Here is a 53,263-nt window from a genome sequence, read left to right on the forward strand (position 1 = left end):
CTGATATCATGACCAGCAGCTTTACAGCTGTGGCTCCAGCAAACATCAGCTGATACTTAGAATTTATTTAATATTAATTTCAACAACAGCTGATCAAGCTTAAACATGCTGCTGTTGTTTACCGCGACATCTGCTGGTTTCCTCTTTCTGGCGCAAAGTGGGCGATAAACAAACAAGAGAGAAAAGCCGATCAGCTGATCATTGATCAGTTTCATGATTGAAGTAGAAACAGGAGAGGGAGGGGGAGAGAATGAGAGAAGAGGCAGCTGTGCAGCAAAGACACAGAATAACTCCAGCTTCGTGTCTTTTTCATTGTAGCTGAAGTCCGGGACAAACTGTGTTCCTTTTCAGCTCAATACGAAACGCATGATATTTTCTCTGAATACGAGACGATTCCGTTTTTTACTGGACGGTTGGCAACTCTAATAATTAACCTTATGAACAAAATAAAGTTCAACATCAGTAACATAGCACCCACCCAGCTGTATAGAAACTCTGTCATGCTAGCTAGCACGCAGTACGAAAAAGTCAGCATAACGAAAATAAACTCCACCTAAACTTGGTTCATATCTGACCCAGATGGACTGCAGGTCATAACTTCTTACCTGAAGTTCAGTTCACCTGACACTCTCGGACCAGCGGCCGCTTCGGGTCTCTCCTCTTGCCTCCCTTTTCCTTCATCCACCTGCTGGCCTCCACCACTTGCTAATGTTATTGAATCTGTGGAAGCTCCGCGATGGCCACCACACGAAGTAACGACCCTATCTAAATCCCAGTAACGAGTAAACTGTTGTTAGATCCACTTTTGTCACGGTGGTGGACGGACTCAGGCACAGACTGAGGTAGCACGGTTCAACAACACTTTATTAATCACTCCGGTGCGCTATGTACACGTGAAGGGGGGGGGGGGGGGGGAAACACACTTCTTCACACTTGCTCCGCTCCTTGTCCAAACACTCCTCACACGAGCAACCCACTCACACTCACGGGGTCCAGGAATCAAAACGGGCGGGTCCAGATAAACCTATAAACATAGGCGAGGGTAAGTCGGCGGCAAGCACGGGCACAACTAATTCACAATGAAGCCAGAGTCTGACGAGGACTGACGAGGGTCACTCAATATTCGAGCGACAAATAGCTCAGAGCCCCAGCCTTAAGAAGAGCCAGAGATCAACTGCAATTCACTCAAGATCAGCTGCAGGTGCGTGGGCCAAGGGCGGGAGCCCAATCAGAGCTCGGCCCAAGCAGGTAGGAGAGAGAGAAAAACAACAAATACTTGTGGCCACAATGGGCTGGCCGGGGAGGCACAGGGACCATGACAACTTTTTTCAATGAATCATCCATCAGTACAAATCTAACTCAAATCAAATACAACAAATTCATCATTCATAAAAAAAAAATATCCAACCCTGCAGGGATCAAACATCTGATCAAACACCAGGGTTGGACACAGACTTTCTAATCTGACATCACAAAGTTATTCTGAAGCTGTAAATCTGATTAAAAACTCCCCAAAACTACTAAGAGAAAACCCTTAAAAGGTTCAGTGATAGAAGAAAAATCCTTTACATATAAAATCAACAGAGGTTCCTGATAAATAGACTAATAAACAGAGAATAGCTGAACAGTTTCTGTGACACAGACGTAAAAATGCATAAATGCTCCATGATTTTCATTTCTATCCATCATCTTGAACACTGACTATAAATGTGTTCACTTCATTATTGTGTGATTTGGTTTCTTCACGTGTCTCCTTCAGTGCAAATAAAGGACTGTTAGAGTGTGTGCTGTGTGTTTGTCTGAAGCATGACAATCCTTTCCAACAAGTATTTCCAGCTGTTTGTCTCCACTCTGCACTTTAGTCTTTCTTCCTGTCATGTCTGTGTTTGTCCACCAGGTGTCTCCCTCAGCTCATTTTCTCCAAATCAGAAGCTTCAGATTTGTGGAGACGCTCTGCCTGCCAGACACAGCTCAGGGCAAGAAACATGTCTATCCTCCACAACATACAGGCCTGTATCATTTAGTGTCTGTATTTAAATGTATAAATGATCGAGTGTGATCAAACTTTTCATATGAAAAATAATATTAAATGTCAAACAAGTATTTAATTTTTGTTACATTTTAAAGGTTCAAACCTCAAACACATTAAGTTTACAGTCATATATGATCAAGAAAACCAACAATCTTCACATTTCAGAAACTGGAAGCAGCTTTAAATGTGACTAAAATAATGATAAAACAATCAATTCTCTAATCATTGACTAACTGATGAATCACTGCAGCTCCAATATATTGTTGCATTTGACAACCCACTACAGCAACTACAGAATAAAACCACTAACCGGACTGATGACAGATTTCAAACATGCTGAATATGAAGAGTAGTATCATTTAAACTCACATGATTATCAGCCATAAGAACACATTCAGATTTATATTGATGTAAGGTATATAAATGTAAGTACAGTTTGAATCAGTGCAATATTATTTTCACACATCAATGGACCACTGAACTTCTCAGCTTCTAAAATGTAAAGCCTCATTTAGAAACTACACAAGTACATATAATGGTCAGGGATCAACATGAACCTGTCTTCTCTATTTGACTTTAATCAACTCTGCAGTGTCTCTATCTCTATAAAGCCAAAGTCCAGCATAGAGCGGCTGAGTGAATGTGGTCTGGACTCTGTGGAGGAGAGTCATGGTTTCAGAGACGCTGTAGAAAGACAGAATACCTGCTCTGTGATCCAGGTACACTCCTACTCTGGAGGACCGAGGACCTGAGAGGTCAGTTTGGACATTGTTGTGCAGAAATCTATAACTGTCTGTGTACCAATATAATGCCCAAGATTTGTCATTCCATCCAAATCCACATTCATTGCCCCCTGCTCTGCTGATATTCTTGTATGTGACTGCTACACAAACTCCTCCTCCTCTCCACTCCACCTCCCAGTAACAACGTCCAGTCAGACTCTCTCTACTCAGGACCTGATGATTTTGAGTGAATCTGTCTGGATGATCAGAATAAGACTGTTGTTGTTCCATAAATGTTACTTTTCTGTTCCCCTCAGATAATAACAGATGTGTGTTTGCTGTGTTTGGATCCAGTGTGATTTCATGTGAATATTTTAAGAATTCAGCTCTGGTCTTTGGCTCTGCTGGTGACAGTAAAACATCCACTTCAGTGACTGTCAGTGAGATGTTTGTCCATTCCTCTCTCAGAATGTCCTGTAGTTTATCTCTGGTCTCTGACACAGCTGCTGTCACATCCTCAAAGTAGCTCAGAGGACGAATATTGATGCTGGATGAGTGTGTAGACTCACTGAGTGCTGACAGTGAGGGGTAGTTGTGTAGAAACTGGTTGTGATCCTCTGTGTGTGAGAGCTGCTCCAGCTCGCCGTCTTTCCTCTTCAGCTCAGCGATCTCCTGCTCCAGCTTCTCCTGAAGCTCTTTGACTCGACTCACTTCAGTTTCCTGCTGGGATCTGACCTGCTGCTTCACATCAGAGCTTCTTTTCTGGAGGAGACGGATCAGCTCAGTGAACATCTTCTCACTGTCCTCCACTGCTTTATCAGCAGAGCCATTGATGGCCTCCACCTCCTGTTGAAGCAGCTTCACATCTTTCTCTCGCTCCTGGATTCTCTGCTGGATGTTTAGTCGTCTCACCTCGAGCTCCTTCTGCTTCTCAGTCCTTTCTGCTGCAGCTGGGACTGTTTCATGGCCTTTATGTTCATCCATCAAGCAGAGATAACAGATACTCTGCTGATCAGTACGACAGAAAATCTTCATCACCTCATCATGACGAGAGCAGATGTTGTCCTGGAGCTTCACAGAAGTTTTAACCAGCGTATGCTTTTTAAAAGCTTGAGATTCATAGTGAGGTTGGAGGTGTTTCTCACAGTAAGAGGCCAGACAGAATAAACAGGACTTGATGGCTTTCAGCTTCCTCCCAGTGCAGAAATCACAGGCCACATCTTCAGGTCCAGCATAGCAGTGATCAGCTGGAGCAGCTTGGAGTCCAGTCTTCTTCAGCTGCTCCACTAAAGCTGCTAACATGGTGTTTTTCTCCAGGACAGGCCTCGTTGTGAAAGTCTTCCTGCACTGAGGGCAGCTGTGGATTCCCTTCCTGTCCTCTTCATCCCAGAAACTTTTAATACAGTTCCTGCAGTAGCTGTGTCCACAGGCTGTAGTCACCGGATCCTTCAGTAGATCCAAACAGATGGAACAAGAGAAGGTTTCTCGGTCCAGCTGAACTCCTTTCTGTGCCATTTCTCCTCTCAGTGTCAGTGACTGTGTGAGTTTCACTTCCTTATAACTGAAACTAGTCTGAGCTCTGATCTCAACAACATGTTTCTGCAGTGAATGGAGCCTGTCAGCTCTTACACGTCACCACATGTTGGTTACACCCATCTTCAAAGTGAAGATCTGAAGGGGAGGGAATGAGGAAACACGTGGACAGAGAGGAGGTGCTGTGTTTAAGAGCAGGAAGAAGAGGGAGGGTTATCAGGCTGTGCTTCACTCCAGGAAGAGGAGCAGTTAGAGAGTGAAACTGTGTTTTTAACCCTTTTTTTACTGCTCACCTCAACCTTTAAGCTTGTTAACCCCTTCTTCTATATAAATACACTCAACTTTAGAAATAATAATAATAATCATGATAATTAGTGCTGTCAGTTATAATCTCATTAAAATGACGGATCGCCCAGTGTGTGGGGCTGGACAGCGTTAACGTGTTAGCGCAGTTAGCTTGTTAATGCGTTTACGGGCGATCCTTCCTCGTCTCTCTGTTTTATGTCTCAGGTTTTCTCTCAGGTTCAGGACAATCCCTCACTGCTGCAGAGACACAAACACATCTGAGTCTCTCACATTCATTTACTAAATATCACTAATAAAAAAATTATAATTTCCTTAAAGGTTTCAACTTATCCAAAATAAGTTTGTGAACTGAACATGTCATAAAACTTTCACTGAATCAACTCACCACTGACGTTTAGTCGACATCTGTCAGATCTTAAATCATAATCAGTGTTGACCTCACACAGGTACAGACCCGAGTCATCAGTCCTGAGTCTGGACAGTTGCAGTCTGATTCGTCCTTCTCTGAGGGCGTCTTTGTCACTCTGGACTCGTCCTGAAAACTTTTCATCCTGAGATTCTGACACCTCAACACCTTCATGAACCTGATACAGGACTGAATCTTTATGAGCATTTATCAGGTAACAGATGATGAAAATGTAGATCCAGGATCTGTCAGGTTTGGTGGTGAACGTCCACTCCAGTGTGATGTTGTGGTTCTCCTTTGCCTGATAGCAGGTCTGTGTCACATTGACTACAAATGATCCTGTTGAGGAGACAGAGAGGGAAAGAGAGGAGCAGACACACTGAGAACTGCAACAAATCTGTTGTTGAGCTTTATTTGGAGTTCATAAAGTGAAGCTGTAAACTAACCAGAGACACATGAGGTGAAGATGATGAGCAGCAGGATCCTGCAGATCATCTTCTCCCTGTGAGAGGAGACAGAGGTGAAGAGTCATCAACACATGAGGTCAAAGGTCAGTCCGTACAGCTAGAAGAAGGAAAATCTACAGCCTGACCTCATGTGTCACTAAACATCGAACTGTTTAGTTTGATGTTCATTTCTGGGCTCTGACTACCTGCAATATATACATGACCTGCAGAATCATATTGAATCTGACTCCTCGCAGTCAAAAATACCTCAGTCACCTCAAGCTGCAGATGAGCAGTGTGTTGTGTTGTGTTGTGTTGTGAATGAAGTGTGCAGAGGAATCAAGCGTTGTAATAATTTTGTGATAAGAACTAGTTCTGGTGGAGTAAATCAGTGTTTTTCATTCTGCTTTTCTGCTGAAGAAGCTTCTCGTCAGAAATGCAGAGACTGATGAAAGAAACACAAGGTTCCTCCAAGCTGACAGCAAAATATAATAATTAATAAATAATAATAATAAACATTTAGACAATAACATCATCTGGTAAAATAATAACATTATTTTTAATGATAATGAGACCAGATATTTCACTTTAAACACTTTCAGAGACGTTTGACATAAAAACAGAGTTACAGATAAAATACTTCCTGCTGCTGTCTGCTCTTCTTTCCACTCACATTCTGCACACACCAATATCCACGGACAGATTTCACTGACTGAGCTGGAACAGAGCTGCTTATGTAGGTAACTGGATAACTTCCAAAGGGTGGGCAGAGAAGGGAGGCCGGCGGGGTGGAGTGACTGGCTCTTTTGTCCTTATACTGCGGCTCCGGGTGGTTTGGGGAAATAAATTAGAAGTATTTAGCTGAAGTGTATTTTATTTGTGTTTAGTTCTTTTTTTAACTTGTAGTTCTAAATTGGAAGATTATTGTGATATTGAAATATAAAAATAAAATTATATCTTATTATTTTTTCATCGCTCAAAATAAGCGTCACACTCGCGGAAGCCGGTGTACCTGCAGACACGCCTGCATTTATCGAGACTTTCAACCCAATTATGGATCTTCGGATCCACATTATGTCAGCAGCTATTCTCCACCGTGAACTATGTTAAAAACAAACACCGCTCACGCCTCACAGATGAAAGCTTACAGTCCTGCGTAAAGATGAAAGCCCCGATTTGCAGACGCTGTACGCAGAGGTTCGGGACCATAAGTCTTATTGTAAACATATCATGGCAGACCCGACGATGCATTTCTCTTGTCAAGGCAACTTCTTCTGAGAGGAGAGAGTATGCAAATTAGCTGAATGTGTGGCGACAAAAACAAAAGAAGAACTGAAGCTTCCTGTCTGGCTGTGAATGAAACTTTAGAATTTAGTGATGATAGATTGGAAGACGTGCCAGGCCGGTGTCCCTCCGCAGATCTTCACTCCTTTGTTTGTTACAGTCAGCTTTATAGAAGCGACCCCATCATAAAACCCCCCATGGTGTGTTGCAAACTCTGTGTTTGTGTGTGTATGCACGAGCACGTGAGTGCCTGTGTGTGCGCGTACCCATATGTCTATGTGAGTGCACGTGACTGAGTGTGCATGTAGGTGTGGGTGCGTCGTAACAGTCAAAGCAGTGTGTGTGTCTCTGTGTATGTGACTTCCTGCCGGTCATAAAAGTAATCTCCTCAAATTACTTTAGACAACATAGAAAACAGAGTTAACATATTACAAACACTGAGGCCGCCACTCTGCATCCACTGGGCCATTGGCCTCTTGTTGTCTTACATTTACAGATAAGGTGGCGAGTCTCCTGCAAACCTACTTCTAAATTATAACAATTAATTTGTTTTTATTAAAGGTACAAGCATCAGCATCAGCAACCCCAACTGTAGCTTCCTGTCTCCTGTTATGACAGCAGACCTCCAGTGTCAATAAATTCCTTTCCCTCTAAACAATTGCACACTCTCAGGCCTACAGCTGAGCCAAAATGAAACACACAGACAAATCCTTCCTTATTCCTCTGATCTAAACAAATTTAACACATAATATTATAATAATTATTTTCTTGTACTCACAAGAGACAGAATGATCGCGGCAGTTAGTTTTTCCACAGACAAACTCATAGTTTGAATTCTGTTCAAATGTTCCAGTATTATGACAATGATCGTGATAACCATTTTCTCGGTAAAGAGCTATTTATTTTTTCCAACAGCGGTTTAATTTTGCTTTCTTATTTTAATCTTATTACAGATGCAATAACATAAAAACCTTTAAGATTATCCGACTAGTAACGGATTGCATTTATATAGTGCGGGGTGGAGGCAAGCTACACCAGCGCTTGTAATGAAAAGAAGAAGTTTGTATCTGCTTGTAACCTACAGGCTGGTCACCTCGTATGTGTAAAAATAACCCTTAGTGAAAAAAGTGCCGTGCCCGTATTCAGAAATCAGGCCTAAATAATTTTATTAAAACACCCTCGGAAGAGGTATTGTGTGGGAAAGAGTTTTCTTCTTTTAGCATCTCTTTTACAACAGGGGAGCATTAGCAGAAACGCTCAATAGACAGAAAAACAGAAACCCTAAAAGAAAACGGCCTCGTTTTACGCACATCAAGAAGGAGTCAACAAGCCCTCTAATCGTTATTAGGGTTTTCGTGGATGTACATTGTCTCATCCTGGACTGTGGTGCTGACACTCACCAGTCCTTGGCCTCCTTCCTTCTGCTTAGCGTACAGCCTCAGGGTGCTGGACTTGGGTTGAAACCCTCCATGCATGGTCAGGAGCTTTCTTGTCTTGATGTCAGTGGCTTCTATCTCCTGCTTTGGCCAGCTTACTATCCCAGCCCGGGCAGGGCGTATGTGTTGATAGCCTGGATCTGGTTCTTGACTCCTCAGGACTTGCCTGACCCTCTGCAGGTAATTGGTGGTTGCTGCTTGCCTAGCAGTGTCTTCATTGTTTCCATTTGCCTGTGGGATGCCCAGGTACTTGTAGCTGTCCTCTTTGTCTGCAATGTTGCCTTCTGGTAGTTCAATCCCCTCAGTTCTAGGCATTCCAGGATCCATATGTGGGGCATTGAGTCATAGGCCTTCTTGTAATCAATCCAGACAGTGCACAGGCTGGTCAGTCTTGTCAGTATTTTATTTTTTAAAAAGGACTTGCTGGTTTGAAAGTCAGTATATTACAAATCCAATCATAAGAAATCCACTCTGGAAAAATAAGTAAATACATACACAAATAAATGTAATTCTGGACTAACTGTCATGTGACTTCTAAATTTGCTATCACTGTCTTGGGTTTTCTCAGCACTTTCCTCACCTTGAAAGATTTTTTTCTTCTTTAAAAAGTTAGAAATACTTGAAGTATATACATTTTTGTCAATTTGTCTCTTTCATTTAAATTGACCAAAACAGTATTACCTATCTGTTAGGAGAAAACTCTGTAAAAAACCCAGGAGAAATAAAGACACAATGAGACAAAGTTACTTTCTTTGCTAAACGTGTACACGGGTGAGCTGCTGAGAACAACTCACACCATGCACAGTGGCTTGGCATTTTTTATAGGCACAGAGCACAGAGACAGTGAGAACAGGATAAGAAAATAATAAACAGATAAAATAAACAACTCCATATGTGGTACTAGTCTCGTCAGCAGAGAGCTGGGAGAGAGCTGTGAGAGATAAAACAATCTAAAACAATATGTCCCAAAACAATATGTCTTTGCTGGGAAAGTCTAAAAGGATAATTCTAAACTAATCTAACCATAGACAAAGGGCATCTTTGTACATTTAAAAGAAGGTAAAGAAACATAGAATCATTTTTCCTGTAACACTATCACAGAAAAGATTCTTGTGGTGACAAAGTCCTTGTGATGTGCACAGGTTTGACCCTCAATGTCAACATTAAAGTTTACAGAAACTGCCGGATTTCTGGTAAATTACTGCTTTGGGGGAGTATTTTGTGTGGGTGGAAGGTGAAAGAGGAGGGAGAGAAAGTGAAGTTTGCCCTTTAAAAAAAATATATGTACACAATAATGTTGTCCATGTTTGACTTAAAAAGACAGTTTCAGCTGTGTTTGTGCTCTGCTAGGAGGCATCATGGGGAGAACTGTGGTGCAGCTCACCCTCATTGGGCTGCAGCTGGCTTTGACTTCCACACTGCTAAACAAGGTAGGGTCAAAATACATAAACGGCCATAGCACCACTTTAAAGATCCATAAATTTAAAATTAAATATACACGGTTAAATAAATAGTTTAAAAGCCAAAAGCTAAAGAAAACAAATTTTTTATGTACCTCTGCAATTAATATTTCACAGATAATGAGCTATCTGAGATGTTCGATTGAATATTTTGTGTCTCAGCATCTTTCTGTCAGTTCAACAACAAACTCTGTGGATTGAAGGTTCTTGTGACAATCCTCAGGATTATTTTATTTTGTTCATGTGCTGTGTGTGTACAAGTCAGCTGACACATTAACACTGGCAGTTGCGCATTACTTTGGAGACAAAAAGAAGGATTGGGGTAAGATGAAGTGTTCTGCTAAGCAATATAACATCATGTAATGTCCCATGAAGTGAAAGAATTCTAACTGTATGTGTTTGTATGTCTTTCTGTGCATCCACAATCAAGATCTCATTTTAATTGTTTGAGCTTGTTATTTGATGATGGTGTTGATTGGTTAAGGTAAATTTGGCTTGTTTAGTTGTTTGAACTATGGAAACATGTGTTGGATATTTCTAACAACTCCCATTCTGATGCATAAAAAGTAAAAGTATAAATGTAAGTGAGTGTCATCCTCTTTTGAGTGTGTGCCCTGAACACTAGATGAAAACTAATTTTAGGGTTTTTGCAGGGAGACCAATAAAATTCCACTGAAACCAGCCAATGAGATCGGTTAACCCTGTCGTTTTTTCTCAGGATGACTGGGACGTCTACAGCTTTCACATCAACTCCACAGTGACCAGTCGTTATGCCACCACTGTCATCACAAGCCGTGTGGCCAATCGTATGGACGAGTCAAAGGAAATTGAATTCCATGTTCGGATTCCCAAGAATGCCTTCATCAGTAAATTCCAAATGTATGTGAAGTTAAAGTGATCTGTAACCATCCAGAGACATTTGTAAATTCTACACTGAAGAACAAATTGCCTGATATTTAGTAGTTTGTACACAAGGGCTTTCTTGGTCCTCTTCAGGTTTATCGATGGCCAAGTTTATGATGGTGTTGTGAAAGCTAAGGAGCAAGCTCAGCAGCAGTACACTGAAGCTGTGTCCCGTGGTGAAAGTGCTGGGCTTGTCAGGTATTTAAATTCATTAATTAACTTACAGGTTTATGTGAAAAAATTCTCAGTAACATTTTTTTTAATGTCTTCTTCTGTATCTTCAGTTCTCTAAAATTAATTTTGTTTAACTGTGTGAGGAGGAAAAATCCTTTTAGCAGGGATTAAAGTGAAACAATGACATCCCGGGTTGCACAGCTCAGTAGGCTAGATTAAAAAGTTAAATCTTACATGTCATATCCTCATTTATTGTAGATATTTTAAATCAGATATTGAACCAATTCATGATGTTTTGCTGAATTCTGTTGTTCTGAAAGAGTGTACAAAACAATTTAAGTGTATTAAATTAGCCACAGGCTATAGCTTACATATGTTTGTACACTTTTGAATGCAGTTGTCCAAATCCACAAAGAGCAGTGAAAACTGGAATAGTAGCGCAGGTTAGCTGAGCACACTCTTTACACAAAGAAAAAATAAAAAAAAAAATAAAAAAGTTCACAAAAGGGATTAGTATGTGACTTATTACAAAGTAATTCTTTTCCCCACACTACACTGCATACTACCTGATCTTAGGGGTCCCCCCACCTGCCAAATATCACTTTAATCCTTGCTTTTTAGTCAGTTTACTCAAAAATCAAGTTTGTTCTTCAGGAATAACTGATTTTTAAATGCATTTATATGAAATAATTATTGTTTCTGCTACAGTTCTGTAGGGAGGACTCTGGAGGAATTTAAGACCTCTGTAACTGTGGCTGCTCACAAAAAGGTCACTTTTGAACTCACATATGAGGAACTGATGAAACGCACACATGGCAAGTATGAGCTGCAAATTCATGCTCGACCCATGCAGCCTGTCAGAGACTTCAAGGTGACTTCCATCTTGGTATCTGTTCAGTGATTGTTTAGGAAAACAATGCTGAGATAAGACCACACATGATCAGATCTTCTGTTTTATTTTATTATACCTGTTCCCAGGTGGATGTGTACATTCACGAGGAAGCCGGCATCAATTTCATCGATGTGAAAGGAGGCCTGAGCACCAAAGCCCTCGCTAATGCCATCACCAAAACACATGTTAATAAACAGGTACAGTTATAACACAAATGTCAGTTTTATAAACACTAAGAGTCACAGCAATAAGAGGAAGCCTAGAAAAAAATCTATGCATACAGCAAAGAGATGTGGCAAAGGAAAAGGCTCTTAGTGGGTTGTATGTGAGGCTGGACACTAAGAAAGGAGAAAAGGACTTTGAGATTGAGAGATCAAACTGGAGAGAATGTGCAGCAGGTTAGCGTAATAGGTAATGTATTAACAAATGAAGAGAGTTTGTTGAAAAATTGAATAAATAATTTGAGGAACTGAAGAAAATGAGACAGAAAGGAGTACAGATGGAGGAATGACAGTGAATCATGAAGTGCAGAGGATTAAGGAGGAAGTTAGGGCAGCTACGAAGAGGATAAAGAGTAAAAAGCCAGTTGATTCACATGACGTATGATAGATTGCCAAGTAGAACTGTGGGACTGCATGAGAAACAGTGATGTGTGTCGCTGAAGTGACAAATTTGTAGTGAGGAAAGGTGGAGAAGAGGAATGAACGTCGGTAGAAACAAGAACCATGACAGAATGCATGTGTGTGAATGAGAGATAGAAGAAGATAGTGATTACAACTACAAATTTTGTTAATGCAGTACCAACTGAATGCTCAATGATCACATCTGTTAAATACTGATTTCAACTGTCCCTGTGTGCTGTATCATATCTCTGGTATTAAGTGACATAATGTAATCGAATCCTACAGTATTTGCATTGTTGTTTTGGGTCATGTTAGTCTTGAACTATTGAAGTCTTCCTGTGCTATATATGTCAGAATGTTGAGCAATTCCCCACTTTTACTCATAATAATGAATTCTGATTTTCTTTTAATATTTTATGCATTAAACACATTACAAGACTTTTATTGAACCTCAGACAAAAAACTCGGGAGTTTAATGAGATAAGACAATGGTTTAAATTGTTTAAAAATCACTGCATTTTCTCTTTATTTCTAATCTACAGTGTCCAAACCTTTTGGTAACAATGACTTGTATATGCACCTTTTAGATTTATCAAGCCAAAGCAATGAGAAGTACAGGACAGTGTTTTGACAGAAATTAAAATCACTGACCTCTCACTCGATGAAGAGTCTAAAGAATACAATTATTTCTGTTTCTAGGCATGGGTGTATTTCTATCCAACAGTGGATCAACAGACAATGTGTGACAACTGTGGAGAGCAGGGTATGAATGGAGATCTGGTTATTGTTTATGATGTCAACAGGAACAATGGATTGGGAGACATCAAGGTAAACCCTGATCAATTAGCAATTTACACACAACATAAAACTGCATGGGCCAGAAAAGGTTTTTCAAATCAGTACCATATCCTTTGTCTGGCTATTAAATAAAAATTTGACTAAAGCAATCTTTTTTCCTGCTCTTTAGAAATCTGCTGGGTACTTTGTTCATCACTTTGCTCCATCCAATCTTCCCCGAATTTCCAAAAATGTCGTCTTTGTTATTGACAAAAGTGGCTCAATGCAAGGCAGAAAAATAGAGCAGGTAAATGGTTTAAAGGGTCTGCTATGTCTATCATTTACGAAAACACTATTTCTTTTAATGTCTTTTTTAAATCTTCTATAAAAGTCTGTAATGTGTAAATGCTGTTTTTGCCCAGACTAGGATCGCGTTAATCCATATTTTGAATGACCTGGCAGAAGATGACCATTTTGGTTTGATCACTTTTGATGGCAACATTTTTCCCTGGAAATTGGAACTTGTTCAGGCCAACAGTAAAAACGTGGAAAGCGCCAAAAACTTTGCACGCAACATTCAAGCTGGAGGATGTGAGGAGTTGCAGAAATCAGTATATATCTTTTAATATCAAACAGTTAACAGAATAATTATAGTACTGAAACTTTGTTGTTGACTTTCAGACACAGACATCAATCAAGCACTGCTGCAAGGAGCAAATATGCTGAACACGCATGACAGAGAAGGTTCAGCATCAATCCTTATACTCCTCACAGATGGACAGCCAACCAAAGGTTATAACAAATGACACCTGTACAAAAATGTGCACAAATACTTCTGGACTTAATGATTTTAGTCAATGATTTTATTGTGATTTCAATAAGGAGAGATCATTTGAAAGACCTGAACATGGTTTAATGAAGAACAGTTTGAGATCTGGCGATAAGACTTTGACAAATCAACATGGCAGAGTGGAGTCCAGTAACGGTAGGACAGGACTTCTCAGAGTCTAGATGCAGAGGTAGATGTAGGATCTCCAACTAGGTACAAATGAGGAGGTACTACAAATGAGTCTGAAAGGCAGGCTGATAGAAGAGCACTGAGAGCTTTAGCACTTGTAGAAGGCAGGCAAGGCTGGAGTGATGATGACAGCATGGAGTTTGGACAGTATGTGTGATGTAAAGAATACATTTGCAGCACAACACTCAAGAATGCAGGGAGATTAATGAGCACAGATCAGCTATTCAATATTTTCCGTTTTAGGTTTTTCTTTTATCAAGTGTGGGATTCCATTGTTTTTGAGCTGAACTGACTGTGTCTTATGTATTTTCAGGGGTGACAAATCTGGAGAAAATACAGTCAAATGTAAGAGAGGCTGTTGCAGGCAAATTCCCAGTTTACTGTCTGGGTTTTGGTTTTGATGTTGATTTTGAGTTCCTTAAGAAAATGTCGCTGCAAAATAACGGTGTGGCACGACGGATTTATGTAGACTCAGATGCTGATTTACAGCTGAAGGTATTTTGTATTCTTCCAACCACATGATTTGAAATCACTACAGATTTAGGAAGAAATTAGCATGATTTGTATCATGTCCACACTGTATGTAAACAGGGTTTCTATGAAGAGGTGGCAACTCCTTTGCTGACAGATGTGACAATGATCTATGTGGGTGGGACCAATCTAACCCAGACTAACTTCAGTCAGTATTATAATGGTTCTGAGATTGTGGTGGCCGGACAGATCACAGACAATGACACTGAAATCTTCACACCTCAAGTTGTGGCTATTTCGGTAATGTTTGATCTAAGATATTTATCAGCTGTAATCTTGTGAAAGTTTTTTTTCCCTGCATACTGACATTACAATATATTTTAATTATGACAGAGTAATAGAAGGTTAGTATTTTCTGACCCAAATGGCATTGTGGAATCTGGTGGAAGTGTGTCTGATGACCTTATCCAGAGAGTTTGGGCCTACCTCACAGTTAAACAGCTTCTGGACAAAGAGTAAGTACCATATATGCCATCTTTTGTCATGGTCCTGAGTCCGTGACTCAGTGATTTTGTGTTTAGTGTATTTATTGATGTTATTATTATTATTTGTGGGCTGTTTTGGGATGGTTTGTGTTTTGGATACTGGGTTTCTGGGTTTGTGCTCCCTCTGTTGGTCCCTGGTGTTAGTGTTCCCCTGTCTCGTCAGGTTAATCAGGTCCAGCTGTGTCTCCCACCTGTGTGTGATTTCCCAGTGTCCCTCTGTGTATTTATAGGCTGTGTCCCAATTAAGAGACTGCACGCTTGAAGTACGCGCACTACGCGTACTATGTACGTGCGTACTATAAGTACGAGAAGTGCGGAAGTGAGAGGCTTGTGAAATGGGACGGTATACGCTTTGTTGCGCTGTTCAGGTTGCCTAGCAACCATGATACTAACCTAACGAGACACGTTACATACAGCTTTGTTTGACAGAAATGAAGGAGAAAAATGTTTTGTTAGTCATTCATTTTTGTCATGACATCACTTTGATTAGTTGAGTATCTGAGGCTGAGACCACGGGACTGTAAAACATGATTGTTGGGCTTCATTTCTGTGCTGAACAGTCATTTAAGATTAGTTAGTAAGTAACAATTAGTTAATGTTGTTCATGAGACTAAAGTCATCTCACTGTGGCAATGTAAATATAATATGGCCAATATTATAGTATTGTGAGATTATTATGAGATATATATATATATATATATATATATATATATACATATATATACACACACATATATCACTGACTTTCAGCTTGTTGTGTTTGTGGATATATGACTGACTTTAATTATTACACATTCGCACATAAACAAGTGACGTCATATTCAGTATTTTTGACAGTTCACTCTTCGGCCGCTCCATCTTATTAGGGAAATTCCACATACATAAATGTAAATTTCAAAACTCAACCCCATCATTTAATTTGTTTTTGATTGAAATTGAATATTACTTAAACTCTCTTAAATTAACCTCCAATAAAAAAGGTTTATCATTGATTGAAATTCATTCAGAAATGTTTAACGAATGAGCTGTCACAACTTTCAAATAAAAAGTTGTTATGAAGTCTGTCACATTCCCCCCCTTTTTTCTTTTTTTATCCTTTATTTATTTATCCTTCTTATTTCATTGTACTGTATATTGTTACTCCTATTTGCCTTGTATGTCTACTGTACAAACTGAACTGGAATGACTGACTGTTCGCTTTATAAGTTCAATAAAGTTTGGGGGAAAAAAAACAACCTCTTCGGCCGCTCCCTTCTGCCGTATTTTGCGGCAAAATTATCCACACCCACCGCCGCGCTATGAATTGTGGGATATATGGGACCACGAAGCGTGCACCGGACCACGCTTGATATTTGAGGAAATCGACGGCGCATTTGGAGTATGCATTTGGAGCACACTTCGAATTGGGACAGCCGTCGTCGCGTGGCTGTGACGTAACCACACTTAAAATGCGTACTTCAAACGTGCAGTCTCTTAATTGGGACACAGCCATAGTGTGTGCCTGCCTGTGTTCCTTGTCGCGTCGTCTGTGTTCATCCTCTGTGTTACCCTGCGTACTCTGCATTAACCTCTCCGTGACTCCTCTATGTGCTCTCCCTGCAGTCCTCCTCTTGTGTTTCAGGTTTGCCGTTCTATAGTTTAGTTTTCCCCAGTTTAGTTTATCCTTAGTTCTGTTTTGCCATTCCCACTTTGTGTTCTGTTTTCTGTAAATAAATCACCCTGCATCTCAAGTAAGTGCTGCATTCGAGTCTTCCGTTTCCACACATCACTCGGCTGCTGTCCCAGTTGTGACATCTTTCTTCTTGTGTTATTTCCTAATCAGCTACTTTTTAAAGGGCAGCAACACAAATTTTTCTCTTCATTAACTGTTGAGTGCATAACTCATCTGGGATATTGGATAAGGCCCATCATATATTTCCCTGAAACTCAAGGTAACGTCTTTAGATCATTTGATGTGACTTGCAGTCCAAAAGGCAAAAGTTTGTTTGGTCAAAAGTAACATTAATAGTTACAATGTAGCATGAATTTATGGGCAAAGAGAAGGATAGTTGTAGTTTCCTTTCTTTCCATCCAAGATTGATCATGTTTGAAGAACTCAGCAACCATTTTAAAATGTTTTCCCTGGCAAGAAACAATTTGTCCACTATAGAGTTTTGAATCTGCTTTCGAAGTTGTGTACTTATTCATGACATAGATGGCATCCCACGGTCTCAACAACTAAGCTGCAATTTACAAAACAAGTTAAAAATCTAAAGCTACAACAAAGACAGGATATTATGTTTACTACAGCAGCAGAATACAGTTAAAATTCGGCATCTTGGCTCTAAAGTCAACTCTCCCACAAATATGTTCTCATAAAAAGAAGGCAGGATGTTTACATAACAATGAGTTTATCTATTGTTTCCCATGTTTCTATGTCCATATTAGATTCCACTAAAATGTTCTTTAATTTTCCAAAGTTGGGACTCAAACTGTAATTTTAAATTGCCAGGGAATACCTGGGGACATGGAAGAATTAAAGATACATAAATATGTGTAAATTACTTTATCATATATTACTACTAAATCAATCATTATATTTACTTAATGCTTTATGACACAGGCTCCAGTTATCTGGACCTGAGAAAGAGCAAGTGAAGAAGGAGGCTTTGAGTCTCTCACTGAAGTACAGCTTTGTGACGCCGCTCACATCTATGGTTGTCACAAAGCCTCTGGGAGAGACAATACATGTGCTTCATAAACCCAAGGAAAGTGAAGCACCACAGAGAGGGAAGCCCCCTGGACGTCAGTCCATTTCAAGACACCGTGGTACTTCTACTCGTCACAGGAGCGATAATGTTGGTGAGCAGCACAAACAAAGACAATGCAAAACGAGTAGTATTCATCATGACGTTTTCTTTTAATTGTTAAAAATTATTTTCATTATTATTTCATTATTTTCTCTTCCTAAATGCAGATATTTACATTTCTCACTGAAAAAATTAAATACTTAAAAAAACTCTACACCAAAATGACATTAAATATATAGCATGAGTTTGCTTTTTTGGTAATTATGACTGTACACCACCAAAAGTTTTAGCTTTAATTCTAGAGGTTTAACAAAAACACTTTAACTGTTTAAGACTTTTTTTTCTATATTTCATATTTTTGTTTATGCACAGAAATATGTCTCAAAGTGTTACAAATGTGTATAATATGATCCACAAGTGTAAACACAATGACATTTTCTTTGTCTATATTATGTGTGACACATTAACACACACACAAAAAAAAAATAATTTCTCCTTATAGTCTCAGAAAACTATAAACATTTTCCTGTATAAAATGAGTCCATACTGCACAGGGACAGCTTTACTACATCAAGATAAACAGTGAGGGTGACTACACTTTGATGACACAAATTTGGATGTCAGAAATTATTACGACCACTCTGAGCAATTGCATTAGATACAGAGCAGCTGCTATCTCAGATACAGTACCGTGGCCTATTAAAGAAGATGCCATTTGTTTATGAGCCATCTCACTTCAACTTTGTCAGCCAGCCTCTTTTCCTTCAACTTTTTAGCTGCACAAGAGGCAAGCTACAGACCAAGTCCACCAGTAGCAAGAAGTCAAGTTATTCTGATTATTAATTTTTTTATAATTATAAAAGCACAATTTTATTGCACTTAAATTATTAAGTTTTTTTTGTCAGTCTAAGCACTTTTGACCATCTCAAGGGTTATCTAATGTGATATTAGCTGAGAGCAGAAATATTCAGGATTGTTCTGTAAGCTAACAATAATGTCAGGCTGCTGTTAAGGTTTGAGTGAGTGAAAGCGATTATACGTGTACTTTTAGACATTTTGTGCACAGGAAGGTTTTTCTAAAAAGAGAAAATGATCAGAATAGTTAAAAACTTAACAGTTAAAAAGCTAAGTTAAAAAAAATATATGTAAATGATCAATATTTATTCAGGTTTGGTATTTAGGTTAGTGCACATTTGTAAAATTGTTTTACATTTGATTGAAATACTGGCATGTTTTTTTCCACATCAATTAATTCTTTTTTTTTCTTTTCAGCAACAACTGCTGCTGAGAGAGCCTTTGAGCACTGGTTCTCCTCACTTGATCCAGGTACTCTGTTAGGATAGAATTAAATAAAATGCATTTTTCTTTTTATAGAGATAAAAATGTAAAAAAAAAACCCACATTACCATAGTTAAGTATTCATTTTGACAGAATACAACAGTTTAACAACTGACTCTTACATACTGTACCTACATGCACATTTTCAACCTCTACTTTTTAATATGGTGTTTTCTACTTTAAATATTGAGACATTTTATTTCCCTAAAAATGTAGTTTAGTATAATATGAGAACCCTTAACTTAGTTTTAAGTACATTTTTTATGGCAATGGGAAAAAATGAATACATAGCTACCATCTTGTACTACTGAATATATTATACAATTTGATGGTATAGCATTAAACAGCAATACCCTACAGTTAATACTTAATGGTTAATTAATTCAAATAGGATTAAACACATTTTCATTATCTGACTCATCAGTTAAATTTCAAACATTTCCCATAAATGTATCTGAACCTTCTCAATAAATATTACAAAAATGTTTCGTAGTTTTCAGCATTACTCCTCCTTAGTATGCCATTTATAAATACAGATATAATATTATGACTATGATTATTACTTGTACTAGCAGTGACCATGTATATGTAACATGATTTCTGTAGGGTTTTGTAAGCCTTACAATTTTTTGTGTTCAAACCTTCCATGCAAACCCTCTCTTATGCCTGCCTTTGTTGAAAGTATTTCTTGGAGCTACATTAGTTTAATTTTTAATTTTCATTTATTTTAAATTTTCTAATCCAAATTTCTTCAAATAATAAAAATAATAATAATAATAATAATAATAATAATAATAATAATAATAATAATAACAATAACGATAATGATAATGATAGCTTCTATCATCATCGTCAGTTTGCTCCATATGCAATTCCTGCTTTAATTTGTTTTTCAAAAAAATTGTTTGGATTTACAAGAGGAAGGCACTTAGTTTATAACTTGATTAATTCATGAAACCTTTAGGCCATTTGAGTAGTTCATTATTATATACATAGCTGGTTATCTGATTGTTCAGGTTTTCTCTGAATTATTGCAGTGTCTTCACCTTACAATACAAAGTGCCCTGATGTTGATGTGATTTGGTGTTAAATTAAATTAATTAATTAAATTGATTTGACTATAAATGTAAATGTGATGCTTATTTCTTGCTTTCACGTGATCTTTTTGCTGTTCTTCTTACAGGAGAAATTATAGATATGTTACAATTTGTTGATGGAGGTATGATATGACACATGCTGCATACTATATTCTGATGTACCAACTGAAAAGATTTATACTGAATATTAAACTAACTGAAGTACAAATAAACCTTTGAACTAAAGCTACACTGAAATGAGCAAGTACAGCTAGGAAAGTAACTTAATGAATTGAAAAACATTTTTTTTAATTGAGCTGGTAGTGTGTGTGTGTGTGTGTGTGTGTGTGTGTGTGTGTGTGTGTGTGTGTGTCTCACAATATTTCAGTGCAGCAGTATGATGAATTCGTGGAGATAGGAGTTAACACTGGTAATTCTACAGTTTGATTCTATAGTGGGAGGCAGATAAAGTACTACTTGAATGTGGCCAGTAAGACCAGAAAAAAACACTGTAAATGTCAGTTCATTTTTTTATACATCACAGAAATGCTAAACATTTTTGCAGAATTTTAGTATTAGTCTAATGTGTTTGTTTTTTTTGTTTGTTTTTTTTTATTACTACGACTAATTTGAAATTGCAAAGTAAATTAATCGCTGTTTGTTTAATCTTTTTTTCAGACAGAGGATTTTACTTTTGTGAGTATTTGGAATTTATATGTTTTTCAGTCTTTTGTGATTTAAAAAAAAAAAACTCTCATACCTGTGCAATCTACTGTTGACAGTATGGAGTTACATATTTTTTTTTCAATTTAAAATTTATCTGACTTTATTTTCTTTTTTAATCCAGATTTACATTATGTATTTTGTGTCACTTAAACATTGTGCTGCATGTTTTTGCTACATTTTGTTTTTACTTTGCTTTTTTGAGTAAAACATGTTTCTATCATTTGAAAATGCATAAAAAGTAAGTTTAGTTTTTATGTGGCAAGATGATATAAATCCTTATTTGACAAAACATTTAAAGGATTGTTGTGGTTTATTTTAGAGAGTAAGTTTTTTGTGAGTATAGTAATAATAGGGAATAGTGATCCTAGTAATTCAAATACTACACTACCATTAAGAGATTTCCCACTTAAATTTATTACACCGCTAAAATATCAAATGCTTAGACTAAAAAAAACCCAGAATATTCCAAAGTAACATGAAAAAAAAATCATATGAATTCAAAAGTAGTATGTAGTGACAATAGGGAAAGGAAGAAGAGAACCCAGAGCAGTGGAGGTATGCTCTGGAGAAAATTCAGTAAACAACAGAATACATTTGTATAAATGAGAGGTAAAGACGTGTAACAGTGAAGCTGCCAGGAACAGATGTAGTGAAGGTGGATAAGTTTAAATTACATAACTGAAAAATTGCTTATTAATTGTTCTTCTACCTCACCTGTTTTCATAATACTATTTGGTTTTGCATTGAAATCAGGTTTATGAAATTGTGTGGATGTGTCTCTGCTTCAGTTTTTTGCTGGAAAAAAGAGTATTATATGCTATATTTTAGAGTTGTTTCTTTAAAGATTTTCTAAATTTAAAATGGTAATTTTTTAAAGAAATTAATGTATTTAATTCTAACATTCAGCCTCGCCCACTGGATCTCGATCCCACAAAAAACGACCTACTTTAAGAGGTAAATGTCTTTTTTTGTCGTGTACTGTAGTTCACAGCTGTTATTTTCTATTTCTATATATGTAACACCAACCAGTGTTCAACTAATAAGGAACTGGAGAAGCCTCTTCAGTCATTCTAATAATTGAATTATCTACATTTACATCGTAGGTTGGGTAACAGTTAAAACTTAACATATCTGTTGAGTGTTTTGCTGTAATGCATCAGAAAATGTTGATGTTTATTACACAAATATATTCCACAGCCATACAATAAACTTTAACTTTTTTTCTTTTGGCTTTGCAATATTAATGTATGTAACTAGCATTGTGTGAATCTGTTTACAGAAACTTTCCTTGATATATTCATACATCATTATTCACCTCATGGCAATCCTCTGCAACCAAATTATGGTACTGTATTAAATACATATTTTAATAATAATTTTCTGAAATTTTTAAACATCCACATTAGGCATTACCCACTTTAACAGAAATTTGAACCTACAATAACATCTAATGTGCCAGGCTCAAAACTCTTATTTAATTCATTTATTTTGTTTTCTTTGACAAATTAGAGTAAAAAAATATTTTCAATTACATTGTTGTTTTTTGTTTTGTTTTAACAATCACATAATACATGAGAAAAACAGCTAGGATAAAACAAACACCTTTTTAGGAATGAAATACTCCATAAGTCAGGCTCTATATTTTATATGTAATAACAAATCCCTCTTTCAAAAACCTTCAAGATTGTACATGTTAATGAAACTGAAAACGAGTATGCAAGTGCTTGATTTTTGGCTAAGAGAAAAGTCAAATTTATATCTCCATTCTAACTCTGTATCTATGTATCTCTAGCTCCTCTTCTCCACAGGTTTTTGTTAAAAGCTGAGAATCAGACTGTTCCGCTGTGCTTTGATGTCAGTGGTGCTCTCAGCCTTAAACTTCTTCATCATCCCAGCAGGGGTCAGTAGTCTTCAGTTTCGCTGAGCTAATGAACTCTTGTTTTTGTATTTCCTGTGAAATAAAATTTCATTATTGGTTCTACCTCATCTCCATTGTTATAACAATCCTCCAACTTGTGGTGTGGTTTTGAGTTGCACTTCTCTTTTGTGCTAGAGCTGTTTGTGAATGGTGAGCTTGATTCAGTTGCAAATGGAGGTTTCAAGAGAATTTTCATACACTTCAAAACTAACCAGCATTTCGAGATTGACACCAAAGGGGTCACTGTACGAGATGGACAGACAGAAACACATCACACTGGACAGGATCTGGTCACTGCTGGAAGGTGATTTTACACTATAATCATCAAGGCTACTCAATACTACAATACTCTCAGCATTGTGTACAGATGTGTGCCCGTATTCACATGTGGTTAAATGAGACTTGCATGGTATTTAATGGCTTGAATTACTTTCAGTGACTCAATTCACGAATCACAGTATTAGAATATTGGAATTTGATTAACATATTTCCTACTGTATGTTATACTTACCTTTCTAATACAGGGTAACATCAGCAGGGCTAAAATCTGCCAAAATATACTTGAAACCTTAACGACATATATATATATATATATATATATATATATATATATATATATATATATATATATATATATATATATATGTATGTATGTCAAATATTTATATATTTATATATTTTTCCAGTGTAACAATGATTATGCGCAACAATGAAATAGACATTGCAGCAGGAGACATGCGCCTGGTTATTTTAGTTCATAAGAAGAACAGCATTAAATTCCTTTGGCCAGTTTTAAGACAGCATCCTTCAGCCAACAACACTGATGGACTTTTAGGTGAGTGAAAAGTTCTTTTTTTTTTTTTCAAATGTTGTATACCATTACTTGTGAAGTGTGTGCAGCATTTGCTTGCATCATATTATTATTACAAAAGTTTGCACCCAAAGGTGGTGCTTTCTGTAAAAAGAGCTTGTTGTGTGGATATTCAATGTTTGTTTGTTCTCACGTTCTTTTTCCAGCTCTAAAGTCAGCACACTGAAAAAAATATGTTGTTGGATTTACTTAATTCAATGGTGGACATTTGTTGCACACAGATGCTTTGCTTTGGCAGCAAATGAAAAAATTGTGTTAAATTAACACAAGTTATTCACTTTCAATAAACCTATAAATTTTGTGTTGATAAAATGTGACTGAGACATGTTCTGTTGAAGTAATTTGAAGTCTTGGAATATTTTATTCTTACATAATTTTCTCACTTTAATCCAACACTATTGAGTAACTTTTACCCAACACTAATTGGTCACTTAAATACTACACGTTATCTTCGTTTAACAATGTGTTATTATATTCTAGTATCAAGTACACATTTTTTAATGTAAGCTTTATAACATATTGCACTGTTCTCTTTCAAGATGGTAACCTGAGTGGGGAGAAAAAATAAATAAACTAAAAGGTCTAATATCTATGCCATGATTGACTTGACAAAACACAGAAAAACACAGGTTACCTTTTTGAAAGAGAACAGTAATACAAAAAATTCTGCTTAAGGTTTTAAGATTAAATGAACAATTACAATTGTAAATAATTTAACATAATGTTAGTTACCATTAACTCTAAAATTACTGGATTGGGAAACACCTACCTATTAACCTTATCATTAACATTATGCATTTTGCCCTAATTACTAAAAAAAGAAAAAAATACCACTTGCAAGTCAAAACCTTTATTAAAGAGCCACAGAAATAACAGTGATAGAGTGACTTAAAAAAATTTAACAAATACAAAAAAAGTTTCAAAAATTCCAGCAATGATCATACTGAAACATCTTGGTTTAAAACATAAAACCATCAAAGCAATCTTACACCAACTAAATTAAACCTAAAATGCTGTTTCACATAGCCATGATGGGACTATTTGGGGTGAACAATCCTACATTTCTTCACTTTTAAAAACAAATAAACCAAAATCTAAAAATGCTGCCAATTAGAAAACTTGAACAGAGAGCAAAAAGGAAACAACAAAACCAAGCCAGGCCCCATCTATATGGCATTTACAAAGTACACAATAGTGAACACTGATTTGTCGTTGATATCGAACCTCCAAAATGCAGGAGAACAAGTGAGAGAGCAAACCACCTCACATGCCGAGCAACAGTGAACTTTCTTTACATGAGCAGTTTTGTCTTTAAATTTTGGGCTTTTCTTGAGAGCAGAGTTGCATCCAATTCCATTACCACCTTCTGAATGACCTCAAAGGTGTAGCGGAGCTGTGATGGGTAACTCATGTTCAACGAGTAAAACAGTCCAAAAAGCATGGCAACTGCAAGGGCCACACTATCCAAATCCTGAAGAACCACCACACCCTCGATGATGATGCCAACATCAGGACAGTCATTGCCTGGCGTATCTCTGGAGACATAAATGCCCACCGTTGTTTTCTCTATAGCAGTCAGTGCAGTGGCCTCGGTCATGTCCTGGTTAAAGATAAAACATTTCTTTAAGATTCCTTTTTTAGACAAATCCTCTTTTTTACATTCAGTGCCCTGTCATGCTGCCATTCATGATCTGTTTCTAAACGAAAAAAACAACAACAACAAATAGAACACACACACACAAAGTTTTTTTTGTTTTTTTTTTATTTCAAATGAAGGGCATTCAAGGTCTACATTAGTCTTTTGTTAGAAAGTCATTGGCCCACCAGCAAGCCAGGCTATGTCACTCAGAAGAATTTAGATTTTCTTTCAGCCTCACAGTTGGGCAATTTTTTTTCCAAACAAAAGCGATGTAGCGAACAAGTTTAACCTTTTGTTTTAATCTCAGTGTTAGAATCTCTTTGCCATATTATTAAAGAGGACTACTAGGCCTGCCTAGTCCAAGGAGAATTAAATGGCTATCTGAATACATTTTGAAAAACGTTGCAAAGCCACAATCTACTCATAAAACACTCACCATGTACTCCTGCACCAAGATGTCAGGATTTTCATTCAGATAGAAGCACAGTCCTTTGATGAGGGACTCCCTTCGAGCATCAATGTCATCCTTAAGAATTATAACAAAGAAAAAAAATAGATAAATTTTCAGTAGCATAGAAGAAAGTGATCAAAGACAGTGTTTTTGAACCAGTCATCAACATGCAACACCAGCAAAACAATTTTCAAAAGTTTGACATGATTTTTAGGGAGTGGACTAAATAGTTTCCAGATCATATAAAAAAGATCAATTTTTCACAGTGGGACACTAAATGCATGACGAAAATGATAGGGTCCTTTCAGTAGAATTGGTACTCACAAGTAAAAGTTGAGCTTTGCAAAGGATGCAACGTATAAATCTTTTACTGACCTAATGCAATGCATATACACTTTGTAGTTAAATAATTTAAAAGTTCTTACTGTCATCATGGCAGTTACATCCTTTATCTTCCTGCCCTGCTCCCCTGATCGCGTTGCAAACACTTTCAGGAGACTTTCGGAGAGATAGTCAAGCTGCGACAGAAACCTTGACTGTAAAGTCATGGTTGTGATGCGTTTGAACTCTGCGTTTATCTGAAACAACATGAAATTATTTTCAAATAATGGCTGGTATAGAGCATAGTTCTTCATCTGGACTCTGCTATGCAATATATGGACACACATCCTAATAAAGTCAAGCACTCCCATATGAAAAAGAAATAGAAAAAACTTATTAAAGACTTGCATCAGATTTGGCTTGCTTGATATAGTAAATCACATAAGACTTATATGATTTACTCATGAAAGTGGCCACTTTCATATATTATTTTAGTAAGTATCCAAAAGTTTCATTTATATAATTTTTCAAGGGATCTTATATCTGTTTTCTCTCATGTATGCTTTTCATACAAGTTTCACAAAAGACAGATACAAACTTTAGAATATTTATATATATCTTTTCCATATGGACTACCTTTACACATTAACACATCTATGACACAACTAGTTAATCCTCTTGAGGCAGGCGTTGCCGATTTGCAACAGTTAAAAACTAACAACCTGATTACCCCACATACATATTTTATGAGGTTTTTTTTTTACTCAGAAGTACCACTGCGGGACTTGGTTGTGCATTAGCAACAAAAACTTAATTTGAGCCTGAGAGGGTTAATGCATTTTTTTTTTTGCTGTCCTCTTTTCCGTACTTAAATTACCTCTGCTGGGAAGAAAAGAGCCGGCCATCTCTCTTGTACATTTCTGATCATGGGAGCATCAAAAATGACTTCTTGTCTTCTCAATGCATATGTTCTGTTCATTTTATCCATGACTGTCTCTCTGTTGTTGCGCCTCTTCACATCGGAAAGGAGTTCAACCCTCATCTTCTCAAGGGACTGTTCACTTTCTCCAAGTGGAAAAGAGGGGCAGTAATCCACTTCACCCCTCTTTGGTCGCTTAACGGCAGAAGCAGGGGAACATTTCTCAGCTGGCTTATTTTTCAAAGAATTCACACATACTTCAGGACATCCTATTTTGCGGAGATTTGTGCGGTAGTTTGATAACTTGTATTTGAGGCTCAACTTCCATCCCGCATAGCCACTGTGTGAGCCTTTTTGTTTTAAACATGGATGCTTCAGGATGAGTGCCTCTGCAACTTGGTCAAACTTACTGTCTGTGAGGTAGACTGTGTGCTTGACTACCTCCTGGATTAAACCCTCCAAAATGTCGGACTTCAGCTTTGGATCAGGGATCAGCAGCATCCCATTTTCTTTGAAAGCTACATGGGCCTGCGCAAGCTTAATTTCAGCATCATATGTGAAATTGGGAATGCAGAACAAATCTGGCCACGAAGACCGTGATGATGTAGACTCTGGAGATGAAAGAGTCACGGTGCTGTCACCAGAAGTAGATGTGTCATCAAGAGCACTGGTTGATGGAAAAGAAAATGTGTCTTCACCTTGGTCTTGAGGTTGGAAGGATGTGTATACAATTTTGATTGTCGCTTTGTCTTGGATTTCTTCCATTGAAGTTAAGTTCACAAACTCGTTGCCAAAAAGTGTGTCCATGAACTGCAATCGGAAGGGTTCCATTATTTTGCACTGAGTCTTTATTTCAGCTTCCAGTTCAGCAACAGTTGAAGGCAGACCAGCAGAAATCATGACCCTCTGACTACTGTCTGGTCCAAGGATAACTCTGAGAATAGCTGGAGCTGTCATGTTCATTCTTCACTGTCTGTTAGGAAAGAATAGGAAAATGTAATTACAATCAGTTTTATAACAAACCTCATATTTTATCATTATAACACTAATACAACTTAACTCTGAGAAAAAACAAAACAAAACAACACCAGTTAGTGTGCCCAAGGTATCCCATACACATTTATATGTGACAGCACCGTGCACCGTGCACACTTTTTCAACAGTCCTTCCTTTTCTTTAATCACATCCACCAGTGCATGATGTTACCAATTCCATCACGATTTCCCACGCAAACAAGGTTAAACATGGAGGTACAACATACTTATCACCCAGCACAATTGTTTTTAAATGATCTTACCCAAAGACACAGATTGATCTCTTCAAGGTCACCATCTGCATACCTCCAACTGCATAGGCAGCCAGTGGGTATTCATCAGCCAGTTCCGAGACTTCCACAAGAGCAAGTTCTCGTGCCGGAGATGGAGTCAGCTGAAAGGCTCCATAATGCTCACAATACCATCCACACAGCAGTTTTAACACAAAAAATAGTCCCTGCTGCAAAATGCATATTTGATGGATTTCCCCAAATTCAGGCAAGCCACCACAAGAACCATATGCCACTATCATACCAGGCCTGTATTGTATTCCCTTCCTACAAACATTTTTTGCAATGTGTATTTCAGATACAAAAGGATTTCTCTGTTTGAAAGCTTGAGCTAGCTCTTCCTTTAAAACATCTAATGGGACAGTGGATGCTTCTGACACATCCAGCAGTGGTTTATCAATACTTGGAGAGGACAGGTGATAACCAATCATAAACTGATGCTTCACAGCCAAAGACAGAGGGACGTTTTTAAAGCAACTGGTGTGTTTCATAATCTTTTTAAAGAAACTGTGCTTAGCCTCAAATCTAATGGTCCAAAGTCCCACGAGAGGCCCAAAAAGCTGAATTAGTTGTGGGTAATGCTCTATGTAGTGGTGTTTAGGCAGCAATTTGTTGTTAGGAAACACCTCTTGATACCTTTGTCGATGATCTGAAATTTTGCTCTCAAGGTAAGCAATAGACTCTTCACTGTGAACTGGAGAAACCACTAGCTCAACAATCTGTTTTAGATCCAACAAGACCTGCCATACTGGCTCATGTTCAGGGATTTTGGGGCCTATCAGAAATGGGAGTAGTCTTAACAAGCACCAGTTTTCATGGGCATTGCCCCCTATGGTTTTCCTGCTTGAAAGATTTTGTGGCAAAGTATGAGGCTTATTGGTTTTGTCTGTCCACTTGTATGGGAAATGCAATATGGAATTGTTTATATCATCCAAGGAGATATACTTCTTTGATATCAGTAACTTGAGGCAATGTGCTATTTCAACAGGCACAATGCCTTCAAAGAGATCATGGGCAATGTCAGGAGGGTAGCCACTGACAACATGAAAATGAGAAAGTGCTCCAGTAAAAGGACAGCCTCTTTTAACTCCAAAATAGCTAGTGCCACTATCTATGGCTGCTCTGACATGGGTTTCATGTGTTTCTTTTGTTCTGAGAATGAAAGTTCCTGACCTGACCTCATGTGATTGAATGTCTGAAGCAGTTGCTGTACAAAAACGACAAATGAAGGGGCCTGTAAAGTTCTCAACAAAGCCTGCTATTCCATGTGCTCCTAAATTGTCAGCAGCAATAATCTGCACTGTCCCCTTCAGAGATTTGTCCAGTTGAGGGACAAAAATTCCATCAACTTCCAAAGACCTTAGGTCGTGTAATAGGGGCTCTAATACCTTGTCATACCCAAATGATTTTACGTTGTCAGTTTTGCACAAAATGCACAGGAAAATTGAGGATAAATTAGAATGAGAATCTGGGGGTAGATTATTCAGTACCCAGTACACAGCACAAAGTTTGTGAGTTTTGCGGGAGGTGCCCAAAGGGTTACAGACCTCAAAGTCATCAGCATACAAAGTTATGGATAAACTTAGCTCTTCCCCTGAAAACAAAGTATTTTCCTTACAATGCAGACCATCCTTATAAGACCTGTACAATATTTCTTTTCCTATCAAAGTCTCCCTTCGTGTTTCATGAATTCTAACTATCTTGTCCACAATATCTTTCCTACTCAGCAGCACTCGCAGGGATTCTAGGATGGGAATATACTGCAATGTTTTGTTTTCTTTCACATCTAAAATATATTCAACTGGTTCAACAACATTAAAATTTTCCTTGTAATATTGATTACGTTGATATGAAGAACTCAATGGCCCACCCTTTTCTATGGCCTTATTTAGAGGATTTGCTAACCACAGAGAAGTAGTGATTTCCTCTATGACAGCTCTGTCAACTTGAAGGTTGTTCTTCTTAAAAATGTCCACTAGAACACCTTCAGCATGAGATTTTGAGAGACAGTCGCTTAAGTGATGAAGTTCTACCAAAAAATCATTAATTGCTCTGCTTGGTACATTAGAAAAATGTTCCAATTTTAATAAAGCTGCTGCCAAACTGTGCTCAATTACATTGGGGAGGTTATGTGAAGCATCAGCACTGCTACCAGGCTGAGCACCCTCACCAATGTGTTCATCAAAGGTACTGGAGGCAGATTCTGGATAAGCAACTGTGTCTGATACTACTATTCCTGGTTTAAGATTTTTTACTGAATAACACCTGTGTTTCCTACTCTTGTGGGATCTAAAAGATCCGAAGACGTTTGTTTTGAATTTGCAGTCCAAAAACATACAAGTTACAACCTCATTTTTCTTCAAGTGGGCATTAATGTGAGTCCAGTAATCTCTCTCAGACACAAGATCCTTACAAGAACACAAATGACAGCTAAATGTACATCCCTGTGACTGATGACTATTTTTAACAGCGTGGCATCTATTCAAATGAATTAATAGTGCATTCCATGTTTTAGAACTGCATGGACAGCTTGCATGAACACATGGAATACGATTATTATTTCCAAAGTGCCTATGTCTCACTCGATAATGTTTCAGAATATGTGACCTACTTGGAAAAACTGAAGGGCAGGTCTTACATTGCCACATTTACTATGTCACTGCAACACTTCTAGCACCATTCACTGTAAAAGAGAAAATAAAGAAGGAGTGAGGTGTAGTGAGGACAAAATGGTGTTTGATATTTCAAGGATGCATTATTGAATGAAGAGAACAACAATGGGAAGGTATACACAACAGTAAAAGGATGAACCCTTAAATCTAATGATGACTCTCTAAATTACGTATGACAAGCAATTCACAAAGTGTAATATTAATAACCCAATTTTTGGACAGAGTTAAACAAATTACTGATTGCAAAGAGATTGCATAAATGATAGCTGTACTTAGAATTCATATATTTAATAGTGCTTGAGTGTACTGTACTGCATATATTTGCATATTATCGGTATCATAATTAATTACGAAAACTTTGACAAAATACAATGTCACGTTCTTACCACAACAACTCAAACCCCCGATCCAGCAGCTTACTTCAAGTGAAATGCGAATAGACTTTGTCTCTCAATCTGCAGCAAAAAAAAAAAAAAAAAAAAAAGGCGTTGAGGGGCGTAAGCTAACTTAATGCCGCCGATTACATTAGCAGAGGTGGTTTGATAGTCAAAGGCTACGTCACACTGTGCGCCACGTTATTGTTTCGGTGAAATGAATTTCTACAATACTGTTAATTCTACTCTCTGCAGTGCTTAAATGCTTACATATACACACAGTTACTGTCCCTCCACACATACGACTTGGTTCCGCTTCTATGCCCCAGCTTTGTTTACTTTTTCCCACCGAGGCTTCTAGACTTCTGATTGGCCAACATTTCTGCACGGTTAGGCATATATCGCCACCTGCTGCTTTGGGATGTTCAAAGCAGCAACAAAAGTCGCCTTGAGGCGACTTTTGTTGTGATTTGGCGCTATATAAATAAAATTGAATTGAATTGAATTGAAATTGAAATAATAGCGTTTTCCTTCATTTCTGCCTTTATGTGTGGACGGGATTATTTTTTAAAACGAAAACGGAAAATCTCCGTTTTCAAAAATACCCGTGTATGCGTGGACGTAGCCAAAATCTCACCACGGTGCAATACACACTGTTGAATAATGTAACTGAACAGTCATTTTGCAAACTAATTGAAATTCAAGACCAAACAATGTTAGAGTTAAGTTAATTGCAACTTAACGGCTCCTTGTCAAAAAAAAAATTCAAATGAAAACGCGCCAATTCTTTATTTAACGTTAACGTTACATGGTGACACACTATACATTAAACCACATTTGGGTGTAATTTTGAAAATATTCATTCAGAAAATCAACATATATACCAAAAAAAAAGTAGTGGCAGGCAGCAACTTACCAAAAAAGTAGTGGCGGGCAGCACGACGTTACTGAGATGGCGGCAGTCCTCACCCACGATCAAAAGAACGCAAGATGAAATTACGTGCGATATCGCGAGATTTGACATTGCTTCATTATTGTCTTACTTCACTTGAACGTGATATGAACAAATTAATGTACCTTCTCTGCATATCATGTAGTTTCTACACTAAATAGTTACACCTAACCTTAAAACATGAGGTACTTGTGTTAAATACACGCAAGATGCTAATATAAATCCAAGAGATGGCCAGTCCCTTTTTTTCAGTGCAGTTTATGAGGAGGTACAACAAGTTGCAACTACAAAACTAAAGATTAAAAACCAGGAAATCAATGTTACTAGGTACATATCGTTTTTTGTTGTTGTTTATGGTATTTACCATATTTTATTATGTAAACATAAATGAAATTTTCCCCTCCCTTTCTTTTGTAGCGGCAATGCCAATGACTATAGCATTGCCTCTCCTCTCATGATGAACTGCTGGCTCACATCTGCTGACTCTGCCTTGCAGAGACCACTGGCCGATTTCATTGTTCCAAAACTTTAACTGGAAACAGTGAAAAAATATTTCATTTAAGAAGAGAAATTGAAAATACTTGCAACACCTGCTTCCAGCATGAACAAATAAAAATATCTTGGATTGTTTAATGACTCACAATTTTCATTTTATTGAAAAAATGTGTATGAAGTCAAACTAATACATCCAACTGTGTGAATTTCATTAAAAATAAAGATGAATGTCACGGCGGCGATGATGTGTGTGGCGTTTATTTACATAGTGGCAGTGGCAAAAACAGGAAGCTCTTATTTTTCTCTTCTCTCCGCGGAGCATCGGCCGCATCGCATCTGTTACTGTAGACAGTGATGGGGGTGTCACTGATCACCGATGAGGACCAGTCGCTGCTGCCTCCCATGCTTGTGGCGTCGGGAAAGCAGATCTCTTCCCCATCCAAGTACAGAGGAACGCAGGGTTGCAGAGTGAAAGGTTCCATCTTGTCTGTGCATAGAAAAGTGTGTGCCAGCCCCTGTGATTTTATTCTTCTCCCTCCACAGACCCCCCTCCGTCTAAGGGAGAAAACATAATTTTTTTTTCCCACCGGATGCGATTAGTCACACATATGAGTAGTAATACGATGGCACTAGTCCAATATGGCGGCCAACCAAACCGGTGTTGTGCCAAAAAGTGATTGTCTGCCAAAAACTGATTTCCAATGTTTCTGTGTATTTTTTATGTGTAATATCTTTACGTATATTCGTAAATAGACTTCAGTGAACAGGGTTTACAAAGGGGTTATATAGAGAATTAAAAAATTATCCGTTTTTAAAGTATCTTTACAACTCTGTGTTATTGTACTTACATTATAACCAATCCGGTCCTTTATCCCCACTTAAAATATTTTTACAGAACTATTGTAATATTTGCTGCTATTTCTGCTGTCCTCTTGGCCAACTTACTCTTACAAAAGACATTTTTCATATTAATGAGATTTTTTTAAGTGCATAAATAAAGGTTATATATAAGTCACTGCCAAAAACTGATTGCGCCTTCTACCTTGTTACACGAATGTTGTTTGTGGTTCAAGATGACTTTACGTCATCCATAAGGGATGCATTTGGCATATGTTTCAAATATTATAGCCCAACAAGTTATAGCAGTTTAAATATGAGCAATCAGTTTTTGGCAAATACCGGAAATCAGTGTTTGGCAGACAATCACTTTTTGGCACAACACCAGATTGACAACCTGTTTGACCAGTTTCGTGCGTGTGCACATGCGCGTTCAGGTGTGGAAACACACAGGGCGTCAGAGAGGTTATATGAGTTTATGTGTTTTTAACTGGGTTTTAATTTAAACAAACCATAGGGTTTTTATAATTAAACTATTTTACCGCTTTGGCATGTCTCAACATTCAGTTATGCAGACATATGTGTTCTTAAGAGCAATTCTTTGTTTTTGCGTGGAGGGGTGGAAGCCGTTTTGCTTCACAATGCGCATCAACAAAGCTGGAATGCTTTTTATTTACATCTAGTCAAAAGTGTTGGTAACAGTGTTTTAATCACACTAATTTTGTGATTCTGACAATATCTCAGCATGCAGTGATGCAAGCATTTTATTTTAAAAACGGCACAAATGGGAATTTCTTCTGAATGGGCAATGTCAGCCTGTTCACAAGCGTTTCATTTAATCAAACCCCTAGTTTTTAATCTAGCTAGTTTTTACGCATCTACTGGGGTTTCTTTCACGGGTTGATGCGATCATTTTATTTAAAAATCGGGATTTCGGAATGTTGAACTAAGAGGGAGACAGAGCCAGCTAGTTTTTTAACACAGTAAATGGTCACAAATAACATTCAGCCCTTTTGAAAATAAGCGCTATTGGGCTACTTCTAAAACACGTTGCACACGATGTCACCTTTTCCCCCAAAGCAGCCAGTATCGCTCTTTCAAACTAATTGTGTTTTAATCACACTCATTTTGTGATTCTGATGTCACAGCATGCAGTGATGCAAGCATTTTATTTATTTAAAAACGGATCAAACGGGAATTTCTTCTGTAAGGGGTTTCATGGTTTTAGAGTAGTTTTTAACACAACAGATGGTCGCAAATAACATTCAGCTCTTTAGAAAATAAATGCTGCAGTGATACTTCTAAAACCAGTCGCACAGACCTGCTCCGTCTTTTCAACAGCCGGTTAATTGTTTGAAATTGTTCAGAACTGCAAAAGCCCACCGCGGGTATCATTTAACTGTTGTGATTCCATAGGAAGACAAAAGATAGGTGTATCACTTAGTTGTTGAGAGTACCATGCGAACAAGGGCCCAACTATTGTTTAAAGTGGCCGGTATCGGCTCTTTTTGTAATTCCTCGAGAAGGTAAAAGCCCCGCAGATGTACCAGTCGAGCAGGGTCTCGCCTGTTTTCTGAAGTAGCCAGCAACATGCCCAGCAGGTGTATCGCCCCCAGACTTATCGGCCCCCCATCTATTGTTTTTGGAAGCACCCGGTCCTATATGAAGTGTTCCTCAGAGCGTGAGACCCTGGCCATTTCGCGTCAGGACCAGCGCCGGTGCAGACTGTTATGATTTTGCTTCAGGGAGCAGACATGACACCGTCTTAGGTTTTAGCCATCACTTTTTTATTATCCCTCTACCACCCTCCGGTGGCTTCCACATGAACTGCACCTTAAACAACAACTGTTCACTCATATCATGACATCCCCTTTTTTTTTTTTTTTTTTTTAACAACAGGGGCAAACAAAGCAACTCACAACACCACTCAAGGCCCATGACCAGTGGAAAAAAGAAAGGGAGAAAAAAAATGCCTCTTGGCATACTCACATTTCTCTCCAGTGAACATATTTTTTTTCTTCCCATTTTTTTTTTTGTTTTTTTGTTTATATCCAAGCATGTGCTCAAAACATAATGTTCATTTTATTCCTCAATAAGCCTTCTGGGCTTGGAAACAATACGTCCACTTGCAGTTTTGGGTGGGGAACTTGGAAACTCTGTGGGAGTGACATTTGTACTTTGCATGTCCATCTCACTTTGTCCCTGTGTTTCATCACGCTCATTTTGCTGTGTTACGTTTTGGTTGTCCCTTGACTGCCTTAGAAACTTTCTGTTCCTTCTATATGTCTGTCCATCAGGCATCTGAACAACATAAGATCTTGGATGTTCAGACAAACCTTTCACCTGAGCTGGATTCCATACACCCTGTTGCCACATTCTGACAGTGTCACCAACCTGCAGTTGCTTAAGTGCTTTGGTTCCTTGGTTAAAGTATTCTCTCTGTTTCTGTTGTCTTGTTTCTAACAACTGCTGCACTGTCTTAGTGACCATGTGGGGTTTCAATCTTTGCGATGTTGTTGGAAGTCTTGTTCTTATGCGTCGACCCATTAGCAGCTGGGCTGGTGACGCTCCAATGTCCTTCAATGGTGTACTCCTCAGATTCATTAATGATAGATACGGGTCATTCCCCTCGGCTTTTGCCTTTTTTAACAAGAGTTTCACTGTTTGTACTCCTCTCTCTGCCATTCCGTTTGACTGCGCATGGTGGGGGCTCGTTGTGTTGTGACAAAACTCCCACTCTTTTGCAAAGTCTTGGAATTCACGGGAGCTGAACTGTGGTCCGTTGTCAGAAATCACCGTTTCAGGAATCCCGTGTCTGGCAAATTGTGACTTAAGATGAGTGATAACTGTTGCACTTCTTGTGTCTGACTTCAGCCACTCAACCTCAATGAACTTGGAATAGTAATCCACTAAGAGAAGATATTCCTGCTGGTCAAAAGTAAATAGGTCCACACCTATCTTCTGCCAAGGTCTTTCAGGAACACTATGTGGATGTAGTGGTTCTTTGTTCTGTCGCTTCTGGTGAGTACTGCACACATCACAGCAGTTCACCATCTCTGTGATACTCTGTGACATTCCAGGCCAAAAGAGTACTTCTCTCGCTCTGCGTCGGCAGCTTTCAATACCCAAGTGACCCTCGTGAATGCACTTTAGCATTTCTGCTCTCAGTGCTGCAGGAACAATAAGCTGCTCTCCTTTGAACAGAACTCCATCCACTACTGAAATTTGTTCCCTGTAATTCCAATACGCTTGGATTTATGTTGCAGCTTGGTTTCTTGTTTCTGGCCATCCATCCAGAACTGTCTCTGTAAGTTTAGTCAGTGTCATATCATTCCTTGTTTCCTTTCTGAATTCCTTTAGTTTTTCACTTGTCACAGGTAAGTTGGAAATTACCATGTGCACCTGGTCTTCTATCTCATTATCAGATGAGCTGGTCACTGGCAAATATGCTCTGGATAATGTGTCTGCAATGTACATTTCACTTCCTGGCTTGTGCTGTATTTGTACCTGATATTTTTGCAGTCTCATTAGGAGTCTCTGTATTCTTGCTGGAGCACTGCTCAACGGCTTTTTCATTATCACTTCTAGTGGTTTGTGATCTGACTCCACGTTCACTTCTCTTCCATACACATACTGATGGAAATGCTCTGCACCAAACACAATTGCCAACATCTCCTTTTCTATTTGTGCATAACGCTGTTCAGTCTCTGTTAATGAGCGTGATGCATAAGCAACTGGCTTGCCATCTTGTAGTAAGACAGCACCGAGTCCACTTTTAGAAGCATCGACAGATAGTGTTACTGGAAGCTGTACATCATAGTATCTGAGCACAGGAGCTTCAGTAAGAATTGTTTTCAATTTGTTGAATGCGTGCTGATGCTCGCCTTCCCACTGCCATGCAACATCCTCTCTGGTAAGGCCGCGTAATGGCTCTGTGTGTTGCGACATGTTTGGAATGAACTTTGCTAGGTATGTCACCATACCCAGAAATCGCTCCACATCTTTTTTGCACTCTGGTGTAGGCATTTTCTTTACTGCCTCTATCTTGCTCTGATCTGGTTTCAAACCATCTGCCGAGAAGATGTGGCCAAGGTATTTAATTTCCTCCAGGCCTACCTTGCATTTGTCCTTGTTCAGCTTAAAATTTTTTGCTCTTGCTCTCTCCAGCACTTGCCTCAGTCTGTCGTCATGCTGTACTTTAGTCTCTCCCCAGATCAAAAGGTCGTCTATGTATGTCTCGACACCATCAATCCCCTCAAACAGCTGCCTCACCGTCCTGTGGAATACTTCTGGAGCTGAATTAATTCCAAAAGGCAGGCGAAGGAATCTGTAACGACCAAAAGGTGTGTTGAATGTACAGAGACGAGAGCTGGCTTCATCCAATTTAAGTTGCCAAAATCCTGAGCTTGCGTCCAGCACAGTGAAGTATTTGGCCTTTGCCAGTCGGCTCGTTATCTCTTCAACTGTTGGCAACTGGTAGTGCTCTCTCATGACTGCTGTATTGAGATCACGTGGATCTAGGCAGACTCTCAGTCGTCCAGTAGCCTTTTCCACAATGACGATTGGGTTTACCCACTGGGTAGGCTCTTCAATTTTTGTAATCACCTCCATTTTTTCCATTCTGTCCAGTTCTACTTTGAGTTTTTCTCTCAAAGTGACAGGGGCCCCTGTCCCCTTCTGGCTGCCTCTGCCTCAATTTTATCCCACAACTTAGACATTCACATTATTCACACTCTCATTACACATACATATAGGATCTTGGGGGTGGGCACAATCACGGAGTCCAAATCACCATCAGGGTGTATACCTCACCCCTGACGTCGTTGCCCACCTCTCAATTTTAAATACACTTAGTCATTGAGGGCTAGCAGGAGGGACTATGCGCTTACCTGCTGCTCCTTGGCAGGTAGCTCCATGCCCTCCTGGGTTTTAATTGCACCTTAGAACAAATATGCATCAACACTACAATGAGCGGGTGGAGGGAGGTTTGGAGTCTTCTCCCACCCCCATTCTCTGCGGCCTGCTGGAGCGGGAGGGCTAGTAGGAGGAGTTGGCCATCCGACTGCGGTCTGGGGTGTGGGGCCTCCCTGCTGCTGCGGAGTCGGGGTGGTCTGCCTCTCCCCACCGCAGGGAAAAGGGTAACACCACCTGGGTCTGGGTGCAATTCCCCCCTCCAGGGGCAAGGGTACCTAGACCCGGTTTGTAGAGTACGCTTGGGGAGTGTGATCGTGTGTACAGCGTCTCTTTATGTCTGTCTCCACGTTGGTTGAGTGTGGAGTGAGTGCGTATGAGAGCATGAGGGTGGGAATGGATGTTTGTGTCTGTGTGTGCCTGTATGTCTGTGTCTATATGTCAGGTTGGGTATCAGACGCCACCTCTCTGGGGACACCTCAGGCCCTCCAAGGTTTGGAGGCCTATCTCCACCCACCACCACTTCCCCTGCCGGTGGCGGACTCCCTCAGGTGTCGGTGTGTTGGTGGTTCTTTGTGTCTGGGGGTGGGCGTCCGGGTACACACCGGCTCACTCCTTGGCGGCCGCTTGTCGGGGCCTGGGGCTCGCTCGGGCCCCTTTGGAGGTGGGGTGCCCCCGGCCTCTCGGCCTGGGGCTCGGTCACTCAGGCACAGCTGGGGGCCGGCGGAGCTCACGGGCGCGTCACTGCAACTCCCCCTGACTTCTGCTCCGCGGCTGCTGGGCGAGCCCTCATCTGGGACTCTCCTCAGCTCTTACTGGAACAGTGGCGCGGCTGCCCCTCTGTTGGTCTTCCATGGTCTCTTGTGTTCTGGGGGCCTCTGGATGTCTGGAGTTTTGATCTCCTCCATACCCGCTTCACACCCTGGAGGACGGGGCTGTGGCCCCCCCACACTCCCTAGCAGATCATTACATGGAGAAACCTTTGGAATGTAAGCATGCTGATCCACACAGGTATGCACACATGGGTATTCACAGACGCGGACTAAAGCTTTCTTGGCTGCTGCCTCAAAGCACACTGTGCGCTGTCTATCTTGCGTGCTGCACAATATCGTTTATTATTTAGTAAATATTGATATCTATGACTAGCTAGTTTATTGTGATGGTGCTTTGTTTTCTCTATTATTATGTTGCTCTTTGTTGTTTGCTGTCTCCTCTGTTTGTTTTTTTTTGTTTGTTTGTTTGTTTTTTTCTCCATACAGGTGACCCAGGAGTTCTTTTTTTTTCTCTCTCTCTTCCCCCCCCTTCTCACCGTCTCTTCTCCCCTTTGGTTTTCTTTCTTTCTCTCCCCCTCTTTCTCTCATTCATTCCCCCTATCCTATTTATTAAAAAAAAAAAAAAAGAAAAAAAAAAAAAGTGACAGGGATTTTTCTTGGTGGATGAACTTTTGGTGCCACACTCTCATTAATTTGAATGGTATGTTCTCCCTCAAGGCAACCTATCCCCTCAAACACATCAGCAAATTCTTTGAAGATGTCCATTTCATCACTTTTATTCAGTGCCATCACTCTCTTGATGAGTCCCATTTCTTCACATGTTTGAATTCCCAGAATTGGCTTGGTTTCTGATTTTACGACAATGAACTCCAAAGCAAAACTTTTCTTTTTGTATTTCACTGCCCAAATGCACTTTCCTTTAACTGCTATTTTGTCTCCGGTGTATGTTGACAACCTGACATTTGTGGGTTTAAGCATTTGTTTATTTCCTATTCTTCGTAGTAGACTGTAGGGAACCACATTGGCTTGTGCACCAGTATCAAGTTTGAATTTCACAGCTTTGTGGCCAACTTTTATTTCTACAGTCCATTCATCTGTTCGTGTCTGTGTTTTTGCATTTACAGCCCCAATGAACAGACTTGCCTGCTGATCCGTGGCTTCATCGGCGACAGCGTGCACTTTTCTCGATCTACACATTCTGGCAAAGTGATTCATTTTCCCGCAGTTCTTACACTCTTTGCCATAAGCAGGGCATTGGCGTGATGCATGCTTAGTTCCACATCGTTTGCAAACGTGCTTGCTTGGTCTTTGTCGTTCGGTTTCATCTTACTTTGTCTGTCTTTTTTACATGTCTGCTTATGTCTCACTGCATCTACGTCTTTACTTTCATGTGCAGAGACTTGAGCATTGTGATCCTCCTCATGCATTTGCTTGATTTGAGCTTTTGTGGTCTCAGCTGCAATGCAAAGCTGAACTACTTTTTCGAGAGTAATATCATCTTCTCTTAACAACCTTTCTCTCATTGCATCCGATGTAATTCCACACACTACGCGATCTCTGATGAGGGATTCTTGCAGTTGTCCAAATTCACATGACTTGGCCCTTAGCTTTAGCTCCGTGATGTACTGGCTAATTGGCATATCCCCTTGCACACACGTGAAAAACTTGTACCTTTCATAGGTTATGTTCTTCTTTGGGCTACAGTATTCCTCAAATTTCTCCATTATTTTCGTCAGCTTATGCTCATCACCATTTTCCGCAAACGTGAAGGTATTATACACTTCAACCGCTTCCTCTTCAGCAACGTGAAGAAATACCTCGTGTGGCTTGCTAGCACCTCCTGTAGCTGCTAGATACAGCTCTAACCGTTGCCGAAACCGTCTCCAATTTTCCGAGAGGTTCCCTTGCAGCAAATCAAGTCCAGCTGGCGGCTTAAGCCCTTCCATGTGTGCGACACTCTTCTATAGCCTTATCAGTTCACTTCTGACACCATGTTATGATTTTGCTTCAGGGAGCAGACATGACACCGTCTTAGGTTTTAGCCATCACTTTTTTTATTATCCCTCTACCACCCTCCGGTGGCTTCCACATGAACTGCACCTTAACACTAGCATCCCCAGGCTTCTACCTTTCTACCTATAAAACCCGAGAGCAGTCAAATGCTGGAGTCATTCATATGTATATTAGGTCGTTACCTAGGAATTCTGGAGGGAGGGGAGTGGGGGTGAGTGATTGAGGGATTGAGGGGGGGGGGGGGAGCTGCTAAAAGCTGTGAACTTCCTTTTGTGTTTCATCTTGATGCATTCTCAATCATCCAGGGAAATAAATCTCCAAAAGTCACCAACTTGGAGTGTTTCAGTTTGCCATCTTGGGGAGAAATCAACACACATGGGTGTATGTCCTTTGTTGCTGACATTTATGGATAAAAACAGTACAAAAAACCAACCATTTGTACACATATTTACAAATAATTCAACATTGTCAGCAATCACTCACAATCCTGGCACTGCCACGGTATCTGTCGTCTGCATTTACCACATGTGTACCTGTAGCAGTGAACACATCGCACAGTGGCCTGATTTTTTTTGCATCTGTGTTTGACCTGACACGTGGCCCTTTTTCCAGGGCTCGGTGTGGAGGGTTCTGCCCGAAGCAACTGATCTTTTCTTGCCTTCTTCGCAGCTACATGAGAGTGAGCCAACTCTGTTGCAAGCGCCACCAGGAAGTCCACCCGTCTTTCCTTCGTCCCGGTGCATGCTTGATACAGCACATGTGCATTCAGTGCTGCCATGTCAATCATGTTATAAAACACGGCGACTGGCCAGCGCCGTGTTCCTTTGCGGACAGTGTACTCCCGAACCATCTGGTCCATCACATCCACGCCACACTTTGTTTTGTTGTAAAGGGTGACAGTGTTTGGCTTTCTTTTGGTGGTGTTATCAGTCTGAACCACGCTGTGCATGCTGCTAAGAATATAGACTGTCTTCTTCCGTTTGGCCGCATACGCCGTCAGCGTGGCAGCAGAGGTTGAAAACACCTAAGAAATAAGATAAATTGTTATTTTCATAGCCCTTTTACACACAATGAAACACATAAACATAGAACCACAAAAGACCTGCAACATACCTGAGTGGTGAATTCATTGCGATCTGTCTGTCTAGTGGATTGAGGAATTTCCCTGCGAATCTTGTTGACTGTGCCGAGGATGGTGGTTTTCCGTCCAAGAAGTTTTTGCGCAAGTGAAAGCGATGTGAAAAAATTGTCCGTGGTAACATTTCTGCCCTTGTCTAGGAATGGTTCCATCAGCCTCATTACTACATTTTCAGAAAGTCTCTCCCCGGTGGGACGACTGGGGTCCTTGCCAAGATATGGGAAGACATTGCAAATGTACTTGGATTTTAGGTCGCAAGCCACCCAAAACTTGATCCCAAACTTGTCCGGCTTACTTGCAATATACTGCAGGAAACAGCAACGAGTCTTTGATGGGAAAAGCTGTTCATCAATGGTGATATGCAGACCAGGGTTGTAGCACGTGATGCAGTTGGTGACAAATGATCCCCACACACTGGAAATTGCAGCGAACTTGTCAGTCTTTGCTCGATCACAGCGGGTGGACTTGTCATCAAAGCGTAGGTGTTGCATGATGTTTTGGAAGCGGTTTTGTGCCATAATTCCAATGATCTGTGGGTTTCCCAGGTTTGCTGACCAGCAGTCATTTACCGATGGAAGCCTGCAAACCCCCCGCAAGATCACAATTGCAATAAATGCCATTAGTTCAGGGAGGTCCATGAACCAATGAACATCCTCCGTTTCCCGTGCATGTTGAATAGTCCATTCTTGAATGCTACGAAGCATGTCAAGAGTGACGAAGCACAGGAAGCTCTGAAGGCGAGTCGAGATACTTCTCCTGGCCTTAGCCGTTGGCTCTCCATCTGCAGCGTACGCTTCTATTGGGGTGAAAGGGAGACAGGTCCCCACATGTTCTTCACGCCACACTGTGCCATCTTTCGCTGTCTCAGTCCCCAAACAAGGTCTCTTTTTCGGTGGAGAAGCAGTCTCCTCATCTGCAGTGTGAACAAATTCAAATTGTGAGCAAAATGGGAAAATGGGAAAATGGGAAAATCACAAATGCATGCATAGATGCTAATTATAATTCCAGTATCTCCTCCTCTGTATCAGAATAATGTCTGAAATATCTTACTTACTAACTACATCCACTTACTTGTTTGAAATGAAAAAGGAAATAACATGAAATGAAACTAACCGGAAGACTGATCAGACAGCTCTGAGTCCGAATCCGGCTGAACTGCTAGGTCTTCTCCATCCGAGTCACAAGGGTCGACCTCCGTCAGGATCATTTCCAAGGCTTGCTGAGTGGTGAGTCTTCTCTGCATTTTCTTTCCTTGGAGAGGAGACGATTCTTCAGGGCGATGAATTTTCTTTCCTTGGAGAGGAGACGATTCTTCAGGGCGATGAATTTTCTTTCCTTGGAGAGGAGACGATTCTTCAGGGCGATGTTTTATAACATGATTGACATGGCAGCACTGAATGCACATGTGCTGTATCAAGCATGCACCGGGACGAAGGAAAGACGGGTGGACTTCCTGGTGGCGCTTGCAACAGAGTTGGCTCACTCTCATGTAGCTGCGAAGAAGGCAAGAAAAGATCAGTTGCTTCGGGCAGAACCCTCCACACCGAGCCCTGGAAAAAGGGCCACGTGTCAGGTCAAACACAGATGCAAAAAAAATCAGGCCACTGTGCGATGTGTTCACTGCTACAGGTACACATGTGGTAAATGCAGACGACAGATACCGTGGCAGTGCCAGGATTGCGAGTGATTGCTGACAATGTTGAATTATTTGTAAATATGTGTACAAATGGTTGGTTTTTTGTACTGTTTTTATCAATAAATGTCAGCAACAAAGGACATACACCCATGTGTGTTGATTTCTCCCCAAGATGGCAAACTGAAACACTCCAAGTTGGTGACTTTTGGAGATTTATTTCCCTGGATGATTGAGAATGCATCAAGATGAAACACAAAAGGAAGTTCACAGCTTTTAGCAGCTCCCCCCCCCCCCCCCCCCCCCCCTCAATCACTCAAACCCCCACTCCCCTCCCTCCAGAATTCCTAGGTAACGACCTAATATACATATGAACGACTCCAGCATTTGACTGACTGCTCTCCGGCTTTTAAAGGTAGAAACGCAAAATGATGACTCCGCGGGGGTCTAAGGTAGAAAACCAAAATGACTGCTCTCCGGGGGTCTAATTAAACAACAACTGTTCACTCATATCATGACACAGACCATTTTCTACCCACACAGAGCATTTCTGACAGGCTGGCGTTGCTTATGCATAAGAGAAAAGCAACAATACAACGCGGTTCTCTGCTCCAAGACATCGCGGGTCCTTTCACACAGTAAGCATGTGTGTTATAGCCGGCGCTTCATAAATGTCTGTTTGGCAGCGCAGATTATTCAAACTGTTTTAAAAACATGACTCATTTGTTGTCCAAAAAACATTTCCTCTAAATTTGCAAAGTTACTGATTTAAAAATATATATTTTCGAATTTTTAGCTGGATGTCAAACATATGATAGACTCTTGAGCATATTTATATAGCAAAATTCACATTGTTATAACCATAAAAGATGCCCAACTGTGCACCAATGCACTCTATTGCAAGCTTTTAAACTGTATGCTGATAAGTGCATGAAGTATACCTTTACCTCAGTGGCGTCGTTAGGCCTATTTTAGGGGTGCTGAAGCCTCCCTGAAATATTCTTATCTGGCTAAATAATTTGGTGAGTTTTTTTCTTTTTTAGTTTTTTTTTTTTTTAACTCTGTTGGTCTCTTTCACTTTATACTGTTAAGGTAGCGTCGGTGCTTCGTTATCCAATCCGTTCCAGTTGTTCACAGGGGACGTCCACATTACTGAAAATCCAGTCCTCGTTTTAACTGCTACTTTACACTCCTCTCGTTTACACCTGCGGACACACTAGCGTACATGCTGCAAACAGCAAGAAATCATGGATATACGCAAGTTTTTCAAGAAAGTAAGTCTTCATCACTGGCTGGTAGTAACAATTAGTTAGCTCCAGCTAACAGCAGAGAGTCCCATGTAATTAATGAACCAGGTGCTCCCCATTTTGATAAATAAAAACCTGTTAAATTGTTAGCATAATGTTAATTTCTGTCACTCGTTTTAGCTCTAAAAAAATTGAGCTGAGCTCATTCAGGTATGGTTATCATCAGTGGAAATAATAATAATCACTCCTCCATCCCCATTAACCTGTAGGAGTCAGGGCAGAGGAGCACAGAGAGGGAGAGGGGAGAGACCTCTACTGGAGAGGTGAGTCAAAGATTTCACAGGATGGAGTCATTTGTGATGCAGCCAGTCTGATTGGAATTTTATGGAACTCTGAATATGAAATATGAAACATTTCAGTCACGGTACAACATATAAGACCTGTTTAACTTGAGCTTTTATTTAGGAGAGTCAAGGTTAGAAAGTGGAGAGAGCAAAGATATATATAAGTCAAATTAGCCTGACTCACATATTTTTGAGGGTTCTATTTTAATATTACTTCAATTCAAGTAATTTAGTAATATTTTTCAGGGCTTTAAATTGCAACCATTTTAGTCACATGTGTGCTCAAAATGTAATGTTTGTAACTTCAAAATATTTGGGAGCAACAAATTATTGTGGCGTGTGAGCAGAAGTCATGATATTAGCAATTTACATTACAAGTCAGTATGTTTTAATGTATCTTGAAGGGTGAGGCAGAAGGGGAGGCTGAGGGAGAAAAAGGTCAACAGGCAAGTTCAAGTCAGAGAGAGCAAGGAGACAGAGGAGCTGCAGCAAATAGATAGAGAGGCAGAGGAAGATCAAGTTATTACAGAGAGAGGAGAGCAAACAGGCCAAGAGAGGGAAAATGATGAAGCAGCTGCAGCAACTCATTCTACTCCAGGGTTTGATTTAGGTGACAAAGACACAGGGCCCAGACAGGTGAAGCTGAAGAGCTATCCACATGATACTTTTGGTACACAGAAGCAAGCATTTAACCACAGCTGGTTTGAAAAGCACAACTGGTTAGAATATTCAGTCAACCAGAATGCAGCTTTCTGCTTCCCATGTAGAGTGTTTGGCAAAAAACATCAAACATGATAGTTTGGTCAGTAGTGGTTACAAGAACTGGAAGAAAGCTTTAGTCATCTTTGGCAAGCATGAGACGGCTCAAACACATAAGGACAGTGTTGTTACATTGAAAAGCTACCAGGGAACTAGCAAACAAGGAAACGTTGCACAGGTGATAGCAACTGCAAATGTGAGTGAGATAGTCGCTTTTGAAGGAGTTTGATCCTTTTCTTCAAAACATAATCCCCCATCAAATGCACAGTATATCTCACCAACATCCCAGAATGACATGATTGACTGTTGTGCCCAGGAAGTTACTAGTGTCATTGTATCTGAAATGACACAGTCTGAAGTCTATGCCATCATGGCAGATGAGGCAAGGGATAAAAAGGCAGAGCAGTTAGCTGTTTGTGTCAGGTACGTGTCAGAGGGGGCAGTGAAGGAGCGTTTCCTTGCACTTGCAGAGATAAAATCATTTGATGCCCAGTCCATTGCAAATGAGATTCAGCAGCAGATACAAAACAGTGGTCTTGCAGAGCTTAAGTGTGTAGCACAAACATATGATGGTGCAGCCGTTCTGAGTGGCTCCACCGGAGGTGTACAAGCACATTTTAGAAGGCTCCATCCTGAGCTCATCAACTCAACATTGTTATGCTCATCAACTCAACCTGGTTTTGTGCAATACTTGCAAGGCTGACCCAGAGGCTGTGGAGCTTTTCAGCTTGTTGGAGTGTGTGTATTCTTTCTTCAGCACCTCCCTAGGCAATCATCATAAGTTCATGGAGACTCAGGCAAAGCTTGGATTGACAAAAACTGAGCTGTGCAATTTTCAAACACTCGCTGGGCATGTCAGTTGCGATCAATCAGTGCAGTTCTTGAGACATTGCCTGCCATTTTGGAGTGCCTATCTGCAATTGGATCCCCCATAGCTGTTGGTCTCAGAGCAAAGCTCTACAAGTTCTCAGCAGACTATGCACTAGTGATGTTTCAGTCGATTCTGTCTGTAACCAAAGGACTCCACAAATTCCTGCAGAAAGAGACTTTAGACCTGGCAGAAGCTTTTATCTGCAAACAAGCTGTGTATGACACACTTAAGGGCAAACACTCAGATGCATTTGCTACAGAGTTGTATGAGAAAACCAAGGCCCTGTGTAACACCCACAGTATCCCTGAACCAGGTGCCAAGACAAGGCACAAACAGAGGAAAATGGAGGATTTTGTCCTGGAGGCAACTGTGGGTTCACGCACTGAATTGAACAACTCAGACACATTGAAAAGAGAGTTACTTTTCCCTTGTGTGGATCGGATGGTTGGCGAGCTTGATCAAAGATTTTGCAGTGTAGATGCAGGGCTGCTAAAAGGCGTCCAGGCATGCAGTCCTAAATCTGAGAACTTCTTGAGTGAACCACACTTGAATGAACTTGCAAAGCACTACAGACTTGACCTGAAAAAAGAGGAGATTCTGGTGAACAGAAACTTTCTTACCCGGAAAACAGAGGCTGGATGTCCACCCAAAAATATGTTGTCTGTGTACAACCTCCTTGATTCAGACATGTTTCCCTCTCTGAAGGCAACCATCCAAGTTGCCCTAACAGTGCCTGTCAGCAGCTGCTCGTGCGAAAGGTCCTTTAGTGCACTGCCTTGAAACTTACAGTGACGTGGACATCATGCAAAGACTGCCAGACTCTGTAATACTGCAAATGATCAGTGACTCAGGTTAACACTAAACTTTAAACGGCACCTCTGTGTCTCTGTGTGCTGAACATTTAGGATTGAGTCAGGCTGCATTGACTGTGGGACTTTAATGTGTTAAAAGCAGGTTGAAGACGGCTCAGAAACATTTGAAGATTAAAATTTAGCATTATGGCTGCTGGTGGTTTGTAAATCCTCTACTCAGCTGTATTTTTGTTACTAATTTATGTTTGTTGTTGTTTAACACAGATTTCAGAAGAGCAAATATGCTTAATAGTTTAACTAGATTTCATTTGTCAGTGTGGGACTGCTGAGTCACCTGAAGAACTCATTTCATTCATTCTCCACATGATGTTCATTTACAGAAATGTTTCACAGGAACTGATTTCTCCCAAAGGGTGAACTAGTGTGTTTCCATAGATTACCTCTGTATGAATGTACTTCTTAAATGAAGGCAAGTGTTTGTCCTTTTTTGTTCCTCAGGTACAGTACGTGATATCAAGGGCAGGCGGTCAACACTGGGGGTAGACAAGAAGCAGACGTCCTTCCAAGAGGGAGCTGCAGTGAGGTCAGAGGTCAGAATCTGAAACAGCTCAGGTTTATATTTTAGAGGTTATAAAAAATCAAAATGTATTTATAAAGAAACCTTTAAATAATAGTCATAATTATGATTATTATAAGAAATATCAAACATTTAAGTGGATTTTCTGTTACACATATCGTGTTAGCCCTGCAATAAACTGGCAGCCTGTCTTTGTCCTGTATCAGCTGGGATAGGCTTCGTCCTCCCGCAACCCTGAATTGGATACATTGTATTCCAATTATGTAATCTGATCATTTACAAACTCAAGGTATCTAATCAAAATGTAAGTAATAATTATAAAATGGGAAAGCAGAAATAAGTGTGACATAAATGTAAATGTGTGAGCTGACATAGAGGACAGCTACATGTAGTCTGAAAAACCTTTGTTGTCAAGTTTGCAGGTATATCAGCACGAGACATTCTTACATAGAAGAGACGTTAAAGTCTCTAACTCAGTGAAGCATTATTGGTCCCGTCTGTTTGGATAAATATAGTAAGTTGATGTTTGTGCATTTATTGACACATTTTCTTAAGTGCTTATCCAGCTCAGGATCACAGTGGAGCTGCAGCTGGATATGTTCACTAAATAAACCTTACAAAAGTTAACAATAAACCTGCATCCATGTACGTTGTTGTCCACAGGATGAGAAAATCAAACTGGAAGACTGTGGAACATGTTAATAAATGTTTGTGTGTTTATCCCTGTGTCTTTCACAGGAGGCGCTGGAAGGTTTCCCTAATAGTTCCTGGTGAATCAAAGCAGAACCATAAAGGTTGCTGGACTGCATGATGGCCTTACCCCTGAGCCGTCATCCTGTTAAAGGAGGAACCAGTTAGAAGCTGTTTTCAAAGTAGCTGAGCAGATTTCATCTCAAGTAAGCAATTAACTGTTTGTTCATCTGTTCTGCCACTTAAAGAGCATTTAAGGACATCTTTTGAGTGTCCAGTTGAATTAATTCTACTGGCTCTCATGGTCATTTGTTATTATAGACATATTTTTCATCTATTTAGTAATATCCGTCAGCTATAAAATGTAATATAAATATAAAAATATCTAAATATCTCCTGTCCTTTATGTTTTAATGATGTAAGTCTGTTTACATTAGCATTCCTCACATATCAATGAGATGCTGTACAGTACAATCCTACTGTCACAGCAGAGGGATAACGACGGCTATTCAACATCATTACACGACACATTCGAGCTGCATGATGCAGACAAAGTGACTAAATCATCTTTTTTGTGGTTTATTGTCTTCAAACCAGCAGACAAAGCCGATTGCAGAAGATGTCAGAGAAGAACTTCAGGCCGTGGACTGAAAAGGTATTTTTTTTCTTGTTATCAAAGACATTTGGAGTGGCAGCTTCTACAACTGGTTGTGCTGAAGTAAAGCTTACAGTCTAAGAAATCACAGTGTTGATATTCAGCACAAAGAGAAAAGCTCACTTGTTTGAATTTATTTACAATCATAGTTTTATAAATTCTGACTGTAAACAGATTTTACAGCTTTGATATTGTTTGACACTCAATATCAGGTGATGGGTTTAATCTAAAGGTTTCTGTGTCCCAATGAGCCATTTACACTGACCAGTGTTTCACTTTAACTGTAACACATTCATTATTTAGATTCAACAAAGAAATAACTGAATGTAAAAAATGGCAGCCCTCAGGCAGGTTTATAGAGATACATGCATGCATTATGAAATTTATGTATCCCAGATAATTGTTATTCATCTAGTCATGGCAGACCCACCTCTTCCTCCCAAGTTAACTGCAACCCAAAAGAACTAGTGGGGCTATTTACACACTCACAACCAGTGTGGGGTAAAAAGAGCCACCAAAAAGCTGTCAGCCACAGATGTGCTAGAAGAGTTAGAAACTCTACTTATGGAGAAGCTTTCTAAGTCTAACAGAGGACAGGTACTCCTGCCCAAATAACATGATATAACCCCACATACAGCCCAGCCATAAAGTGAACCAAGTCATTTAGTTAAAGACAGCATGGGACCAAATGCATGTAACCAGCCTGCATCAACCTGACATTTCTTCCTCCTGAATTAAATGAATGAATGGATGAAAGTTAAATGACTACAAACCTAAAGCCACTAGTTCCCACACTGGAGCTCCCTGACACTGTGTGTTAACCGCATTTAGCTTGTATCAACAGTTGTAACAGGCTAAGCCACCTGAGACACTGCATTGAATGATTGTTCCTGTCTTAATGATTTCAGCTGACTGGTTTCAGCTCAGATGTTCTGCTTTTTCCTTTCAGTAGATCAAAGCAGCTCGTGCTCCTTCTGCTTCCAATTTAGAAGAAGAAGAAGGCGAAGGCTTCAGCGAAGTGGCGTTCATGGTCTCAGTGAACAGTCACGGTCACACACTGCATGTGGTTTTAAAAGCAACATGTCTGTTCACCACAACAATGGAGATGTGTAATATTAGTGCAGCTACGGTTTGTTTTTGAACATCAGTTCTGTTTTCTACTTTGATCACTTAGACCAAAAAAGTGTTGTTTTCAGATTATTTCTTTTAAATCTATAAAGCACCTGTTCATTTTTTATTACAATTAGTTTCACATGAATGTTAGTGTTTCCTTTATTATCTTTTAATGCTTACACTACACTGTACATGTCTACATTAGAGACATTTCTGTTTCCTGTTTCTGTTGACTCAGAGTTGTGAAATGTTCTTTTATTTAATGCACAATATGAAGTTCATAATTTTCTTACAAATAAAACTCTAATGACAAACATGAACATCTGTGCTTATTTCTGAGACATGAGTTTTTGAATGTGTTCATATTTAGACAGTGTGCATCTGTATGCTGAAACTGTAATGGTGAACCTGAGGTGATGGTCAACAGAAGGCAAATATATATCAATATAAAACAATATTGAAGTAATGTCTTTACCCTCTGCAGCGTGTGGACGCTGTGCACGCAATCACCTTATTCACTGTAGTAAACATGCACCGCTAGCTCACGTGACTGACTGTCTCCATGGTTACATCGTATATTATTAGCTATGTAAACAGCTGCCAAAGATACCGCCATAGCTCTCTGCAGCTGTAACACTTTCACACTTTGCAAATCATTTCATGTTTTTGATAGTTATGAAGACAGAATATGTTTTTAAGGTCATGCTAGGCGGTTGCTATGGTGGTTGCTGTGGACTTGGGTGGACCGCGTCCGATTCCTGTTATTAGCTGTCCGCCGTAGGAAGGCTGCGTTCCATTTACAAGTAGTGACAGTCTGCCGCAACTCGAACTCAAACCCCACTTTGTTCTGTAATTATAGGCCTTTTATAGCCGTTCATGACACGCACACACACACATAAAGCACTTTGCCTCACCATGAGAATGCAAGTTTACCTAACCTAACCTTAAAGTATCTGATATAGGATAGAAAAATGAAGCAACCAGAGATTTAATGATGAAGACTCTGGGTTCTGTAGTTCACGTTTTACAGTCCTGAATGACTCTTTGCATATGATTTATTGAAGAGGAGTTTAGAATGCACTTTACATTTAGACTGTTGCTGTTTCTTTTTTTACATTGTTGCCGTGTTATGTCATGAATAAGGTTCACCTGCTGGGGGTTTGATGGATCAGCTGGACAATACAGTCAAAGACAGACTTCATTCATCATATGCAAGAATCCTAGTTGGATTTTTGTTGTCACTCATGTTTTTGAACCAAATATTGAAAACAATTCTGACAGACTGGATACCTCGTCAGGGTGTACATTACCTTGTACTCAAGCATCCCAGGACAGAGCCCTGCCCCACCATCAGCCTGGGTGGATACGTGGTTATTAATATAAAAGGACCAATACTGAATATGAATATTTCATGAAAATTGAATTATAATACAAAATAGTAATAAGGGTTTCTCTGCGCCCTTCTCTACCCCATACTCAGCTGCGGGCAGAGAGGGTGACAGGAGAGGATGGCACTGAAGAGAAGATGCTCGGTTTCTGGAGTCTCCTGGTCCTGTCAGTATCAGTAGGATGCATCTGCTGTGGCTTCTCGTGGATGCTCACCTACCTTGACTTGTTCCAGCCTGGTATGGATTTCCCAACACTGCGGACAGTGGCCCACGTCAGAGACGTTTAATATTGATTACATATGTCTGAATTCCTAACCCTAACCCTAGCTCAACAGACCACAATGCCCTGGACTGCCAGTATTATTACATGCTGTGAACATAAGTACCTTTGATCACAGTTTATGTTGTAAAAGAGAAGGAATATTGGAAAGAAAGATCAACATTGTGATATTATTTCTTCCAAACTGACCAGAAACATGCTTGTCAGACTCTCACAGCAAAGGATCAGACTCACTGTGCACGACAGCTCAGGCCAATGATGTCTGTTAGATTGTCAGTTGTTTAGTGCTTCTGTACAGTTAGGGTCACCGTCTCTATTTCAGAATAATT

The 53,263-nt window shown here is 39.6% G+C and overlaps 3 protein-coding genes across 6 annotated transcripts; 1 reads left to right on the forward strand and 2 right to left on the reverse strand.

The window, feature by feature from the left end:
* Window positions 1-2,598: 2,598 nt before the first annotated feature.
* Window positions 2,599-4,281, reverse strand: LOC147334954 (tripartite motif-containing protein 16-like). The gene is made up of 2 exons (XM_086286887.1): window positions 3,801-4,281; window positions 2,599-3,728 (listed from the first exon to the last, which is right to left on the reverse strand). Exons 1-2 carry the CDS (start codon window positions 4,267-4,269, stop codon window positions 2,599-2,601), a joined length of 1,599 nt encoding a protein of 532 aa, XP_086143013.1. The 5' UTR covers window positions 4,270-4,281.
* A 5,189-nt stretch (window positions 4,282-9,470) lies between these two features.
* Window positions 9,471-33,133, forward strand: LOC147334955 (inter-alpha-trypsin inhibitor heavy chain H3-like). 2 transcript variants are annotated; one of them, XM_086286865.1, is made up of 24 exons: window positions 9,471-9,595; window positions 10,344-10,504; window positions 10,622-10,726; window positions 11,411-11,573; window positions 11,681-11,791; window positions 12,917-13,045; window positions 13,185-13,301; window positions 13,417-13,585; window positions 13,676-13,786; window positions 14,326-14,507; window positions 14,604-14,783; window positions 14,877-14,998; window positions 17,631-17,869; window positions 19,090-19,143; window positions 20,339-20,374; window positions 20,910-20,927; window positions 21,864-21,911; window positions 22,237-22,302; window positions 22,750-22,857; window positions 23,011-23,179; window positions 23,562-23,710; window positions 29,758-29,767; window positions 32,651-32,725; window positions 32,816-33,133. In XM_086286865.1, the coding sequence occupies exons 1-24, from the start codon at window positions 9,524-9,526 to the stop codon at window positions 32,928-32,930; spliced, it is 2,709 nt and encodes a 902-aa protein (XP_086142991.1). In that variant the 5' UTR covers window positions 9,471-9,523; the 3' UTR covers window positions 32,931-33,133. The 2 variants fall into 2 exon arrangements, with proteins under 2 accessions (XP_086142991.1, XP_086142990.1); XM_086286864.1 differs by lacking the exons at window positions 29,758-29,767; window positions 32,651-32,725.
* On the reverse strand, window positions 23,911-32,411 carry LOC147334956 (uncharacterized). 3 transcript variants are annotated; one of them, XM_086286929.1, is made up of 7 exons: window positions 32,363-32,411; window positions 31,459-31,527; window positions 31,012-31,083; window positions 27,035-28,049; window positions 26,262-26,414; window positions 25,822-25,911; window positions 23,911-25,346 (listed from the first exon to the last, which is right to left on the reverse strand). In XM_086286929.1, exons 4-7 carry the CDS (start codon window positions 28,037-28,039, stop codon window positions 25,038-25,040), a joined length of 1,557 nt encoding a protein of 518 aa, XP_086143055.1. In that variant the 5' UTR covers window positions 28,040-28,049; window positions 31,012-31,083; window positions 31,459-31,527; window positions 32,363-32,411; the 3' UTR covers window positions 23,911-25,037. The 3 variants fall into 3 exon arrangements, with proteins under 3 accessions (XP_086143055.1, XP_086143056.1, XP_086143057.1); XM_086286930.1 differs by lacking the exon at window positions 32,363-32,411 and having other exon boundaries at window positions 31,459-31,786; XM_086286931.1 differs by lacking the exons at window positions 31,012-31,083; window positions 31,459-31,527; window positions 32,363-32,411 and adding an exon at window positions 28,374-30,328.
* Window positions 33,134-53,263: the final 20,130 nt, after the last annotated feature.

Source organism: Aulonocara sp. 'chitande type north' Nkhata Bay, linkage group LG3 (assembly GCF_057382095.1).
Source record: "Aulonocara sp. 'chitande type north' Nkhata Bay isolate Kocher_YH1m ecotype deep benthic linkage group LG3, A_spYH_male_GT1.1, whole genome shotgun sequence".
NCBI classification, from domain to species: domain Eukaryota; kingdom Metazoa; phylum Chordata; class Actinopteri; order Cichliformes; family Cichlidae; genus Aulonocara; species Aulonocara sp. 'chitande type north' Nkhata Bay.

Bases quoted from the DNA above. Each gene is read 5' to 3' on its own strand.
- LOC147334954 (XM_086286887.1), bottom strand. From the start codon at position 4,269: ATGGCACAGAAAGGAGTTCAGCTGGACCGAGAAACCTTCTCTTGTTCC. The intron at 3,729-3,800 runs ATGATGAGGTGA...TGATGGATGAAC, and splicing joins GGACAACATCTGCTCTCGTC to ATAAAGGCCATGAAACAGTC.
- LOC147334955 (XM_086286865.1), top strand. From the start codon at position 9,524: ATGGGGAGAACTGTGGTGCAGCTCACCCTCATTGGGCTGCAGCTGGCT. The intron at 14,508-14,603 runs GTATTTTGTATT...GTATGTAAACAG, and splicing joins ATGCTGATTTACAGCTGAAG to GGTTTCTATGAAGAGGTGGC. The intron at 32,726-32,815 runs GTACATATCGTT...TTTCTTTTGTAG, and splicing joins CAGGAAATCAATGTTACTAG to CGGCAATGCCAATGACTATA.
- LOC147334956 (XM_086286929.1), bottom strand. From the start codon at position 28,039: ATGAACATGACAGCTCCAGCTATTCTCAGAGTTATCCTTGGACCAGAC. The intron at 26,415-27,034 runs GTAATTTAAGTA...ATGTTGTTTCAG, and splicing joins CTCTTTTCTTCCCAGCAGAG to ATAAACGCAGAGTTCAAACG. The intron at 25,912-26,261 runs GTAAGAACTTTT...ATAATTCTTAAG, and splicing joins ATGTAACTGCCATGATGACA to GATGACATTGATGCTCGAAG.